At 36.0% G+C, this 72089-nt stretch overlaps 1 protein-coding gene and 1 long non-coding RNA gene across 2 annotated transcripts; one reads left to right on the forward strand and one right to left on the reverse strand.

The window, feature by feature from the left end:
- Positions 1–6170: 6170 nt before the first annotated feature.
- Positions 6171–7645, forward strand: LOC150058913 (uncharacterized). Its single transcript, XM_090338765.1, has 2 exons — positions 6171–6424; positions 6646–7645. Exons 1-2 carry the CDS (start codon positions 6171–6173, stop codon positions 7643–7645), a joined length of 1254 nt encoding a protein of 417 aa, XP_090194891.1.
- A 5489-nt stretch (positions 7646–13134) lies between these two features.
- LOC150058914 (uncharacterized) lies at positions 13135–31183 on the reverse strand. The gene is made up of 2 exons (XR_016536563.1): positions 30701–31183; positions 13135–13317 (listed from the first exon to the last, which is right to left on the reverse strand). It is a non-coding gene; the product is annotated as an uncharacterized LOC150058914 (long non-coding RNA).
- Positions 31184–72089: the final 40906 nt, after the last annotated feature.

The raw sequence follows: 72089 nt of genomic DNA on the forward strand, positions 1-72089 counted from the left end.
TTAAAACTATGATCGTTCTGTTCTATCTGAGCCTTTTTATAATGTTCTAATGACAAACTGATAAATAGATTTAATTTAACATTATAAGAGAAGTAATCTCAGCTTAAAATAGCTATTTTGCTTATTAAATACACACAAATAGAAGAAAAATAATTCATTGCAGGCTAGTTACACATTCCCTATGAATAATTTAGTATTTTGTATAAATAGTTTTTATATTTTAAAAATGTAAACCAGATGCCTTTGACTTTTTAGTAACCAATGATGACTACAGGGATTTTTTTCTTTCTGTAAACTTTCTGTTGAAAGATAAGTTATATAGAAAGACAAGTGAGGATACATATGATTATTAGTTTTTACAAAATAAAAACCATAATCAGCCATATTAAAAATAGAACATTATCAAATCCTCTTTCATTTGCAGTACCCATTAGTCCTCACTTATGAAAAGGAAAAAAAAGCATTGTATTTTCTAACAGCCTAAAATGTTTTTGTTAGTTTTTATGCTTTATTAACATGGAATCACACAGCACAAATTTTTATTTTTGCATATTTTCATTCAGCATTATGGTAGAGAACTTGATCTATATTGTTGTAAGAAACCAGAGATAGGGCCGGGAGTTTGGCCTAGTGGTAGAGTGCTTGCCTAGCATGCACGAAGACCCAGGTTCGATTTCTTGGTACAACATACATAGAAAAAAAGCCGGAAGTGGTGCTGAGGCTCAAGTGGTAGAGCTCTAGCCTTGAGAAAATCCAAGGACAGTGCTGAGGCCCTGAGCTTAAGCCCAGGACTGGCAAAAAAAAAAAGAAACCAGAGATATTCACTCTCATTGCTGTGTTAACTTATAGAAATATCCAAGATTTGTTTTGTCAATATTAATATTAATGAGGATTTAGGTCATTTGAAAATTTTATTTATTTTAATGATATCATGTGACGATTCAAGTATGCATCCTTTAATGGATATGCATACATTCCTAAAATCTATATACCCAAGAGTGACAGATTTTTAGAAAAACTTCCTATAGCTAGTGTGGTAAACCAGTTTGTAGCCTTACCAGCAGAGCATAACTTTTGATTTTTACAGATTGTCAACACTTAGAATTTTTTATGTGATTCATCTTTATTGTTTAGTTGTTTAATTCAGCTCATGAGCAAATATTGGTGTCACAAAATGCTTTGTATTTGTACTTTTTTGAATCCTAAAAGAGGAAAATGTTATTTTTCATGATTCATCTTGGCCATTGAATTTGAATTTCTTCTTTTGTGAAGTGATTAATAAAAGTTCTGCCTGCTTATTGTCCTGAGTCATCCTTCCTTTTCTTTTTGATGTACATATTTGTATTCTTTATGATCTTTAGTAATGCAGTCTTTGTTAAACTGATGTCCAAGCCTATTTTTCATATTTCCTTTTTAACTCTCTAAATAACTTCTGTTGTACATATATTTTGCTTTCCATGTAGCCCAATTTACTAGCATTTTTCTCAGTGCTCTCAGGCCACATGTTTTTCTACTTCAAGAATGCAAAGATGTTCTATTTATTTTATATCTGCAATATATCTGAAATTGATTTTTTTCTGTCTTATGTCATTTTTCCCTCTGTAGCCCAGGGCACTAATTTCTATGTGAAAATCTATTGTATATTTGATAGTTCTTAAATCTTTATCTGATGAATAACTGAGAAATGACAAGTGCCATTTCTATTTCAGGAAAGAAGGATAGACCATATTGCTATAAATGAAGTCTATTGGTCCCCATAATACTATGTGCTAATTTAGATAAGGAATATGTGTAAGCATATACAGACTTTATCCTATTTGGTGTCAGAGAAATCTGGGATAGAGGGAAGTTTCAACAGGGTAACTACTCTTTCATTGTTCTGCGATGTTATCCATGCTTACTTTTTGGAAAATACTCTCGGAAACCAAGGTTACAGCAAACATTCCTGAGTCTACATTCTTTTCTCTATTGACAAAAACATATTTTTTTAGCTTTGCTGAAATTGTATATTCTACAGGAAGGCAAATACCAACAGAATCAGGGGCTGTAATAGCATTGGTAAATCAACTCACAATTCCTGGAAATTAGATTTTGCTACCAGACTATCTCAAAGAGGTAACAAGCACAACATTGTTGGAAACTTAAATCTCTAGTAAGAAATGAATTTTATCACAAAGACTTCTGCCATTATCTTAAGGTGCTTGAATGGTTCAATTTCATCCTATGCCTTTTGTGGAGTAGTCTTTTTTTTAAATTTTGGCTGGTAGTGGAGCTTGAAGTCTGGGCCTGGGTACTGTCCCTGAGCTCTTTAGCTCAAAGCTAGCAATCTAACACTTGAGCCACAGAGCCACTTCTGGATTTCTTGTGATTAATGGGAGATAAGGGTTTTATGGACTTTCTTGCCAATGATCCTCATATCTCAGCCTCCTGAGTAGCTAGGAATACAGGAGTGAGCTACCACCACCTGATGAGTAGTCCTTTTTTTATTAGCCATGCTTATCAATATTGAGATAGCCCTGTCTCTTTGCCTGCTGATAAAAATACCCCAATTGCTAAATTGTTTGTCATGACAAGATGGTTTTTATTAAAAATTATCCCCATTAATTCAAGATTTAGATTTCAGCCTATCTATTAATGGATAGGACAATTATGCTACTTAGACCAATTTTGTCCAAGTATGACATATCTCACTGTGCCAAAATACTGTTTTCATATTACACTTTGTTAGATAACAATCTTCCTATATCCTGGGTGCCAAAATACTGACCCTTCTTATCACAGAAAACTAACAAGTTCAGATGTTTGTTCTTCATCACTTTCTAGAATTTTTTCATACATTTTATTGTAATTAATAGAAGGGTTACATTATATTCACCAGATAGAAGGTGCATTACTTCACAAACATTGATACCCTTTCTCATGTCTTGGTCCCCATTTCCCTCCCCCCCCCCCACCTCCACCCCTCATTTTGTTTCTAGAATTTTTTCATAAGTAAAGTTGTAGATGTACTCTCACATATTTTACAAATCATCCATCATATAATAATATAGTAAATAGCAACTAAAAGCTGCACGTTAAAGTCAGAACAGAGCTTCATTCTAACCTAACCATTTGACATATGGTCTTGCTTCTCTAATCTCAGTTTTAGGAATAAAATGAACTCTAAGATATGGAAACAAGAGATTTGTCTCTGTGAGGTACTATGTGAAGTTATTTCCTTTCTCTTTTTTTCCCATTTATGGTTAATCTCATGTGGTTACTGTATCTGACTTTGTTACCTGGTATACTTTATATACACTTATTTGTTTAATTGAAATAGGGAAGGAAAGAGGGAAAACAAGATGATTGGGAGGGGATGGGGGAGAAAAGAGGAACAAAAACATGAGAAGGGGTAGCGAACTTTGAGAAGTAACATACCAATTACTGATGAATGTAACTGCAACCCCTCTATACATTATCCTGACAATAAAATGCAATCAAGTCAGCGGGGGGGGGGGGCAGATTAGTTGTGCTTTTGAAACTTTCAGTGTCCTAATGACACAGTGAGGAGGCAACTATTTGCAGACCAGGAAAAGACCCAGTCAGGAACCTGATTGATCAATACTTTGATCTTGGACTTACTAGCCTCAAGAAGAAAGGGAAAATAAATTCAGTTAAGTCACAAAATAAAAAATAAATAAAAATTACCATTGTTACTGAAAAATGAAATGAGCTGGGCCGGGAGTTTGGCCTAGTGGTTAAAGTGCCTAGCATACATGAAGACCCGGGTTCGATTTCTCGGTACCACATACGTAGAAAAAAGCCAGAAGTGGTGCTGAGGCTCAAGTGACAGAGCTCTAGCCTTGAGAAAGTCCAAGGACAGTGCTCAGGCCCTGAGCTCAAGCCCAGGACTGGCAAAAAAAAAATGAGCTTGTATATAAACTTCAATAAATCTTCTATTCGATATGTATTAAACTTCAATAAGTTTTGGACATGGACTTCAGTGTTTGGGAGATACCAGTGAACAACAGAATCTCAAATCCTATTTTTGCTGTGTTTATGCTCTGACAGTCATTGCCATCAATTAAAATCTTCAGTTGCAAGTAAAAGACATCTACTTTTAACTAAGATATGCAGTAATTGGAGAAATTACTATATCATTATGATTAGATAAGCAGGTTACACAGTTAATGGCCTTGGCCAGATCATCAGGAGACATGCTGAGACCCAGTCATTCAGCAGGTAGAATCCCTTCTTTTGTTGTTTTACATTTTGTCTTCAAATTTCCTTCAAATTTACCAGATGGCTTTCTCAGATCCTACAAAACTGGCATCAAGGCTCACTGAGTGCTTGGTCCTCGAGCCTTTAATGTTTATTTTCCTACAAGACTATTATAATACTTACAGGGGGCCAATTGCTTCTCTGGGAAGAAAGTTTTAATATTCAGAACCACAATGAACTCTAATGAACTTTCCAGAGATGTTAAGAGAGCCAGGGTTCACATGTCTACTTTTGTGAACCAAAATCTTACAAGGCTTCCCACTTAAACATATTTACCTCTCCTTGAAATTGTATTACTTTACTTCACTTAAAATAGCTCACACGTGTTCCATTCAATAATCAGGGAATAAGTAGCTATTACTTCCTTCTGTCTCTCAGTTTCACCTTCTGAGTCTTGGTTGTATCCTTGAAATTGAAAATATAGCTATAAGCACCATCAAACAAACATCCTTGGGGAATAAGTAAGTAGGAAATTCTTTCCCAGTATTCCTGACTACAGATTAAAAATTATGTAAAGTTCCCTAGTCAAACTTGGATTCTCTGCCACCTTACTCAGGAAGCAAACATCAGATCCATCTAGGGTTTGCTGTTCTCCCCCAATAGTTCTTTATGTACTCACTCAACTAATACTAAGAACCTCCAAAGAACAGTGTTGTTTGCTTGGAGTCGAAGGAACATATGTAAATAATTCGTGTCTGGTGGCCTCAAGCATACACAAATGGACTCAAAGATTGTCCATTTCGGAAATGAGTGCTCCTTCCTGAAAATTAACAGCACACCAGTTTGGCTCATTATGCACTATCACTGACCTTCCAAAATTCTCTTTATTATCACATTTTAATAGTGGGATAAATGAATAGAGGAATAAATTGTGTGATTCTATCAGTGGCTACCACTCACCACCTGTGTGCTGAGTAAAAGGCCTTGCTATTGAGATCAAAAGTGAACCAATAATAAATGACTTCAGTTGATGCATTTACTTCTTTTACATGACCTTTCCTCACACTGTGGTTTTATAGTTCTTGGAATTGATCAATTAACCATGCTCTCATACATTAAAACACTAGTTCTGTGGAAATATTAGAACAAATGATGAGCTTCAGATTAAACCCTCATTTTTTTTCTGGGTCCACTACACCAAAAATCTTTCCACCACAATCTTCAAGAATGATGTCAGTGAAATTCACGTAAGCTCTACATGAACAATCACTTTCTGTTTAATACATGATTTTGGAATATACTTCTTGCACAGTGTTAAAAATCATCTGAAGAAGTCTATTATTGACTGGATTATTTTATAGTATAAAATATCAATTCAGATGGGTTGCACCAGCAGAGTTAGATATCAGAGTGGGGACTACTGCCACTGCTACCACTACCCCTAAACCCTGAGCACAGATGGGCCTGGAACCAGAAGCGGGCCTTGGAGGGAGGCACAGTCTCTGACACAGGGGAAGGAGAAGCAGCTCCTGCAGGAGGTGGCTGTGGAACTGAAGGCCCTTGGCGTCCTGCCCCATGTTGGGCTGAGTGTGTTTTCCTTAGGGAGAGGAGCAGTCCTGAATGAAGCTGTGGTCCCAGCTGCCTGATGGCCATACTTCCAGGATCTTCTGTTCATTGTCAACATCAGGAAAGAATGAAAGAATCACTGGAGATGGTGACATTTGGTGACCTGGCTGTGGACTTCAGCTGTGAGGAGTGGCAGGACCTAAACATTGCTCAGAGGACCCTGTAGAGAGATGCAATGCTGGAGAACTACAGCAACCTAGTGTCACTGGGGCATTGTTTTCCCAAGCCTAAACTGATTGTAAAGCTGGAGCAAGGTGCAGAACCATGGATAGAAGTCTCAGAAAAGAATTTTACAGATGTCCAAGAAATGGTAGACATAATTAAGACCTGCCAGCAAAATTCAGATGAATGTCTTATGTGATATTGCAGTCAAGAATAGATATACAGTAGAAGAAAGAGGGAGATTGGTGAGAATTGTTGATCTGAGTTCAAAATTTAAGGCACAGCTGAATAGGAAAAATCTGGATTCCTTAGGAATGAAGACTGAAGAATTCAGCCAGTATCAGAACATGCTGCTTTATAGTGAGCCTGAAGACATACATGCTGCATGCATGCCAGCTGTGTCTCCTGTAGTTGAAGAATCCTTCAGATATTCAGAGCATATTATACAAAAAATGAGTGTCCTAATGAGCTGCAGTATTTTCAATGTGGTGAAGAAGGGAAGGTATTAAATTCAGGGAGCATATTTTTAAAGCAGAATTGGGTTTTTGTGGGACAGTTTGACAATAACCATACTGAGCACAGAGAAGACTATGATCAGTCTACTCACCATAGCTAAGCAGTATTTCAGAGAGGGAAGAAAACACCTGAATGTACCAGATGTGGAAAAACATACACCCAGAAATCAGCTCTCAGAAGCCATTGGAGGATTCCTACAAAAGAGAAGCCATATGAATGTAACAAATGTGGAAAGTCTTTCACCCAGAAGGCAGGCCTTAATAATCATCAGAGAACACACAAAGGAGAGAAACTTTATGGATGTAAAGAATGTGGAAAGCCCTTCACCAGGAAGGCATACCTTTCTAGGCATCAGAGAATACACTCAGTAGAGAAACCTTATACATGTAACACATGTGGAAAGTCGTTTACCCAAAAGGAACACCTTTCTACCCATCACAGAGTACATGCAGGGGAGAAACCTTATACATGTAACATGTGTGGAAAGTCTTTCAGTCAGAATTCAAGCCTTACTGTACATCAGAAAAGACACACAGGAGAGAAACTTTATGTATGTAACATGTGTGGAAAGTCTTTCACGTGGAAGGATGGCCTTACTACCCATCAGAGCATACACACAGGAGAGAAACCTTATACGTGTAACACATGTGGGAAGTCTTTTTCCCAGAAGAAACACCTTACTACACATCACAGAGTACATACAGGGAAGAAACCTTATACATGTAACATGTGTGGAAAGTCTTTTACCGGGAAGGAATACCTTTCTACCCATCACAGAGTACATACAGGGGAAAAGCCTTATACATGTAACATGTGTAAAAAGTCTTTCAGTCAGAAGTCAAACCTTAATGTTCATCAGAAAAGACACACAGGAGAGAAACCTTACACATGTGACATGTATGGAGAGTCTGTCACCAGGAGATTGGGAGCATTCCTTTGGTTCTTTAATGAAGTGTGCAGATGTGCAAGCAGACATTACTATTCCTCTGAATCATACTGTGGTCTTCTGTTATACTTGAGATCAGCTGTCTTAATTATCTGGTTTGATGTAGGAAAGAAGAAATATGAAGGAGGAAAGTCTGTAATGTTCATTGCTCATAATTCATTAAAATTTTTTTGTACAAGGAATCCTGTGGTTTAGAATCCTTTCATATTTGCCATTACTGTTTTATTGTTTGGCTTCTAAATGTTCAGCTGTTTACTTCATCTTATTCTTATTCTTGTAAATTTCAATACAGATTTGATAATGCACCTAAAGCGGGCTTTGCTTAGTTGAATGTTTGAAATCATGGCTCAATGATTAGGCATCTTTTGCCCTTTAGATAAAACTTGACTAGGGAGTTTTAAAATTAACAAAGACCTTACTAAATTTACCATTTAACTCCCTAAAGTACTGTTTATATAGGCTATAGCAATGCTTTTTAATTGTTTTAAGAAATGAGCAGTTTTAAGGGATGGACAGAAGCTTAAAGAGTTGTAAAAATTAGCATTGAAACCAAGACCACAATTGGGTCTGTGAGATTCGGGGCCGCTTTGAAGCCTTGTATAGTAGGAAAGAGTAGTCCATACCCAACCCAGATGCTGTCCTCAGAAAACAGTCTGCATATTCTCTATCTGAATATAATCGCTCCTTTCACATTGTTCATATTTAATATTTTATCTGTACTAACTCATGTTATATGACTTGTACCTTGTACAAAATATTCATATTTATTACTTATTTATTAGTGTCTTAGCTCCCCTACATTAGAATGGATCTTTGATGGACTCATCTTTGTGTGTTCACATCTCTAAGCTCAGTAGGAAGGTGCTCACATACTTGCTGGGGAACAGACAAAAGCTCCTCTAAACTTACACTGTGGCAGCAAAGATGGGTGAGAAAGACATTCTCTGCCCTAAGCCAAGGAACAAGGAAATTAAGGGATGCAAAGTCGAGGCTAGTGAAGAAATAATTATTGCAGATGCATTTTAGCCATTACTCTTTATTTACCAATATTGGCAAACTGATTTTTAGTTCTTGGTGTAGATTTCATATTTGTTTAGAATTGGAGTTAGAATTCTGTATTTGAATTTTTGGGGATTCTGTTGTTTTGCTTTAGTTTCCTAATAAAAAGTTAAAATAAAAAAAAAAAGGAAAAGAGACTTTACTCTCCATCATTGAACACACAGGAGGGAAACCATATGAATGTAAGAGATGTGGAAAGACTTTGAGAAAGAAGTCATACCTCACTTTGCATGAGAGAATACATTCAAGAAAGAAACTTTATTTTTTTTTTTATCTGTTGGCTTGAACTTCGAATTTTCTGGTGGTTAATTGACTATATAAGAGTCTTATGGAGTTTTTGTGCCAGGGATGGCTTTGAATTGCAATCCTCAGATCGAAGCCTACTGACTGGCTAGGATTCCAGGCGTAAGCCACCAGCACCCATCAAGTTATTTCAAGAAGTCATACTTCAGTTTGCGTCTGAAAACACACAGGAGAGAAATTGTATGGAACAACTGTGGAATGTCCTTTAATAAGAATTCATAGCTCTGTACTTTTAAAACACACAGGAGAGAGACATCTCATTACTCTAAGAATCATGGAAAACCTTTCCGCCTCGGTGCTTATCAGAGAAGTGACTTGCATACAAGAAAAGCAGAAAACAGAACAAATGTTCAATGACTTTTAATCATCCAAGCACACGGAAAGCATCGATTTTTCCACTACTCCCCTACAGTCTCCCACTGTATGTGTGGTCCACACACTATAATAATGACATACTACATCCAATTCAATTTTTGAATGGAAGATGCAAATTTATGTTTATTATAAAATTTGCACTGAAGTCAAATCTCTCAACACTTTTTTTTTTTTTGGTGGGTCATGGAGGTTGAACTCTGGGCTTGGGCACTGTCCCTGAGCTCTTCAGCTTAAGGCTACTGCCCTACCCCATTCAACCACAGCCCCACCTCCCCTTTTCTAGTGATTAATTGGAGATAAGAGTCTCTTGTTCTTTAGTGGTCTTTATTGCCCAGGCTGGATATGAAAGTCAATCCTCAGATCTCAGCCTCCTGAGTAGCTAGCCATGCCTGGCTTGTGTTAACAACTTTTATTCCCTTGTTAGTTCCCGAAACATCTTTAGAACATGGAAGGACACACAGTTGGGTATATATATTCTTTGTGTGTTGGTACAAGTGTTCTCAGCTTGAACTCGGAGCTTAGGCACTGTTTTAAGCATTTTTGCTCAAGATTAATGCTCTACCACTTGAGCCACTGCACCAATTCTGGTTCTTTGGTGGGTAAATAAAGAGAAAAGTCTTTAGACTTTAGAATTTTGATGAGTAACCCCCAAATGACTAGTTTTTACTTTATATTGAATTAATCACTACTGATGTGTTTCTTGAGATTGTTTACTCTTCCCATTTCTTTTCTGAGTTATAATAAAACACCAATGTGGATGAAAAAATATCAATTCAAAATATCCCTATTACAATGTATATTATCTCTTTCATTTTAACTAATTCAAGATTATTTTCAGTTCCTTCAGATTTTACCTTCAAATTCATGACATCTCCCTGGCATTCCCTCATCATGCCTGTGACCTGGATTCTGGGCTTCTAAAAAAGATAAATAAATAAATAAATAAATAAATCAAGAGAAGCAACAGGAAGGTTTCAGTCCTCTTTTTATCAGGAGAAAAAAAGTAGCCAAATGAATTAACTTGAAGATTATTTGCTGTGAGCTGGTGGCTTTTAAACCTAGCTACTCAGGAGACTGAGATCTGAGAACCACTGCTCTAAGCCAGCCAGGGTAGAAAATTCCCCGTGAGACTCTTATCTCCAAGTAACCACTTAAAAACTAGTAGTGGTGCCATGGCTCTAGTGGTAGAGCATTAAGAGGTTCAGGGACAGTTGCCCTGAGTTCAAGCCCAACAGCTGTCGGGGGAAAAAAAAAAGATGGTAAAATGTATTTTTAAGTGTTTTCCCCTCTCCCAATAGGACATAGCACTAGGATGAAGATGAAATAGCAAAGAGAAGGTCAGACAAGGCAAAACCCATTCAGCCTCAAATTCAATAAAGAGAGCCTTTTCAGAATATGTGATTCTAAATGGTGCAAATATATTGTGGATAGTTTTTTCCCCAATTTTCTGATAACTTCAAGGACGTAGGCTGTCTAAAACCCTATCTGAAACAAGGATGGATATAAATAAATGATTTTGATGTGACACTAAAATTAAATAGGAATTTTTTGGCAGGATTAGCAAAAACATTTATGTACCCTTTTCTTTTCCTCCCCTCTTCTATTTTTAAAATAGAGCAGAATTGCACACATTAGTATGACACCCCATGTGCTCATATATTGGCATTGAGTCTTTCAATACTTTCTGAAAACAACAATCCCAGAACTCTGCAGTTTCCATGGCAACTGCATTTAAAGAAGGTGAAGTTTCCAGTTTGATAGAGCTGAAAGGCTCTGTGAACATCAGGTTTCAATGATACTGAAATCATGGTGTCAGGTCGCCATTTCCCACTAGAGATTCAGGTTAATCCCACCTAGAATTTGTATTTCTGCTGGAGTGAGATTTCTTTAACAACTAATAAATAATGTATTAAAATAGTAAACAATATTCCTAATGTTATATCATGTAATATTCACACTAGATTAGCCTAAAGTCCTAATCTAATGCCAAATAGACAGAAATATTAGAATCAAACCCAAAAAATTTTCACATAATAATTTCCAGTTCACGAGACAGCATCATGTAGTCCTTGAAACCAGAGCAACATATCACGATACCCACATTTGTTCTTTCTGAGGGTAGTGAAAAAATAGTCGAGTCTATGCTTCTGGTGATTTGTTTACAACTTGGGGAGGGGCATCATGGCTTATAATAATGTGACCTAAATCTTTGCTTTCTGTTATCACAGTAGTAGGTGTAGACATGGGAAGAGAGTTGTTTAATCTCCTTTAGGATCATGTTCTCTTAACTAGTTATATCTACAATGACTCTGAGTTGCAATGGGTTACAATCTGAGGTCTTTCAGGCTAGGGTTTAGATTGTAAATTTAGCACAAAAATATATTTCATGCCTGAATTAAGAATATCACATTTTTCATCTTATTTTAGCTTTATAATTAATACTCAAAGTACAAGTTTAAGTGAAATGAACTAGCTATCAATATTTTTTCTGTCTTGTAAAACTGCATTGCTGATTCATGAAATTCAGGTATGAGATGTCTAGCATCTTCAGCTTTATAACTGACAGTAGAATGTTTTGTTTCTGTCAGTCCTGGGGCTTAAACTCAGGAACTGAGCACTGTCCTTGGGCTTTTGCTCAAGGCTAGTACTCTACAACTTGTACCACAGCACCACTTCTGGCTTTTTCTGTGTATATGGTACTGAGGAACTGAACCCAGGACTTCATGAACACTCAGCAAATCCTCTACCAATAGGCCATGTTCCCAGCCTGTAGATCATTTTGAACAGCAGGAACTGAAACAGTGTGAATCAAGGACTTACTTATGAAGCTTGGGCCATTTCTAGGATAACAATGCATCTCTCTGGAAGTAAAGAAAAAAATCCAGAAGTAATAAAAGAGGAATAAAAGATCTGAAAGCAAGTTAGAAAGGCTGTGGAAGTTTTTTGAGAGTTCTCTGTCTAAACCCATTCTAAAAAAATCCAATCCAATCATCATTCCAAAAAGAAAATGAAAAACATTGGCATCTTGTTCTAAACTGACTTATACTCCACTTCTACATAGAAATATTTTTTGAACTTTGTGCACAAAGTAGCAGATTTCTGGTAGTCAAAAATGTGTCTAGTATATGAGCAAATTCCATGAAGATGTTGTGATGCTATATGCCTCAAGGCTTTGTCTTTTATATAATGTATAACAGGGGATCAGCAAACGCCTTGTAGGGCTATACACAGAAACATTTTAGATTTTTGTGGCCAAAAGCTGCAATGAAGACTGATATGTGGGTACTAGGATAACAATTTAGACATTCAAAACCTAATACAGCTTTAAAGATTACTTCAGCTTGTTATAATGGGCTTCACTTTATCAATTGGTCCAAAATTAAACTGGTGCTGGAACCCAGACCGCTAAGCAGGAATCAAGGAAAAGCCTGCAGGGATGGCACAGGAAGTAGAGCAGAGAACAGGACAAACTACAAATGGGAAATCTAATGACATCAAACCACAAGAGCAGCTCTCCAAGGAAAATGCTTATAAATCTTTCACCCAATGACTTGTAGTAAATTCTACACAAATGTAGATCCAGAATAAGAAAAACTAATAAGGCTAAGAGCCACAGTACGTACCTTCCTTAATGAATCAACGGCCTAACAAATCTGAGTATTTTCACATTCTATCTGTTTCTCTAAGATATTTCCCTGTCCATCATCTACTAGCTATTACCATGTGTGATAATCCAGCTGTTATCATAACTCAACCATGTTTTAGTGAAGAAATATTGTTATTTTTAGCACATATTTTAGATGGAAAACACTGTCCTGTTAACAATTAACCACCAACTAAACCAAGAATAATTGAATGTCATATTTCAAAAACCTTAAGTCCCATTATAAAGCAAAACTGTACATATGTCCTACTTATGAAAGAAAACACAAAAAACTGCACAGTAGGGATTTTAGAGTTACTTTTCTTTAGATTTCATTCTATACCCAGAAGTACACAGTAATGAGCCCCACAAATGCAGATGCGTTCATGTTTCCAGGAGAAGACCTTCAATGATACCGGTGACACAGTGCCTTGCTCGCAACTCTAATGCAGCTAGAAACTTTCTGGGGACCATATGGAGGACTTCTCTGTGAAAACAATGAAAAAAGACAACATTGGTTCCAACACTCTGCACAAGATAATCAGTCTATCATTTGTGGTAACATTGAACATTGATGACATCTGTAGCACAAGGATGACCAGATTTCCATAAGCGAAACTATAGAACATACTCTTCATTTTCCTGTCACTTATTACTTAATCTTATCTGGCTACAGATTTTTTCATAGCTATTAAAATCACATGCAAATCACATGTAAGGACATGTTGAGTGATAAAAACAAAAACACTGATAAAAAGAACCAGACAACTCACCAGTTTCCAAGATTATTATGTGATTGTAAGGAAGCAGGGCCCTCTGAAGCTAACTGGCTCTAGGATTTTACCAGCACATTTGAAAATCTAAGATTAAATATTTCACATCTTCCCAATGAGTAATAATGAAATGCTGTTCATTTTCAACACTACTGTTAGACATCGTACTGGGAGCTTCAGCTAGTGCAATAAGATAAGAAAAGAAGCACCATTCAAATGGAGGAGAACATAAATGTTTTCTTAAAGTTGGCATGTTTATTTATGTAGAAAATCCCAAGGAATCAACAATAACAATTAAAAATCTTTTAGAATGTGTAAATACATGGAGTCATAGTACACATGCATATGATGTTACACATTCATAAAATACCATCTGTAAAATAAATCCAAATATAACTGGAATGTAAGAATTTCTCTGCCCAGTGACTCAATCAGATCTCACTCTTTGTACAACTCCGCTTGGAATTTCCCCATAGTAGTGCCAGCCACTTTGTTTTAGGAAGCCTGGTAAATTTTGATTTAATTTGAAGAGGTGAAATGGTGGGAGCTCTATGCACTGCATTTTATTCTAGATTAACATGGTTCAAACTTATCATTCTATCCTTACATCAATATCTCAAATCAAGTACTGATTTAAGTTTTAGCAATATGTATGTGACTATCAATGCAAAGTATTATGAACAGAACAAACATCTGGGAAAATGGAGGTGACGCTCAAGGGGTCAGAAGAGAACAAAAAAATATTACACTTTCTCAGAATAGTGTTATACATAAAAGAATTATAGGCAACATTAAATGCATATTTTTGAATTATCTGATCTTGTTTTCTATGTTCTCAAATACAGGCAATTTGTGGACTGAAAAGAGAATATAGCCTTATGATATACACATAAACTACCTGTGCACGATGATAATTGCCTTTCTTTTATTCTCAGAAACATTTTTAATTTCAATGCTGGAAATACTTTTATTATATAATTAATATCTTCCTGAACTTACTTAGAGGCTTTCTCTGACTGAAAAATTTACTAATTCATTTCCAAAGCTGTCACTAAATATCTTGTTTATTTTCAATGTATTATGAGCTATAAAAATACTAATGCTGTTTCCCTAGTTTCCCCCAATAGCATTCTGTGAATTTGGCACTCTGGTGTAGCTCAAGTGTCCCAAAAGCAAGAGTCTTGTAAAGTTTACTTGAATTCTTAACAATTCTTTCTAGGGAGGAAGAGCGCTGGCTCATTTCTCTGCCCAGAGATGGATTTAAAGATGGGTCAATGAGGCAAGAGGCTTGATTAGCAACATTCTATCTACCTCTATGTATTTTCCTTAACTGGTTGAAATGAAACATACAATCAAAATTTCCTTTTACCCCATCATTCCTCATAGCTTTATAAATGCTAAATACTTGAGCATAGCCAACCTAGAGAGATATAAAAGTCTATTTAGGGTTTTAGATGTGATATCATTTTAAAATGTGCCTTCCAAATGAACTTCTTAAGATATATTCATATTTCTCAATTCCTTTGTGTTTGGTCTTCATTTTAGGTAGAGAAAGATTTCACACACATAACAGTTACATAGTTAGTTTACTTGTCAGAATCTTCTAGAAGAAAGCTATGTAACTGACTAGGGATAATAACGTGAATATATCCACAATACCTCTTCTTTGTGTGTGAAGTATGGCAGTGCATCATTTTAGAGATTCTCAGTCAGATGTTTTAGGGTGTTGGGGGACATGCTCTCATAGCCGTGGTTATGACCGCAGTGGCTTTCCCTGCAGCCCACAAAGGCTGCCTGACTCACAATGCTTCCCAAGTGACTGGCACAGAAAAGCACAGGACACCAGCCCTCCCTGCTCCATTGTGATTGGCTGTGCCCAGCAAAAAGGTGCTGCACAATGAGCTGCATCTGGGCGTGGATTAACACATTTCACTGGCCAAGAATGCAGACAACTTCTGGAGTCGGAGAAGGAACATGCAAATACAGATATTCAAGTAAGGAAAGAATCGAAAGACAGATATGGGACAAGGTCTACAAGCACTCAACGTCCATCACTCAGTTATCTGCTAAAAGTTAGTGGTAAATGTACCCTTGTAGAGGAGTCTGTGCAATTTGGGCTTTCATCTTGTTTTGAAGTATATTTCCAATTCTATGTTCCCTGGAAATTAAATTATATATACAATATAAATTAAATTATAAAAGTAAGTGCCATTTATTACATAGAAAGTAAAAGTATGTATGTATTAGATATAACATTTTTTGAAAATAAATAACATTTACTTTCTTCAGTACTAAAGTTTGAATTTAGTGCCTCTTATTTGATGGGCAGGTATCCTACCATTTAACCATGCTCCAACACAATATTTAATTTTTGCACAGCTAGTAATCAATAGTACTCTAAGACAAAGGTTTATCTATCAAAAGGTAGAGTTTAATTTGGAAGAGAAACTCTGCTAAGAAATTTAAATGTAAGGTTTCATCCCCTAGAAAATAATATGATTGAGCATGAGATAAACCTGACTCAGCTTCTAAATACTTCTTTTCAGAATGATTTATGATTGAACCTGAAAATCGGTACAGTATCTTTCCTTTGACTTATTAGAAAACAACAGCAACTAATCTCTTCAGTTTAGAAGGGTGGATAATTTTGTTTTGTTTCAAAGTCAAGCAGTCAGATACACAAATGTAAATCCTATCTTATAAACTACCTGAGGTCCATAGGGTGACTAAGTAGACTAAATTAGAGGCAAATTTAATATACAGAACTGTTATAGGATACTTAAGGGCATGAAAATCAAATGTTCTTAAAAGCTAATTTAAACTGCATGATTTTCTCTGGCCTGTAACCCTAGTTATTAAAGAGGCTGAGATCTGAGGATTGCTGTTGGCTAGGAAGGAAAGTTCATGAGGCTCTTATTTCCAATTAACTACAAGAAAAATAAAAATAACAGAAATGGAGCCATTGCTCAAACAGTACAGTACCAACCTTGAGTGAAAAATGTTGAGAGAAAAGCACTCAGGACGAGGGCCAGCAAACGCAGAGCCAGCAAATATGCACATGTGCACACGCACACACGCACGCACACACGCACACACACACACACACAATTTAGGAAAAAAATCTATAAAAACTATACTTCCATTTTCACTTAAGTGTACAGACAAATAAACGATTTGGGAATAAATATTCCATCAGTCAAAAATTAAACACCAAATGCTATAACTTACTCTAACATTGCAGAAAAACTTTTAGATGCAGTAAAGAGCAAAAAGGTGACAAAATAATTTAAACAATAATATTTTGAAGATTATTTTGCATGAAGAGGGAAAAAGTTATTTCAGGAAGGCTGTGCATTTCTCAAGATTGCATTCATGTTCCTATTCATTTAGTCCTTCTTGATTATTAAATATGCTGAGAATTATCAGGTACAATGGGTTCCCTAGGAGTAAGGAAAGAAGCGATCACCTTGCTCAGTTTCCTTTAGCTGCTGAATTCATCACATCCATCACATATTTGCCTATCAATTGAAACATTAGTTTACAGAAAATTTCAAATTACTTTTTTACAGATCCTCATTATTTTTACTTCATTATTGAATATTTAAAGAAAAATTTATGCCTTGGGTAGGAAAAGTTATAGAAACAATTGAAACAGCATTAACTGTCTAGTGACTCATATTGCAGAAATAGGAAGAAACCATGCCCAAAGACACCCATCAAGGTTATTATTTCAGCTGTTCTGGAAAATTACTCTTCCACAGTTAACCACAATAATCTAACTTAATTCCTCATGTTTTAGGTGGTCCGGAGACTGACTATGCTAAGGAAAATGATTATAAATCAAGAGTTCTTACAGGCTGCCCTGATGCGTAGACATGCACTGAAAAAGTTGTTTCATACAGATAAATATTTGCTAATACAGTAAGTAGTGGACTAATGTTAGTACCTATGACTTTCCCCTTACGTTTTTAATATAATTTGTCTTTCTCAAGAACATTAAATATCTATAATCTTTCAGAAATCCATCTTGTTTCACTTAATTGCAAGCATATTTATTGTTATTACTTAGAATATAGACAATTTAACTCAGGATAGGCTCCTTTATCATTGTAGTAAAATGCTTTTTTTCTCTAAAAAATATTTCAGTGTCACCTTGCTTTTTGATTTGACAAATCTAGAATGAGTTTCCTTCAAAAGAGTAAATTTAGTAAACTATGCCAGGTTGCCAACAATAAACATTACACGTTTTCACATTTCTAAGAAAAACCCAAGCAATGCAGAAGATTTTACTTATATTACTGAGAGAACAAAATGTGGGTTTTTTCCTTATTTAATAGACTTGGATTCACATCGAAGATTTTTACTTGACTTCTTTTAAAATAAAATATTTAAATGTGGCCTTGATAGGAGGTGACATAAATATGTTATGTATCCTAATAGTATCAAGAACAACATGACATATATTCTTGTATAAAACCATTTGATGAATTTTATATCTCTACTTTTTGCATGCAAAAAATGAATTTAGGGATTTGTTCAGGTTTTGCCACTCCTTCTCCTAATTTTTGTATCCTATTTTTTCTCTTTTTACAACTCTTAGATCAGCTCTAAATTAGTATATAAGTTTGGAACAGTAAGACCAAGGTGACTCACCTTCATGGAATGATTGAAGTATGATGCAGTTATCCTGGTCATACTATTGAAATTAACACTTTTTGAAAGTAAAAGAGGATTTCAAACAATGATGGTCTCAAGACAGACAGAAACTAAGACTGAGAAAGATGTGAGCATGTGGCCATACTTCTTAAATACTAATTCTACAAAGAAAGGGAAATCCCAAGGGTCAGGCCAAGAATTGTATGCATACATATTTATGCATATGTTTTGTTACATGTATATGTGTATATATATATTTAACTCAAGGAACCTGAATATTGAACTCTTAATTCTTAAAGGTGATGGGTAAATAAAGGTAAATATTCATCATCTCTATGTGTTTACATTTCAAATTTTCAAAGGCCCACTCTAAATATCAAAATTTATATTTAACTTAATATAAAATATTATTGAAAAATTTCAATAATACATATTGAAGCTACATATTGAAATACATTGGCAATTTACATAAAGTATATTCTGTATATTCCAGATAGCATTCAAAATGTTGATCTTCAGGAAAAAAGTTAAATGGTAGCATAGCTGATTTGCACTGCCCTAATTAATACTGAATCCATGTAGATCTCAATACCAATCTAGTTAATAGTATGCTTCAGTGGTTTACTAACAATAAGTTAAAAAAATCATAGAGTTTATGTATTGAATTTTTTTCCATTTAACAAAGTTCTTCACTTGTACAATACATCCTAATCTGTGCCATCACCTCCACAGCTCCAACCCCCTGCATCTTCCCCTTCTTTTATATGTCTCAATTCTGCGGCACTTAAAAACCAATTCTTCCCTGTATTCTTCCCTCTTCCCCCTTAATTCTTCTACCTCTCTCCCCTTGGCGCCACCTTCCCCTCTTGCAAGCACCCATTTTCTGGTTCTTATTTTGTTGGGCTTTGACTTAGTCTTTTTAAAGAATCACATTATTTGTACTCTCCATAGTCTAGGTTTTTTTGCTTTGTTTTTGTTTTTGTTTTTTGCCAGTCCTGGGAATTGAACTCAGGGCCTGGGCACTGTCCTTGCTTCAAGGCTTGCACTCTACCACTTGAGCCACAGCATCATTTCTTGCTTTGTCTGTGTATGTAATACCAAGAAATCAAATTCAGATGTTCTTGGGCATTCTTATGGCTAGAGCTCTACCACTTGAGCCATAGTACCACTTCCGGCTTTTACTTTTTGTGCTTACTCGGTAAGCACTCTACCAGTAGACTGAACTCCCAGACGCGGATCTCTGCAGCTTTGAAGCCGAAAAGACTGAGCAAAAGTGCTCTGCTCATTGGGTGAATCCTCTTTCTAATTTCATTTCCACTATCAACATCATCATTTTAAATGTGTTTCTTAATGATTGGAAAGACTTATTTCTGTAAGCGCGCGCGCGCTCGCGCGCGCACACACACACACACACACACACACACACACACACACACACACACACACACACACCAGCAAAGAAAGAGACCGGTTCATTTCATGGTAATTTCCAGTGAACCTTTATAGAAATAATCTATTATAAAATCAAAATTTGTGGGCCGGAAGTTTGGCCTAGTGGTAGAGTGCTTGCTTAACATTCACAAAGACCCAGATTCAATTCCTCTGTACCACATACATAGAAAAAGCCACAAGTGGTGCTATGGCATAGTAAAGCGCTACCCTTGAGAAAACCCAAGCAGAGTACTCAGGCCCTGGATGGGTAAAAGAAGAATTAGGAGAATTAGAATTAGAAGAATTAGAATTAGAGGAAGAAGAAGAGGAAGAAGAAGAGAGAAAAGACTTGTACAGATCATCATAGCCGATCTTGTCAACTCATCTTTCTAATGTCATGCGTAGAAAATATTAACTACTAAGACATTGCCTATAAAGGTAAAGCTTTAGATTTGAAAAGTTATTATAATACTAAAAATTATCTTCACTAAAGAAGAATTTACACAAAAAATTTACATCTTCAGAAGAAAACATTCAACTAGTGCATAAGCCCATCAAAGCAAAATCATAACTTATTACAGTAGATAAAACACTTTCATGATCAATAAATAACATCCCTACCTCCAGCTTTTTGTTGCCAATTTCCTGAAAGAATTAATTTGGTTAAGGCTTGTCATGTGAAGGTTTATGTGATCCTCCCCAGGAATTATTTTAAAATATTTCAAGCATAAGATCTAGTACAGTGGTGGAATTTCAGTCATATGAACTTGTCTTAGCAATCTGTGTAAGGAAAAGCAGAACCTGATAAATTATTGTTCTAGTCTCACTGTCATGGCACTATTAATAAGAGAACACAGGATACAAAAAGTGATTAACTTCTTTGAATTTAATTTTAAAATATGAGAAAGAGTTTAAAAGATAATATAGATGTATAAAAGCTTTTGGAGAAAGTAGGAGGTTTTATAATTTTCCAACTAGTCTAGAAAAAAATACTTGGCACATTCAGATATGTGCCTTGAACTTTCCATAATTTAACATTTAACAGATGAAGAAAATCTTTGAAAACTTTCAAACAAGTAAAAAGAAGTTACTCTCTTTCAAAAAAGAAGATGCTCTAAAATCAAATGACAAGAATATTGAAGGAAGACATAAATTAGATTTATTTTTATTTTATAATTATTTTATGTTAAAAGAGTATGCAGTAATAGTCATGCAGAACACCGAGGACCAAAGCAAAATTAAAAATATTTAAAAAATCTTAATGAGTTGATCAAGGCAGCTAAAGTGAATGCTTAAAATAAATGAAGAGGTTGGAAAGTGTGCATAAAAGACAAAATGCTGTTAGGTTGCAAATGGACAAAGGAAGGAATATTGAAGAAATAATCAGCTAAGAAATCATATGTGATCTTGACAGGAAAGAAAATTCTACAAAGATATTTATTAGTTTCATTTTACATAAAGAACTGAAGTTCAGAGAAGTTAGATAATTTGCTAAAGTTTTATGGATACAAAATGAGTTGTGGAGAATCACAGCAAATCAGAGAAAGGCTGGATAAGTGGGACTGCATTAAACTGCAGAGCTTTTGTATGGCAAAGGACATAGCTAGTAAATTAATTAGGAAGCCTACAGAGTAGGAGAAGATCTTCACCCACCATACAACAGACAAAGGCCTCATATCTAAAATATATCAACAGCTTAAAAAATTGAATCACTCCAAAACTAATCACCAAAGTAACAACCATCCCATTAAAAAATGGGCCAAAGACTTAAAGAGAGTCTTCTCTGAAGAAGAAACAAAAATGGCCTATAGACACATGAAGAAATGCTCAACATCTCTAGTCATAAAAGAAATGTAAATCAAAACAACTCTAAGATTCCACCTCAATCCAGTTAGAATGGCCAGGATCAGGAAAACTAATAACAACAGATGCTGGAGGGGATGTGGCCAGGAGGGATCACTCCTACACTGTTGTTGGGAGTGCAAACTCGTTCAACCACTATGGAAAGCAGTATGGCAGTGCCTCAAAAGGCTAAACATAGAGCTCCCCTATGACCCAGCAATTCCACTACTTGGCATTTACCCAACCATCCAGAAACTAGGGCATACTAAATCCACTAGCACAACAATGTTCATTGTAGCATTATTCACCATAGCAAAGATATGGAACCAACCTAGATGTCTCTCAGTTGATGAGTGGATCAACAAGTTGTGGTATTTGTACACAATGGAATTCTATGCTGCTGTCAGAAAAAACGACATCGCCCCATTTGTTAGGAAATGGAAAGTCTTGGAAAAAATCATATTAAGTGAAGTAAGCCAGACTCAAAGGAACTTAGGCTCAATGGTTTCCCTCATTCGTCATAATCAGTAGAAACCTTGGGCTCTACTAGCAGAGATCTTGCTATAGAGCAAACCTTGATACATAAGGCCATATAATATGAAGCTAATTGAAAAGACCTCCAGGATATTGAAACAAAAGCCATATAATGAATGATTGTTGTCCTTAATGTACTATGTTATCTCTCATCTCTTTTGGTGTCCCTTGGTTATCTTATATTGTTACAGTATCTCACTTTGTTATCTGATATATTGCATTTATTTGTATTTGGTTATTTGAAATTGGATAGGGAAGAGGGGAAGACCAAGATGGGCGGGGGTGGAGGGGAGGGTAATGGGGACCAAGACATGTGAAAGGGTATCAATATATGTGAATTAATGCACCTTCTATTGCCAGATAAAAGGGTTACATGATATTTGCTTAGGAATTAACTTAACTAAGGAAGTAAAGGACCTTTGTGATAAAAACTTTAAAAACCTGAAAAGGAAATTAGAGCAGAACTAAGGAAATTGAAGAACTCCCATGCTTCTGGACTGGAAGAATTAACATTGTGAAAATGGCAATCCTGCTGAGGGCTTTCTACAAATTCAATGCAATACCTATTAATATCTCAACATCATTCTTCCATGAAATAGATGAAGCGATCCAAAAATTCATATGGAATAATGAAAGACCCTGAATAGAAAAAACAATCTGTGCTGAAGGAATATCAATGCCAACCTTCAGATTCTATTACAGAGCTATAATAATAAAAACAGCTTGGTACAGGCACAAGAACAGGCTTGAGAACCAATGGAATAGAACTGAAGACCCAGAAATAAACCCATAGACCTAAGGCAACCTAATCTTTGATAAGGGAGCAAAAAACAAAAACAAAAAGGAAGGAGTAGGAGTTACACTAGGGCTCATTCACACAAATGGACACTTTCTTAATAATGCCCCAGAAACACAACAAATCAAAGAAAGTTTGAAAAAATGGGACTGCATTAAACTGCAGAGCTTCTGTATGGCAAAGGACAAAGCAAGCTAGGTAGAAAGCCCCCGGTGTGGGAGATCTTCACTAGCCATACAACTGACAAGGGCTTAATATCTAAAATATACCTACAGCTCAAAAAATTGAACCCTCAAAACTCCTCAAGGAAACAACCATCCCATTAAAAGGTAGGCTAAAGACTTAAAGAGAGACTTCTCTGAAGAGGAAATAAGAATGGCCAAGAGACAGATAAAGAAATGCTCAACATCTCACCATAAAAGAAATGCAAATCAAAGGAACACTGAGATTCCATCTCTCCCCAGTTAGAATGGCCATTATCAAGAAATCCAACAACAACAGATGCTGGTGGGGATGTGGCCAGAAGGGATTATAAGCACACTGTTGGTGGGAGTGTAAACTCATTCAACCACTATGGAAAGCAGTGCGGCAATTCCTCAAAAGACTAAACATAGAGCTCCCCTATGACCCAGCAATCCCACTCCTGGGCATTTGCCCAAATGTCCACAAACAAGGACATTCTAAATCTACCAGCACAACCATGTTCACTGCAGCATTATTTACCATAGCTAAGATATGGAACCACCCCAGATGCCCCTAAGTAGATGAATTGATGAAGAAGATGTGATATTTATACATAGTTGAATTCTATTGTGCCATCAGAAAGAATGACATCCCCCCCCCATTTACAAGGAAAGGAAAGACTTGGAAAAAGTCATATTAAGTGAAGTAAATCAGACCCAAAGTAATATAGACTTCATGGTTTCCCACATTTGTAATAGTTAGTACATATCTAGGATTCTCCTAGCAAAGGATCACAGTAGCTCAAAAGCTATGTACATATGGCCATATAGGATGAGGCTAAGTGAAATGTGTTGCTCTCCAGCAACACCGGTATGAGAGGGACACCCAGGGCCAGTCTGCAGTCCCAAGGAGCGGAGCGAGATGGCAAGTATCGATAACCCAGCCCTTCCCAAGAACCAGTGAAAAAATAACACTGAGCCAGGAGCTGTGTCAGCCGTGAAAGCACAGCGGATCTCAAGTTTATTGCGTTGGGCACTTAGTTATATACTGTGGGGAAAGAAGAAGTAGGAAAGGGAAAAGGAACCAATAGAAAAAAGGCCAAGGTGCTATCACCAATGGTCGGGGCAAACTTTCAGGTTTTGAAATACTGGGTGGGACCGGTGGAGGAAAGCATGTGCGGCTGAGGATGTGCGCTGGGGGAGTTCAGTTGAGTCATGTACGCGGAAATATCTCGAGAGGTATTCGAGGAATGCAAGGTATGCCTACCCAAAGCCCTTTAATAGCTGCTGATCTGGAAAGACAAGCAGGCCCGAGACAGCGACCAGGCCCCAACAAAATGAACCCCAGGATATGGAAACAAAAGGTTTATCTTTGTGATTATTGTGCTTGATGTACAATGTTATTTCTTTTGTCTTTTTATCCCCTTATGGTTAATCTCATGTGGTCATTGTATCTGGCTTTATTACTTGATATATTGTATATGGGTTTATTTGTTTATTTGAAATATGGAAGGAAGGGGAAAAACAAGATGATTGAAAGGGGGTTGGGGAGGGAAAGTGGGAGAAAAACATGTGAAGGGGTATCAATGTCAAGAAGTACAGTACCAACTACCTGATGGGTGTAACTGTAACCCCTCTACACATTACCCCAACAATAGAATGCAATTAAATTCTAATTCCTAAAAAAAGTGATAATTATATATTTACCCCAATGCCGAAATTATAAAGCATATTAACAATTCATCCTAATGAGAAAAGTTGACTTTTTGGATTGAATACTATCTTGTGTTCTTGTGATACTTTTCCATTTGACTGCTTTCTCCTGTGCACACTAGAGAACAGTTTCCTAGGGAACACTGCAGGCAAGGGGAACGTCCCTCATCCAAAAGTGTTCATCATATTGGAGTTTAGCAAGGGTCAAGTAATTATCCAAGTATTCGGTGTTCTATAGATAAATATTCAGTGATGGAAGCAGCTGAATTTAGAATATAAAGTACTGTGGAATCATGGCATACTTGAGTAGAATCTGAGCAACACACACACGCACACACATGCACACACACACACACACACACACATATATATAAATATATATATATATACACATATACATATATATATAGAGAGAGAGTTAATCCAAAGGATTTTTTACAAATCTTATCCTGAATATATATAGTCACTTTAACATGGATAGAATCCCCAGTAAAGATAAAATTTTGACATGCAAAATTCTCATAAGTACATACTATTCTTCAAAAGCAAATACAGGTTTGGAGTCTTTTATATTTTCATTTCCCTTTATCTTTTTTTCACATAAATCTATGTTATATTAAAAACCACTTTGTACAAGTATTTGAAGAAAATATTATAAAAAGAAGAAACAGTATAACTTATGAAATAATTGAATAAATATAATGAGAGAAAAATTAAGATAATAGTATCAGGGATGTGGACTAAGCAATTAGAAATGTGTAGTTGCTATTAGCCAAGAGGAGACGAAAAGGAGCAAAAGCTTTGTGCTGTTGATTTAGTTGTTTTGAGGGGGTGGTTTAGAAGAGGAAGTGAAGGTTAATGCATGAATTTTGACACGCTCAACTTCATATATTGATCAGACTCATAAATGAGTGGGCAGTCAGAAAATATAAATCTGGATTTCAGTAAAGGTAGCTGTATAAGAAGCATAAATTAGGAAGTAAATTAGTCTCCCCTCCTGAAAAAAGAAGAAAGAAGGCTAAAGGACTAATGAGATCTCCAAAGCAGTTTGAAGATACCATAAGTAAGGGTTGAGCAATGGGCATCCAAAAGTTATGAAATTGAGTGGAAAAGAAGGAAGCAACACAGAAAACTACCCAGGAGTGAGGTGGGGGTAGGAGGAATACATGACAATGAGAGGATAATGATAATGATCAACTATGAGAAGTTCTCTTAATGATGAAAGACAAACACTGTGAACTATCCACCCACCTAAGTCCTATTGATGCAATCACTTGCAATCACTAAAAAGGAGAAACATGAGATATTGTCTTCAGCCAAAGCTACACTATAGGCAAGTTTTAAATTTGTAATCCCATGAGCATTGACATGATAGACTTTTGGTTATTACCTACTTTTGGTGTGTTAAGCTACATATACCTGACTGTAACTGTTTGTAACCTATATAGACATTCAGAAGACATTTATCTTCTCTGAATAAGAAATAAAAAGATGACAAGAAAGTAGTTATCATTTCATGTTCATTTGGCTTTTACTTTCTAGGAGTGGTGTTATCACTTCTGGAATGTGGTTCTCTCATAGAAGGAATTTTAGTGGAGAGCAATCAACTTATAAAAATAATGTTTATTCCAAACTTTTAGTGATTCACACAAAATAGTTACTGCAATATAATGCATATTTTGCAAAGGATGAAATTGAAGCATAGAGGTAATAAATTATTTGCCCCTATTTACATTATCTAGAAAATGCTGGCCAAGACTGGACCCCCAGTCAGCAGACTTCAAGCTTCATAATCCAAATAATAAAACTCTAACTTCCCAGAAGGTCAAATTTGAATAGGTGAATGGAAAATAATTTTTTCCCAGGCTTGAGCTCAGGGACTGAGCACTGTCCTTGGGCTTCCTCGAGGCTAGAGTTCTACCACTTGAGCCACCACACACTTCCAGCTTTTTTGATACCAAGGACTCAAACTCAGGTCTTTGTGAATGCGAGGAAAGCACTCTACCACTAGGCCAAACTCCTGGTCCTGGAACATAAATTGAAGAGATATGAAATCCCAAAATGAGATTTCTGGCAAAATACAAATATAAATAATAGATTACGGGTATTCATTTCTCGACATAAATGTAATAGGAAGACCGTAAATTGATCAAAAGACAGGGGTTTTCTGGGGTGTATTTCTTTGGACGTAGTCTACTGTTGCATTTTGAACTTTAATGGTATGCTTTAGGAAGTGTTTACCACGTATACTCAAACTATGTAAGTGGAACTTTATTAGAGACACTTGAAAGGTTGATATGTATGCCCTATTTCTAGGTCTTATAGTACCACAGAGAAATAAAAGCAAAGTTCAGGGCAAGATTGAGAGTTCACTGTGGAAGATTGCTGGCACCTCTGCCAGCCAGCCAACCAGAAGGGAGGAATAGTAGTGAGACTGTTAAACTAGGGTTGAAAAAAATCACTCTTCCTAAGAGTGCCCAGCAGAACAAGGGAGATGATTGATAAGGTGCTCTGGAGCTCACTCCAAGGGAAGACACAAAGGTTCTGAGGCCACATATCTCTTAAGTGTGAAGGAATTCACACCCAAGGAGCAAATTGCACTTCATACAAAGAGAGAAGAGAGGAAGAAGCCAGCAAATACATTTCCAGCACACTGTTCTAAGTACCAAGAGGCTCTGGAACATCTGTCAGCTAAGTCTCCAGCATGCAGAATCCATCATTTGGACTAGATTGCTAAATTCACACTACCTGTTGGCTTACTTCTCTCTCTTCCCCAAGCATTTCCTTTCATTTCTTACTATATATGTCTGGGGTTGAATCTACCATTAAAGTCTTAGAAACTTCATTTTAGGCTGTTCACTATGAAAAAGCAAGCCATGCTAGCACTGAGACTTTCAAACATTTTCAGGGGTGATCAGGGGTTTCATAGGGGTAGAATATTTAGAAATTTATAGAAGTTATTCAGAAGTTATTGCTTCTGGGTTAATTCATCAGTAATGAAGCCATCAATGTGATTGCAACTTGTTTGTAGTCAATGTTTCTTTCAATCAGTCTCAAACACAGTAGGAAAGAAAACATGCAGATTAATTGGCACCCTCAAATTATTATCTTCCTTTTTCCTTTATTTTTGTTTTTTATTTTTATTTTTTTTGCCAATATCAAGGCTTGCTTAGCTGGCATTCTAACAGTTGAGTCAGGCCTCCAAAATGGCTTCTTTGCTCATTATTTTGAAGATGGAGTCTCAGACATTTCTGCCTGGTCTGGCTTTAAATCAAGATTCTCTGAATTAACCCTCTGAGTATCAAGGATGAAGGGTTTGTGTTACTGGCATTGGCTTGAAAAAAGTCCTTAATGTTAGCCTTTATATGACTGAAATGATATGAAAGAATTGAGACAAGAAAAGAAAGGTGAGGAGATAGCTGGCAAACATCCTATTCAAACAAAACTCTCCAGAGCTGAAACATTTAAATGAAAATTATAAGCAAATATTAGAAACTAAATCCTCCAAGGCATGGCATTTAATTAAAAGGTAATGCTTGTTAAAATAAGTACAATTCAACATGGTTCCAATCACCAAATTTAATCTTCTGGAGCCCAGATAGTTTTCATTAGATGATAGAGGAGGGTATAGTTGAAGAGTATGGAAAATTATAGAACACACAGCCAGCCTGTGATTATATAATTGCCTTTGGCATTATATGTTAGAAACAGAAGTTTTGAGAAGTGCTCCATTTCTTCTTCTTCTTCTTCTTCTTCTTCTTCTTCTTCTTCTTCTTCTTCTTCTTCTTCTTCTTCTTCTTCTTCTTCTTCTCCTCCTCCTCCTCCTCCTCCTCCTCCTCCTCCTCCACCTTTTTCTTTTCCTTCTTTTTTTTTTTGGTCTTGGGACTTGAACTCTGAGCCTGAGCATTGTCCCGGAGGTCTTGGCCACAGCCCCGCTTCAGGTTTTCTAGTGGTTAATTGGAGATAAGAGTCTCTTGTCCCGCCTGGCTTTGAACTGAGGTGCTCTGATCTCAGCCTCCTGAGTAGCTAGGATTACAGGCATTAGCCACCATGCCTGGCTGAAACAGTATTTTTCTAATTATTTTTCCTATTCAGAGTGAGTAGATATAAGACAGTGGAATAGAAGATGCCAAAATCCAAGTAGTTCATTTACTATTATCAACATGCTTAAAATAACTAAATGATTATTTTAACTACAAACTAGTCTTACTTTCGGAGCCATAACTATATATTAAGCACTTCACTTAGCATATGTACATATCCAACTATGTGTGCACACATATGTACACACACACGCACACACACACACACACACACACACACACCACTTTCTCCTGAAACTCTCAAAAGAAAAGCTCTATCTCCATTTTACAGGTGAGAAAAATGAGATAGAAATCAGTTAAAAGTCACTAGCACAACAATGTTCACTGCAGCACTATTTACCATAGCAAAGATATGGAACCAACCCAGATACCCCTCAGTTGATGAGTGGATCAACAAGATGTGGTATTTATACACAATGGAATTCTATGCTGCTTTCAGAAAGAAAGACATCTCCCCATTTGTAAGGAAATGGAAAGACTTAGAAAAAAATCATATTAAGTGAAGTAAGCCAGACTCAAAGAAACATAGGCTCAGTTGTTTCCCTCATTTGTCATAATCAGTAGAAACCTTGGGCTCTGCTTTCAGAGATTTACAATAGAACAAAATCTAGAGACATAAGGCCAAATAGTATGACACTAAATGTAAGGACCTCCATAATAAGGAAACAAAAGACATATAATGAGTGATTGTTGTCCTTAATGTACTATGTTATCTCTCATCTTTTTTGCCATCTCTTGGTTATCTCATATTGTTGCAATATTTCACCTTGTTATCTGATATATTTTATATGTGCTTAATTGGTTATTTGAAATTTGATAGGGAAGGGGGGAAATCAAGATGAGAGGGGGGGAGGGTGGGAGGGAAATGGGGACCATGTCATGAGAAAGGGTATCAATGTTTGTGAAGTTATGCGCCTTCTATCTGGTGAATATAATGTAACCCTTCTATTAATCACAATAAAAAATATACAGAAAAAATCAGTTAAAAGTCTTGTCCAAGTTCATGCAGGAAGCCAGGATTCATGTTGGATACTCTGGCTTCAATGTTTGAACTAGACATCATGAGCTTAAAATCATTCAACACAAAACAAGGCAAAAGTACCATTAGACTCACCATGAAATTTGAATAATATATGTTTATAGATATTTAGAAACAAAAGAATTTCTTATGGATGCTTCAGCTTCTAGTTAGTGACATGATTGGTTTCTAGAACCACTACCAAGTAGAAATTTACCTCTTGTAATATATATATATATATATATTTAATTTATCTATGACTTTCCATGATTCTACCTAAAATATAGTAATTTTTAAAGTCTCAATATCTAACAGTAAGATATTTGCTAAATAATTGTAGCTAACAATCATAACAGAATACTAAAAAGCCATCACAAATATCTTGTAAAAATATTCAAATCTTGACATTTAAGCAATGTATTGCAAAGCCAATGAAATGCTAAATGTTTGTGTGGTCTCCCATATACATGGAAGTTGTAATCACCCATGTGAATTGTTTTGTTCTGTGCCTATCCTGGGCTTAAACACAGGACCAGAACATTCTCCCTGAAGTTTTTTTTGCTCAGCGTTAGCTAGTGCTCTACCATACGAGCCAAAGCTCTACTTTCTGGCATTTTGGTGGCTAATTAGAGGTAAGAGTCTTATGGACTTTTCCTGCCTGAACTGGATTTGAAGTGAGATTTTCAGATCTCAGTCTCCTAAGTAGCTAGGATTATAGATGTGGGCCACCACTGTCTACTGTGATGGTTGTAAGAGTTGGGACGTTAGGAGGCGATTGAGTTAAGTGCAAGGAGCCCTCAGAAATGGCATTGTTTTACTTACAGAAGAGACTGCAGAGCTCTCTCTTTCACTATTATTTCCTCTCTTTGATTACACGAGAAGACCAGGGCTTTCCAACACCACACTGTGTTGGCACTCAGAACTGTGAGCTTGCTGGGAGGCTCGGACACTGACAGCGAAGGAGTGGCGGGCCACTGAAGAAGCTTTCGAAATGATGCCCACACCAGTCTTCCTGCAGAAAGGGGACCGAGGGCATCCCTCAGCTTGTGAGTAACACCAGGGCCTGCCAAGTGATTGCTCAGGCTGTAAGAACCACTTTGGGTCCCTGTGGCATGGACAAGCTTATTGTGGATGGGCCATTATGGTTGTCAGAAGAGCCATGAAGAACGATTCGGTGGTGGCTGGTGGTGGGGCCATCGAGGCAGAGCTTTCCAAGAACCTGCGAGATCACTCGAAGACCATTCCAGAAGAACAGCAGCTGTTGATTGGGGCCTAAGCCAAGGCTTTGGAGATTATCCCACGCCAGTTGTGTGACAATCCTGGGTTTGATGCCACAAACATTCTCAACAAGCTGGGGCCCGGCATGCCCAGGGGACCCTGTGGTATGGGGTGGGCGTCAACAATGAGGACATTGCAGACAGCTTCCAGGCCTTTGTGTGGGAACCATCAATGCCCCAACAGCAGCCTCTGAAGCTGTGTGCCTTATTGCGTCTGTCCAAGAGACCATCAAGAATCCCAGCTCCACTGTGGACACTTCCCCAGCTGCGGGCCGGGGCCGGGGCCAGGGCCAGGGCCGGATACATTAAGAGTCATCACACCCTAGCCCGCAGGCTGCAGTGGGTCCACTCACCCTCCCTGGCTTTTAGTCTGGCTTGAAAGGAAGTGATAGTAATTGGTCCACTCTTCTCACTGGCGGTTATTTAAATAAAATTGAATACTTAGGAAAAAATAAAAGAACTGTGGAAAACAAATATTTGTTGTAGCTATTCAGTGTGGTACTTTATCTAGATACCTAAACTGGTGGAAAACATAACATTTTCTTTCTGTTCTAAGTGAAAGTGCAGTGACATTTTTTTTTGGGGGGGGAGGGTTGTGAGTGTCTACATGTATGATGTGTGTGGATATATTCCACACTTACACACAGAAAAATATATCCTAGAAAATGTTTCAAATTTCTTATCGGCCATTGTATCAATATGTTGTTCTTTTATTCGGGCCTAAGAAACATTATGTTTTCTTAAATTTTATTTTATTTTTTTTTTATTTTATGCACTCTTTTTTTTTGCCAGTCCTGGAGCTTGAACTCAGGGCTCAAGGCTAGTGATCTGTCTCTTGAATCACAGCATCCCTTTTGTCTTTTTCTGAGTATATGGTACTTAGAAATCGAACCCAGGGCTTTGTGCATGCTAGGCAAGCACTCTACCACTAGGCTACACTCCTGGCCCTATACATTATCTTTAAAAACAAAGACAATTAAACATTAAAGATGAAACAATTCACAATTCTTTATGCTAATATAAATTTCCTTCATGTCAAAATATTAATTCACAATGGTATAAGCAAGTGTTTATGTCCCAGAGGATTTCATCACAGAAAATGACTCTAAAACCATATATTGGAAAATCTATTAGTATTCTTGCTCTGCTATTTGCTCATGTCTCTTCATTTGGCCACAGCTCAGGGAATACTCGCTACATGCAGCACATATCCAAATTGTTTACCTGTGCTACAACAAATTTTCGTAAAGCTGCACTTGACAATAAATAAGCCCACCGACAGGAGCTTGTTTTGGTGATGTTGCTATGGTATCTGTAGCGATTCACTGATTTAATCATATGCCTTCCCTGACAGTGCATTTCCATTTCTGCTTTTAATTTTTCCCTCCAAACAAACTTACGTTCCTCCTATTCAACCCTCACACACTATATTTCAACTGTGTGTCTGAATAGATGCTTGCCATTTAAAATACGAACTATATTTTTGTATGGCTGTCTTTCAATTTATATAAATGATATTATATAAATTACGTTCTAGGGTTTAATCTGTAGAGTTTCCGAGACATGTGTGTAGTCTGTGAGGGCTAGATCATAGCCAGTGATTTCTATGTCTGCCATGCCTTCCCAGGATCCTTTTGGTTCATGCCCATATCACTGTCTGTTTTCCTCCTCTGAAAAACACCCAGAAAGTGTGATAACCTAGAGTCCTAAACAAGAATCTCCCAGGGATGTAAACTCAGGAGTGGAATTACTGAGGTGCAGGAAATAATTCCTTTATTCAAATATATCAAATATCCTTCTAAAATGACTATGTAGTTTATACCCTATATACATTTTCTAATGTAGAAAAATTGCTTGCCAGATGCTGATGGCTCATGCTTGTCATCCCAACTACAGATGAAGTCTGAAGATCAAGGTTCGAAGATGGCTCAAGCGAAAAAGTCCATGAGACTCTTGTCTCCAATTAACTACCCAAATGACTGGAAATAGAACTTGGTTTAAGTGGTAGACTGCTAACCTTGAGTAAAAGAAAAGCTCAAGGGCAGTACCCTGGCCAGGACTTAATCAGCAACAACAAAGCAACAAAAACAAAAACTGTTGTGTCCACATTCACATGAAACAGCGGAGTTTGATTCCACAAAGACATTTATTTAAGAAACCATTTTAAAGTTGCTGTTTAGTCTTATTCAAAACAAATATAAGTAGTATAGAAAGTAAATTTGGAGAGAAAGAATGCAATTCTTTTTCATATATATATATATATGAAGGAAATATATATATATAATGAACAAAGACAATGCTATCTCATAAAATTATTACTTGCTGTTAAATTCTGTATGCATAAGTGTATGCATGTGTGTGTGGGGGGGTGTTATTCAAGAGAAAAGAAAAGAAAGAGGACTGAAGGCACAGTGAAGTAACATGTGTTTTTCTTCTGTAACACAAATCTCATGTTCTTCACACTTGAAAAGCCAATCCCACTAGAGAATTATTCTGAACGTCTCACTCAATTAGTGTCAGTCTACACAGAACACATTGGCTGTGGAGATAAGCTGGTCATCCAAGTGTAACTATTCTGCCCAGGGATTATTCTCTCAGAGAAAGGAGGCAGATCCCAGTAGGCTTCAAGAATTATGTGTGTCCTTCCTCAAAACCCATTGAATTAAGAAGATTGCAAGTAACAATAATCTTCACTCTGGTTGGCTTACAATAGCATGAGTATTAAAATATATATCAGGATAGCCTGGAGGCATGCTATACAAAGCCAAATTCAAAACTGAACATTTCTATCTTCATCTTCCAAGAGAAATGTCAGAGCAAATGGAAGTGGTAGCAATCTCTCAGATTCTAGATCCATAAGAAAAAATGATGCTCTCATTCTCAAAAAAATTCAGCAAATATTTTATTTTATCTCATTGAATCTAGTTGCCACAAGTTCATTCTTGAGTCAACTATGTAACTATGTTCTTGTGATATTTTTATCTGCAGAGTCCATGCCAGTTTCAAAGGCAAGACAACAAATTGATCTGAAATGGTTTTGCTGAAATGAAAAATAATTATGACCTGAAACCAAAATCTAGTCCATGAACTATGTACACAGACATGAAGTGACAAACACAATGAGGTCAAATGTGTGTTAGTAAATGTGTGCCAGTTATCCCTTCTTCACATATAAAGAAACCAAACTGATGAGCCTGAGAATATTGTATGATATGAGTAAATAAAAGGTATGCATTATAATGATGTGCCTTGAACATACCTGTGGAAATATGGCTTTTGGACAACTTGTCAATGGGAGATTTTCTGCTAGCAAATATCTATACCTCAATAACTTGGTCTTTCTTCATCTTCGTTTTAGATAGTATCATGTAGCTTAAAGATCCTTATTGTATAAACATTGATTACATAAAATATGATTCACCAAATTAAATTTTAATTCTCTTCTATTTTCCTAAATAAAGGATTTTATTGTATGTTATGGAAAGGATATTAAATGTTGAAATTGTCCTAATATTTCACAGTTAAGGTAGCAATCACAAAAAGGGAAATCATTAATTTTTCACACAAATATACAGCCAGTAACTATCGAGTAGCCATCAAAGGCATTCTACAGATTATCAAGTTATACTTGTTGTATAGAGTTATTTGCCTTCGGCCACAAGAGAAATGCACAGTCTCCTTTGAAACAATTCTTGAAAAAATTGGCACCTAAAAAAATATATTGTCTTTATATTCTTTGTTACTATTAAAATATAAACTGGAGATATCAAATGTGCTGTGTTTTTACCTTCCAACCAGAAATCATTTTTTATATAATACAAATCTATAATATTAAAATGAAGGCTCATGGTTAATAAGCAGTTGTCAAGATTATTTTTCTAAGCTGCTTAAGGTTTGTTTTAATTAAATTGGAATTTGTAGAATATTCTTGTAAAAGCTTTTACCACTGCATAATAATATTTTTTTAACTTTCATATCTTCTGAGGGCAAGTGTAAGTAGTCTTTGTTTATAAATGTGTCTTTCTGACGTGATTCCACACTCAGCAATGTAGTTAAGATGTGGAGTCATGCCTAATATTGACTCTGGGAACAAATTTCAAAGGAGAAAAGAGAATGAATTATTGACTGAATGTTTAAATAATGCCAGACATGATGGAAAGTTCCTTATATGTAGCATCTCTGAGTAAGTATAACTAATCCCTATTTTTTCAAATGAGGAAACTGAAATTCAATAACACCAAAGAGGTGATTTGCATTGCTTATGCAAAGATTAAATGTGTGGATTAATCGACCAATAATATCAGTTTTCCAAATATGTAAAAGGTGGTAAGGAAGAATAAGAAAATTAAAATATAGTTAGTGTCTAACAGTGCAGTAAACAGAGTCCAACATGACTGACATAAAACCTCTCTAAATACAAGACAAAACTACTAACATACAATTCACCTTCAGTGTTTGTCACTTTGTCAATCTTATTTCTGTCCTATAAATGAGGAAACAAGCCCACATATTCTATAAACTGGGGATAGAAAGAACATGTTTGATTGCAAACTCCACATTATTTTGACTGTACTAAGTGAAATAGAAATGCTGAGTTTCAAACGTCTTGTGCATGAGCCTGAAAACACTGTATTCTAGTTCATATTTTACAGCTACCACAGTGAGAATCAATGCCAGAAACTACCATAGATATCACAAATGCCACCCCCATTGAACCTTACCAATATTATGTTTGGAAATGAGGAAAGAAGTCAATCAGAAGGAGCCAGTTTGAAATCACAAGATGAGGAGGCCCAACTGGAAATGTAGTACCTCAGCAGGTTCCATGTCTTTAATTCTATACAATACCCTGCTGACAAATATCACCTTCCAACTCAGGATTTATATGCAAACCATAACAATTATAGTGTCTCTCTTCTCCCATTGTGCTTTGGTATTTAATAGTCCATGAAATACAATATTAGCTCAATATATGACTCATCTGGCTAAAATAATCAGAGTGCAGACAGCATCTTAGTCATGAACACCTTAGTCATAAACCAAGTTGCAATTTATCAGCAAGCACATATGACATTGAACAAAACCATGCCAATTAAAGCAGCATTCGTGTCTTGCTGTATGGGATGACTTAGCTGAATAGACATTTAACATGCATGTATTTACTATTTTTAAGTTTTTTAAAAAAAAGGTTTATAAGAGCTATCCTCTCTTTATTATCTGTAAATAGTTAGTTATATGGAGGAGTGGCCATTTAACAAGTTTATTCATTTCATAAACAATTGAGATCGCCATAGCCTTTATGGAGAGCATTTTATCCATTTGCAAAGATAAAAGAAGTTGTGACTATCCACTGACAAGAAACTATAGGCCATGATTGTATATGTTTTACTCGTTGTTCATGTAGCCTTGTAGAACATGGACACATTAGTTTCTATTTTGTGACTATGGGAGTTATACCATTGTATAAAACATTCTCAAGTACAAAGTATAGGTCTAAAACAGCATTTTGTTCTTATTGACTAATCTCTTTACTTTTCCAAGAATCAACTTCATTTGAAAATTAAGAGACTCTATTTAGTATCTCTACCCCTCACAGATTAAGTTTAAAAATCAGTGGTCTCAGTTTTTTTAAGAATACAGGGCTAAAGAATTATCTTCAGGCTCAAAGAAAAAAAAAACATAAAGTGAAAATTCAGTGGCTACCGCAGCACAGAGAAGATCTGAGAAAATAGCCTAGCCTTGATCATGAAACTCTGTTTATCTACAGGAATAAATGTGGGAGTGGAGAGAAACAAAAATCTCCTTTTTGAGAAAATAACTCACAAATAATAAGACCTTTTTAAAAAATTCTTTTTATGCAGGGAGTAGAATCAGACAGTGATTAGATACTAGATCATTTCTTTTATCCTTTTACGAATAAAGGGTAAAAAGTGTGCTTGTCATCAGTATTAATGGACAAAAGTTTAAAAAGAAACAAAACTTGAAAAACTTCAGAGTAAACCTTCAAAATGTTTGTTATCACCATGGGGATTTTACATACGGCACAAATTCCTTGATACTCGCTTTCTAGGAGCTCAGTCACAATTGCTCTGTTCTTCAGCATATACTAGACTTAGTGACTCACTTCTATTTTATTTTTGTAGGAGAGAAGAGAACTTCATTCTTCCTGCCCACCCATCACTGGCTTGAAGACACAGTGAGGTAAATGGCTGACATAGTTTTATTCTTTGCTGAACTAACCCCAAGCATGAGTTAGCCCATGAACACAGTGTCTTCGAGATATTATTCAGATCCCAGAGTGTATTAATTATTAGGGCAAGTAAGAAAGGTCAGAAGGAGACAGCTGCCTCTTTGTTTTGCCTTTGTCTCATTTTTCTGAACATTGCACTTTAATATGTGAGTGTAAGGCTTAAAGCACACACTTTCTGGGTGTCTTGAATAAAACGACTCTTTAGCTCAATGTTTACCTCTGAATTCCTGGCTTCTGTTTCTCAGGTTATATTTTCCCTAACCTGCTTCAACATGATGAGGTTTGGTTTCCTGTAATGACAATTTTCATGATATGATAGGAGAGAGCTGTGTTGCTTATGTAGTCTTCCTATCACAGACAAAAATCATGTCAGCAAAAGATGATAGGCCTTCTTCAGAATATTTGGCCAAGTCCTAAGACATGAGAAGGAAAGACTAAAGAACTACACATGGTAGGCGAGGTAGAGAAAAGAAATGGCAAAATCTACATGAAATTTGTAGTTTACTTAATCACATTATGACAATATTCATTTCTTACTTTAGTCATTGTCCATGTTTACATAAACACATCACATGATGGGAATCTGATAAGATAATATAAGGTAGTTCTCATTAAAATATTTGCAACTCTATATAAGTCACAAGGCACTAAAAGTACAAAATGAAGGCATTTAAATATACAAAATAAAGGCTTTTAAAAATAAAAAATAAAGGATTGGCAAAATTAATGTAGAATTACATGCTATTAGTGGATGATTATAGTACAGAATGCCATTTAAAATGTAAGCATCCAAACTTTGAGCAGACTAAATTAGCCATCAGTTGGTGGCTTTCTGTAGCCATCTTGCTTCCAACACAAAGAAGAAAATAAGATTATCTTTGCTATCAATGAAATTACTAGGGAAGTAAATATAAGTTATAAAATGTACTATAATATATAAGATATAATGTATATAATTTAAGATATAAAATGTACTATATAAGATATAAAATGTACTAAAGTAAGTAGCTTATGAAAGAATTTGGATGTTGGTAGACTAATGAGCACAGAGTTACTCTTCCTGGAGTATTTTCTTTTCATGGATTTGTCTTAACTATGGATGTCCACCTTTTAATAGCCAAAAGGTCAATGGAAAAACCCGTACATCTAGACAAAAGATTAGAAAATGATGATACAGAAAGAACTGGGTATCTCTAGATGGGAGCCAAAGAAGGAGTCCTCCCCTCCTCTACATGAACTTGCATGTAAATCAGCCTAACTTTGTGATACATATTGAAATAGAAGCAAAATCAAAAGCATTCGTACTGTCTGATGCCAATTATGTAAAATTACTAAGAAGAAACATGGTCTGCAGGAACAGGAAGTAGATTAATGATTACCTAAGAATGAAGAGAGAAGGAGACAGCTTACCATAATTGACATGGAAAGTTTTAGGGAGGTGATCAAAATGATGATGTTGGTATAAACAAAGCTAAGCATTCAGCAAACCTGATCAAATCCTGTCTTCTATGAATAAGATACTATGCTTCAGCTATATCTTGGTAAAATTATAAAGAGTGAAGGAAGGAAATAAAATTGAATTTTCTTTTCAATATGAGGCCATGCAGCATTATTCTATTGCCCCACAGAAATCAGACAAGTTCAGCTGGTGAAACTATTTGCAATTCTACACAATTGTAAGTACTAGACAGCATTTGTTTCTGGTCAGTAATGATAGTGAATGAATACCAAATTCCTCTATTCCTCACTTATAAATCCATACTTATAAATCCACTATTTTCACCCTTGCTACCTACAAATGTAAACCTACACTGCTTTGTATGAGTAAAAAATGATTAGTACTTATATAGTAAAATCTGCCACCAAAATTATTTGGACTTACAGTTATTTGTGCTTTGCAATGACTGACTCCTTGACATCTTATTCTTGAAATTACCAAGAACAAATACATTTTAACATATAACTGGTTCAGAAGTATCATATCCATCAAAACAGATTTTCTTTTTCCCACTTGCAGTTCTTATTTCACTGTGACAATCTTGTTTTGTATAATGCTTCTCTTCTTTCTCTTGCTGCTAAAGTTATCCTAACTGCACAGCTAAAAGTAAACCAAGCAGTTATTACATGAGGTAGCTAATGTCAATTCAGCCCCTCTGTTTGAAGATTCACTTAAAAAATGGAGATTTGGGATGGTGGGAATATTTTATCTTGAACTATTTAATCTAAACTTATGGAAGTAAAATGCATCTTCTGCTTGTAAGTTTACTTGGTGCGAAGTATAAAAGTCACTTCTGCTTTTTTAATTGCTTTTTACTCTGTAATAAACAGAAAGTTTCTGCACTTATTGTTTGTTCAGTCCCTGGCAGCTTTCCTAAGGACCAAAAAATGGTTGCAATTTAAGTGCCAAAGCTTTACTGGCAGTTGAAGCCAAAACTCTTCCAGTAAAGATGTTATATAACTTGGTACTTAGAATAATTAAACATCACTAGAAATGACTCATAATTTCTGAACTGAGATGGCTTAAACATTACCTTGCTTTTAGGTGAGTTAACTGTAGCCCAAGTAGCTTGTCCAAATAAGCACATTTAATTTATTCTTCATTCAATACATTATTTTTAGATTAATGTCCTAAAATATGCTAGCATCAGGTGCAAAAATTACTGAAGGCTCCTGATACTATCAAAATTGAAGTGAAATATTTTGGTGTATTATTAGGGATCCTCTTAAAAACCATTAAGTGCATTCAGTTTAGTGACCCCACTCATATCTACATTATAAACTGACAGACAAAATAGTAAAAGCAGAGTTAATACAGTCAGTAAAGTTGCTGAAATTAATTTTAAGGAGGGGATATCGAGTAAATTAATTTTATGCTGTTCTCTAATATAACCTAATAGAAGTGATTACTTAATTGCGAGAAATGTTGATGTATCCAGAGCACTCAGCACAGGGATGTGCTTTTTAACCATGTACATATTTGAGTGTTTTGTGTTTTGGAGGTGGGGGATTGGCTTAATGAATTGATTGCTAAGAACTGAATATCAAATGATTTTACATTTTTCTCCCGAAATTTGAAACTCTGGCAGTACAAAAGATTAGATTCATAGCCCTGTAAGCCAGTTGCCTGAAGCTGATTCAATGCTATGTCTATATATTCCACAATTTACAGCATCCCCAAACACACACTGTCTTCTCTTGATTATTTAGATCAAATGTTGATTTTAAGGTGTCCAAATCAGGACTGATCCACTGATCTGTTCTTTCTTGACTACCATTCTTATTTCCCTTTAGCCCATCCCCCATACATCAACATCAATTTGAATAATCTTCCAAAGTGTAAATCAGATGACAATAGCTCTCCTGATTAAATACCTTAAAATTATCATCCATTGTCCTTACAAACGTCCTAAAATGATCACACATTGCCCTATATAAATTTAAGACTGCTTGAATTTTAGAGTTAGAAATATTCTATCAATAAACATAATTCATGGGAATGTCATATTCATTTTAGCAGTATCTTAGTCATACAACATAAGCATGGTGAAATTTGTCACTTGATATAAAAATATTAACAGCTGTCCTAAATTGCACTGTAATGTTACTTTTTTTGTTTAACTGTTCCTGGGACTTGAATTCAGAGCCTCATCTCTGTCCCTGAGCTTTTCTGCTTAAGACTAGTGTTCTAGCACTTGCACCACAGCTCTACTTTAAGATGTTTTTGTTTGTTTGCTTGTTTAGTTGGTTGTTTCGTTGTGTTTTGGTAACTAATTGGAAATAAGAGCCTTATAGAATTTGGGGAACTGAGTTTGAATCACATTTCTCAGATCTCAGCATCCTGATTAGCTAGCAAGAGTCATAGTCTTTTTCTTTTTTTATTCAGCGTGTTATATAGAGAGGTTACAGTTACCTTCTTCAGATGGTGAGTAGATTACTCCTTGAACATTGTTACCCCTTTCCCTGTTTATCTCCCAGTTCCCCTCCCCTGAACCCCTCTCAAGTTGTAAAGTTCATTTCCAACATTGTCTTGTGAATGTCAAAGTTCACGATTTTGTTTTATTGATACTGAAAATACTTTGAATACTATAGCCTAGATTATATCAACATACTTATTTGAATTTTAAAATTATTCAAAAAGTTATTTATTTTAATAAAAAAGCAGTTTTTTCTATTAGAGAAAGTGAATTTTTAGAAAGAAAATTTACTACTCAAAGTCAATTATTATCAATTTGTTATCATTTTTTTTGAAGAGAGCCTCAAAATACTTCATGGCATTTCAAGTGTTGGCTGAAATTTCAACCATGTGACTTTTGCAAAAGATAATTGAAATAATACTTTCCAAAATAACTCTTTGGAAATTTTCTAGACTGACTGATTTGGGTGCCAGAAAAGGCCAAAAGTTGAAGACCTGCAAGATCTTTACTTTTCTGCATTTCTTTGTCAAAATAAGAGCCCTTACAGCAGGAGGTATTCTTTGGGTTGCCTCATGATCAGCTTTTTCTTCATGTTGTCTTTTCTTTTCCTATATGATTTTTCCATGTTCAAAGCTAAAGTAAAGAAAAAAAAAGATTATGAGGCAAAGAGCCAAAGTCATTTGATAAATTTCAGTTTTTACTTTTATTTATAAGATTCATATTGTTCTTATTGTGCTAGTTAAACACTTAGATGTTGTACATTTGTCTTATTCTGACAGTTTACCAGGTTCCACGCTGCAGCTACAATAGTCATAAATTTAAATCATTTTTATTATTAGTTATTATATATTTGTAACCACACAACCATAGCAGCTTCCATTGACTTCTTTCTGTTTTCTTTTTTTTTTCCTTTTCCTTTTCAGTCCTGAATTTGGGCCTGAGCACCGTCCCTGAGCTCCTTTTCACTCAAGGCTGGCATTCTACCACTTGAGCCACAATGCCCTTTCTGGACTTTTCTGTGATTAATTAGATACAAGACTCTCATAGGCTTTGCTGCCCTAGCTGGCTTCGAACTGTGATCCTCAGATCTCAGCCTCTTGTGCAGCTAGGATTGCAGGCATGAGCATCTAGCAACCAGCTACCAGCTGCTTTCATTCATCTTTAAAATGAGAACAGATCACTCCCACTTTAAAGAGGACGGTTGTGGTTATGAAATGAAACTGTACACAAAGTGAGAAGTAATACACCTACCATGTGGCAAACGTAACTCTAACCCCTCTATACATTATCCTGACAATAAAAAAATAATAAAAAAGAGAATGTACACAAAGGTATTTTGAATACAACACAAACAGGAAAATGTTACTGGAAGTAACAACCATGTAGCCACTTTAAATAGCCACTTGTTGAATGAATACTTTTTATTTTATTTTGTAAAAAAATAAGCTTGAATTCCTCTTTGAAATGTGCTTCTCTGAAAGGCAAAAGAAAGAGGCATTCTGAATACAATGCTCCAAAGCAATGCTATCTCTGAAGTTATGGACACATGTATCGAATGCTTACACCACAGTAAATGCCTTTGGCTTCTGTATATGTACAACCAATGTCAAAGAGTCTGAAATTCTTGCTCCACATAATATGTAGTTGATAGAAATTTCTTTCTTGTCTTCATTTTTCACGCTTTCCAATGAGGTCAAGTTAGTTTTGCAATATCATGGGTTATTCTAAATTAAAATGTTGGATCCTTAAATTTGTAAGCCAGAACATAGGTGTGCATGTTTTACATATACTGTAGTCATAAGCAAAAATTTTAGGCTTTTGTAGTGTTACTCTAGAAATTATATTATAGGTAAATGAATACATGTTACATTACATATAATTCAATGTATAATTATATTTATATAATACAATCTATAAAATACTATTTATTTGTCATGAAATATATAGCTGTTTATTATACATTGTATATATTCAGTATATACAACATACAATATATAATGCAATATAAAATATATGTAATTATATTATATGTAATGTAATATATGTGCACACATTTTATTACATATATGAGACAATATATGGCTCTTAGAGAAATGCTACAAGCCTAAATATTGCATATATACTACATATGTCATATACATTATACAGTATATAATATAACGTGTATATGTAATTTGTAAAAAAGTATATAATGTAACATGTGGTTATTATATTATATATTTCAGATTATGTATTTCTAGGTTGTAGGTGTTCAAATAGAATAAACAATGGTGTAATGCAAGTGGTGCTATATATGTGCATATATAGATGTAAATATGTAAACATATCTATCTATATATAGATACATATATATATGAGTATCTATCAATACTCAATATGTTTGCATGCATAGATATATACATATATAAAAATCATAGAAACATACACAGAACACTAAAAAACAACCAAAACTTTTGAGAAAAGTTCTGAGGCTGCTTATCTCTAAAGTATGAAGAACTTCATACCCAGGAAGGTAAACTGCACTGAAGAAGCTAGCAAATACATTTCCAGCACATAGATTTAAGTACCGAGAGGCTCTGGAACATCTGTTAGCTAAGTCTCTAGGATGCAGAATCCACCATTTGGACTAGATTGCTAAATTTGCACCACCTGTTTACTTGCTTCTCTTTCTTCCCCAATGATTTCCTTTCATTTCTTACTATATATGGTTGAATCTACCATTGAAGTCTTAGAAGCTTCATTTTAGGCTGTTCACTATGGAAAAGCAAGGCATGCCAGCATTGAGACTTTCAAACATTTTCAGGGGTGATCAGGAATTTCATAGGGGTAGAATATTCATAAGTTTAATAGTCTGTGCATCTAAAGGTATGGCATCTGGGTTGATTCATCAGTAATAAAGCTGATAATTTGACAGTTTGTGTGCCAACACAGTGCGGTAAATAATGTATAATCACATAGAGAAAATAATGGAAGAGAGCCCTCTGCAGTCTCATCTGTAAGTGAACCAATATCATTCCTTAGGGCTCCTTGTTCCCAACTCAATCACCTACTAAATTCCCAATTCTTAAAGCCATCACAGTGGGACATTGGTGGCTCACACCTATAATCCTAGCTACTTAGGAAGCAGAGATCTGAAGATCCCATTTCAAAATCAGCTTAGAAAGTCGAGCTGTGGCTCAGGTGGTAGAGCACTTGGCAACCTTGAGCAAAAAAATCCAGGGAGAATATTCTGGCCCTGTGTTCAAATCCAAGAAAGGCACACAACAAAGCAAAACAAATCATATGGACAGATACCACTTCCATGTATGTGGGAGACCAAAGCAGCATTTAAGCCAGTAGTTTCTGAGTACATTATGTTTGACAAATCTTCAGAGGTGGGAAATTTGATGTAGAAAAAGGAAGACCTATTGAACATCTAGAAAAACCACAAACTGGACAATGACAGTGGACAGGGAGTTCAGAGAATCTGGCTATGAAGGACCATGAATTTTAGTTTTTATTATTCATAACTTATTATACATAAGCAGTGGAAAGCCACTGGAGGGGTTCCATAAAAGGCTGGTTCAATCTAAATTGTGATTTTTAAAAGATCACTGTACTGGGGTCCAGAGCGTGGCCTAGTGGTAGAGTGCTTGCCTAGCATGCACAAAGCCCTGGGTTAGATTCTGCCACACTGCACATACAGAAAAAGCCAGAAGTGGTGCTGTGGCTCCAGTGGTAGAGCGCTAGCCTTGAGAAAGCCTAAGCTTAAGTGCTGAGGCCCGGATTTTAAGCCTCAGGATTGGCAAAAAAAATTCATCAATTCTCTTAGTTTACAGAATACAGTTGATTGAATAAATATGGAAGTAAGGAAAGTATTTAGGAAGCAAGAATAATGAATAAATATTACTGTTTATTCTCCGTAACTAGGAGATGACAGGATGGTTTACAAATGTATCAGTGCATGTATCCCTATGTTTGGAGCTAATAAACTTCTTAAAGACTTAACTGGAATTAGCAAGAAATTAACAAAATTGTTAGTTGTATTTTAAAAATCCATAAAGATCATAGATTTTAACTCTTAATTAGAAAAGGAAAACTTCACCCACTTCTGACTAAGGAAGCATAAACTGAAATTATGTTTGTTTTGTTTAACCTGTCAGTGTAACTGATTGTTTTTATCATGAAACATCTCTGTTATTTAAAGAATATACAATGTTCAAACCATGATTTTATGGGTCTGGCTTTTTGGCAGCAATGACTACAAGCATTTCACTCCAAAGGAAACAAGTGACTGTTAGCAATATTCAAATTCCATAATTCAAACTAAATTAGGAAACTAAAATATTTTATGTAAACTACAATTACCTTGACAGTTTCCAAATAAATGAAGACTATTTTGACATCATGAATAAAAATAACAAATGCAATTTTTTATTCTTATCAGATACCGTAGATTCTTATTTAGAAGATCTCCATAACGGGGTGAAATTTTTCAAAAAAATATTTTTGCTAGTCGTGGGGCTTGAGCTCAGTGCCTGAGCACTGTCCGTGGGTTTTCTCAAAACTAGAGCTCTACCACTTGAGCCATGGCACCACTTCCAGCTTTTTTTCTATGTATGTGGTACTGAGGAATAGAACCCATATCTTTGTGAATGTTAATCTGAACTCCTGCCCCCCCCCATTTCTTAATATATGGTATTTCAAAACCATGCATAGATAAAGCACACTTTCAAATTTCAATAAATTATAGGTTTTGTAACAAATGACTAAGTTTACTAGCATTCCACTTGGCAGCAAACTGTTATGAAAGTACTATTTGTTGAGTTTTGATACATCAGAGAATAGCAATAGGGTCTACTTAAAACTGTAGAAATATTTCTCCCTTTTCCAAAATGATACTTTTCTAAGGCTCGATTTTCTTAAATTCTTCAGATTTATGTGTATTTATATCTCAGGATAGGGTAGTAATATGAATGATTACAAAGATAACTTGGCTAGGAATTATTTTTTCTAAATTTCAGATTAATTTATCTAAAATATTTCTTCTAACTTCCTCTTAGAAAGAATCTCCTGTTTTCACTCCAGCTTCCTTAGGAAACAAGTAGAAAAAGTAATCTCACAATTTCTCTTCTGTAGCAAAACTTCTTCTCTAAAACTTAAAACTAATATTTTTTAATCCTGTGATACTATGGCAGAAAGAATGACATAGAATTGAAGGGTAACATCATCACAGGACCTGCCCAGGGAGATCTAATGGTATAGGCCTTAGAGGACAGAGGAAATGACAGCAAAAGAATACGCTACAATCATTGTCTTTTTTCATACATTTTTATTAAAATTAATAGAAGGGTTACATTATATTCACCAGATAGAAGGTACATTACTTCACATACATTGATACCCTTTCTCATGTCTTGGTCCATATTTCCATCCCCCAACCCTGCCCCTCATCTTGTTTTCATCTGTTCCTTATCCAACTTCAAATAATTAAATATGCATATATACAATATATCAGATAACCAGGTGAAATACTGTAAATATATGATATAACCAAGAGACCGCAAAAGAGATGAGAGATAACATAGTACATTAAGGACAATAATAACTCATTATATGGCTTTTGTTTCTATATCCTGGAGGTCCTTTTATTCTATACGGCCTTATGTACCTAGGTTTTGTTCTATTGTAAATCTCTGCTAGGAGAGCCCCAGGTTTCTACTCATTATGACAAATGAGGGAGACTATTGGGCCTATGTTCCTTTGAGTCTGGCTTACTTCACTTAATATGATTGTTTCTAAGTCTTTCCATTTCCTTGCAAACGGGGCAATGTCGTTCTTTCTGACAGCAGTATAGAATTCCATTCTGTATAAATACCACATCTTGTTGATCCACTCATCAACTGAGGGACATCTGGGTTGGTTCCATGACTTTGCTATGGTAAATAGTGCTGCAATGAGCATCGTTGTGCTAATGGATTTAATATGTACTTGTTTCTGGATGATTAGGTAAATGCCAAAAAGTGGAATGGCTGGGTCTTAGTGGAGCTCAATGTTTAGTCTTTTGAGGAACTGCCATACTGCTTTCCATAGTGGTTGAATGAGTTTGCACTCTCACCAACAGTGTAGTAGTGATCCCTCCTGTCCACATCCCCTCCAGCATCTGTTGTTATTAGTTTTCTTGATCCTGGCCATTCTAATTAGAGGGAGGTGAAATCTTAGAGTTGTTTTGATTTGCATTTCTTTATGACCAGAGTTGTGGAGCAATTCTTCATGTGTCTATGTGTATAGGCCATTCTGATATCTTTTTCATAGAAGACTCTCTTTAAGTCTTTGGCCCATTTTTTAATGGGATGGTTGTTTCTTTGGAGATTAGTTTGTGAGTGATTCAATTTTTGGAGCTGTTGATATATTTTAGATAACAGGCCTTTGTCTGTTGTATGGTTAGTTAAGATCTTCTCCCACTCTGTAGGCTTTCTAATTAATTTGCTACCTATGTCCTTTGCCATACAGAAGCTCTGCAGTTCAATGCAGTCCCACTTATCCAGACTTTCTCTGAATTGTTGTGTTTCTTGGGCCTTATTAAGAAAGTTTCAACGTGTGCCAAGGAGGCCTAGTGTATCTCCTATTCCTTCTTGTGAAGTTTCCAGTATATCGGCTTCTACCCCCAGGTCTTGGATCCATTTGGAATTAATCCTGGTGCAGGGTGACAAAGATGGATCCAACTTTAGTTTTCTGCAGGTGCTTAACCAGTTCTGCCTGCACCACTTGTAGAAGAAGCTGTCTTTCTTCCATTCTATTTTTTTTGGCTCCCCTATCAAAGATTAGGTGGCCATAGGTCTGTGGTTTAATATCTGGGTCCTCAGTTCTATTCCATTGGTATTCAGGTCTGTTCTTGTGCCAGTACCAAGCTGTTTTGGTCACTATAGCTCTGTAATAGAATCTAAAGTTTGGTAGTAAAATTCTTCCTACCCTGTTCTTTCTGCCGAGAATTGTTTTAGCTATACGGGGTCTTTTACCATTCCATATGAAATTTTGGATTTCCTCTCCTATTTCCTTGAAGAATGACATTGGGATATTGATGGGTATTGCGTTGAATTTGTAGATAGCCCTTGGCAAAATTATCATTTTCACGATGTTAATTTTTCAAATCCAGGAGCATGGGAGGTTTTTCCATTTCTTCAGTTCTGCTTTAATTACCTTTTTCAGCGTTTTAAGTTTTCATCAAAAAGGTCCTTTACAAAACAAGACAAGGATGCCAACTCTCTCAACTCCTCTTTAACATAGTACTAGAATTCCTAGCTAGTGCAAAAAGGCAAGAAGCAAGCATAAAGGGGATCCAAGTAGGGAAAGAGGAAGTAAAACTATCCCTCTTTGCAGTTGATATGATTCTGTATTTAAAGAATCATATAGACTCTACTCCCAAGCTCCTTGAGCTGATTCAAAACTTTGGAAGGGTAGCAGGCTATAAAATTAACTTTCAAAAATCAACTGCCTTCCTCTATGTCAACAGTGAGAGGAACGAGGCAATAATCAGGAAAGCAACTCCTTTCACAATAGCCTCAAAGAAAATAAAGTACCTAGGAATTAGATTAACTAAGAATGTAAAGGACCTTTTTGATGAAAACTTTAAAACCCTGAAAAAGGAAATTAAAACAGAACTGAGGAAATGGAAAAACTTCCCATGCTCCTGCATTGGAATATTCAACATCGTGAAAATTACAATATTGTCAAGGGCTATCTACAAATTCAACGCAATACCCATCAATATCCCAATGTCATTCTTTAAAGAAATAGAACAGGCAATCCAAAATTTCATATGGAATAATGAAAGACCCCGTATAGCAAAAAAAGTTCTTAGCAGAAAGAACAACGCAGGAGGTATTTCACTACTGAACTTTAAACTCTATTACCGGGCTATAATTATCAAAACAGCTTGGTACTGGCTCAAGAACAGGCCTGAAGACCAATGGAATAGAACTGAGGACCCAGATATTAAACCACAGACCTATGGCCACCTAATCTTTGACAAGGGAGCCAAAAAAATAGAATGAAAGAAAGATAGCCTCTTCAACAAGTGGTGCAGGCAGAACTGGTTAAGCACCTGCAGAAAACTAAAGTTGGATCCTTCTTTGTCACCTTGCACTAGAATTAACTCCAAATGGATCAAAGACCTGGAGGTAAAAGCCAACACACTGAAAACTTTACAAGAAGGAATAGGAGATACACTAGGCCTCCTTGGCACAGGTTGAAACTTTCTTAATAAAGACCAAGAATCTCAACAAATCAGAGAAAGGCTGGATAAGTGGGACTGCATTAAACTGCAGATCTTTTGTATGGCAAAGGACATAGCTAGTAAATTAATTAGAAAGCCTACAGAGTGGGAGAAGATCTTCACCCACCATACAACAGACAAAGGCCTCATATCTAAAATATATCACAGCTCAAAAAATTGAATCACTCCAAAACTAATCTCCAAAGACACAACTATCCCATTAAAAAATGGGCCAAAAACTTAAAGAGAGTCTTCTCTGAAGAAGAAACAAAAATGGCCTATAGACACATGAAGAAATGCTCAACATCTCTGGTCATAAAAGAAATGCAAATCAAAACAACTCTAAGATTCCACCTCACTCCAGTTAGAATGGCCAGGATGAGGAAAATGAATAACAACAGATGCTGGAGGGGATGTGGCCGGAAGGGATCACAACTACACTGTTGTTGGGAGTGCAAACTCCTTCAACCACTATGGAAAGCAGTATGGCAGTGCCTCAAAAGCTAAGCCTAGAGCTTCCCTATGACCCAGCAATTCCACTACTTGGCATTTACACAACCATCCAGAAACTAGAGCTTACTAAATCCGCTAGCACAACAATGTTCATTGCAGCATTATTCACCATAGTAAAGATATGGAACCAACCTAGATGCCCCTCAGTTTATGAGTGGATCAACAAGTTGTGGTATTTGTACACAATGGAATTCTATGCTGCTGTCAGAAAAAATGACATCGACCCATTTATAAGGAAATGGAAAGTCTTAGAAAAAATCATATTAAGTGAAGTAAGCCAGACTCAAAGGAACTTAGGCTCAATGGTTTCCCTCATTTGTCCTAATCAGTAGAAACCTTGGGCTCTCCTAGCAGAGATTTGCAATAGAGCAAAACCTTGATACATAAGGCCATATAGTATGAAGCTAATTGAAAGGACCTCCAGGATATTGAAACAAAAGCCATATGATGAGTGATTTTCGTTCTTAATGTACTATGTTATCTCTCATCTCTTTTGCTGTCCCTCGGTTATCTCATATTGTTATAGTATCTCACTTTGTTATCTGATATATTGGATATATGCTTATTTGGTTATTTGAAATTGGATAGGCAAGGGGGGAAAACAAGATGAGGGATGTGGGGGGGAGGGAAATGGGGACCAAGGCATGAGAAAGGGTATCAATGTATGTGAATTAATGTACCTTCTATCCTGCAAATATCATGTAACCCTTTTATTAATTACAATAAAATAAAGGTCCTTTAGATTCTAGGTACTTTTTTTTCTTTGAGGCTATTGCAAAAGGAGTTGCTTTCCTGATTGTTGCCTCGTTCTTCTCATTGTTGGCATAAAGTTGATTTTTGAGATTTAATTTTATGCCCTGCTACCTTGCCAAAGTTTTGAATCAGCTTAAGGAGCTTGATAGTGAAGTCTATAAGGTTCTTTAAATACAGAATCATGTCATCTGCGAAGAGGGAAAGTTTCACTTTCGCTTTCCCTATTTGGATCCCCTTTATGCTTGTTTCTTGCTTTATTGCACTGGCTAGGCATTCTAATATTATGTTCAAGAGGAGTGGAGAGAGTGGGCATCCTTGTCTTGTTCCTGATTTTAGAAGAAATGGCTTTAGCTTTTGATCATTAAGTATCATGTTAGCTGTGGGTTTGTCATACACAGCCTTTATTATACTGAGGAATATTCCATGGATTCCTAGTTTCTCCAGAGCTTTTAACATAAAGGGGTGTTGGATCTTGTCAAATGTCTTTTCTGCATCTATTGAGACAATCATGTGATTTTTGTCCTTGCTCCTGTTGATGTGTTGAATTATATTAATTGATTTGTGTATGTTGAACCAGCTTTGTATCTCTATGATGAAACCTGTTTGATCATAGTGTATAATTTTTTTGATGAGTTGTTGTAGACGGTTGGCCAGTATTTTGTTGAGAAGTTTTGCATCAATATTCATCAAAGAAGTGGATCTATAGTGCTCTTTTTTTGATGAATCTCTGTCTGGTTTGGGGATGAGGGTTATAGTGGCTTCGTAGAATGAGTTTGGCAAAGAGCCTCTGTTTTCAATTTCTTTGAAGAGCTGAGGGATATTGGTATGAGCTCGGCTTTGAAGACCTTATAGAGTTCAATTGTGAATCCATCTGGCTCTCGGCTTTTCTTGGATGGAAAGTCTCTTATTGTCATTTCTATTTCAGTGCTTGAAATAGGTCTGTTTAGTTGGATTAAGTCTTCTTGGTTCAGTCTTCTTGGGTATGATAATATTGGCTAGAAATTCATCCATTTCTTCTAGATTCTCAAATTTGTTCACAGGTAGGTTTGAAAAGTAGTTGATTATGATGCTCTGGATCTTGGTAATTTCTGTCATGATATTACCATTCTCATTTGTGATTTTGTTTATTTGGGCATGCTCCCTTTTTTTCGTAAGCGTTGCTGATGGTCTGTCAATTTTGTTAATTTTTTCAAAGAACCAAATCATTGTTTTGTTGATTCTTTTTCCCATCCAAGTACTAACCAGGCCCAACCCTGCTTAGCTCCCGAGATTAGACACGATCAGGCACATTCAGGGTGGTATGGCCGTAGACTTTGTTGATTCTTTCTGTCGTATTTTTGGACTTCAATTCATTTAATTCTGCTTTGATTTTAGTAATTTGCTTTCTTCTCCTGGGATTGGGGTAGGTTTGTTGCTCTTTTTTCAAGAGCTTAAGGTGTGACATTAAAGTATTGGTTTCTGATTTTTCCAATTTGTTAATGTAGGCACTCAGGGCTATAAATTTTCCTTTGAGAACTGCCTTTGCTTTGTTCCAAAGGAGATGGTATTTTGTGTGCTCATTTTTGTTTAATTTCATAAACTATTGAATTTCTGTTTTGATCTCCTCGATGACGCATTGGTGATTCTACATTTTGTTGTTCAGTCTCCATGAGTTACAGGGTTTTCATTGGTGGAGATTGGTGTTCAGTTCCAATTTGATGCCCTTGTGGTATGAGAAAATGCAAGGAATAATTTCAGTGCTTCTGAGTCTGCACAGGTTTGTTTTATGCCCTAAAATGTGGCCTATTTTGAAAAATGTTTTATGTGCTTGTGAAAAAAAACATATATGGTGATGTTGTTGGGTGTTGTTGGGATATCTGTTAGATCTAGTTGGTCTATACAGTTGTTCAATTCTGAGGTTTCTCTGTTGAGTTTTTGCCTGATTGATCTGTCCATAGGTGAGAATGGTGTGTTAAACTCACCAACAATCACTGTGTTTCAATCTACATGTGGGTTTAGTGAAAGTAAAGTTTGCTTGATGAAGTTCAGTACTCTGGGGTTAGGTGTGTAGGTACTAAGGATGTTTTTTTCCTCCTGGAGGAGAGATCCCTTTATTAGTATGTAGTAACCTTCTTTGTCTTTTCTCACTAATTTTAATTTGAAGTCTATTTTATCTGATATGAGGATGGCAACTCCAGCCTGTTTGTGTGGACAGTTAGCTTGATAAACTTTATTCCAACCTCTCGCTTTCAAAAAATTTTTGTTTTTTGGGGCAAGATGTGTCTCTTGAAAACAGCAGAATGATGGATCTTGTTTTTTGATCCAGCTAGAGAGTCTATGCCATTTAATTGGAGAGTTAAGTCCATTGATATTGAGAGTTCAGATTGAAAAATATTTACTAGTTCCTACCATTTTTAAAAGCTTTGATAGGGCCTGTGGCTTGACAGTTCTTGTGGTACTTAGATGGTATGATTTTTAGGTGCCCTTTCTTTGTCAGTATCATGTTTGTTTTGGTTTTCAATGTGTAGAACATCTTTGAGAATTTTCTGTAATGCTGGTTTAGTTGCTATGTAATATTGCAACTTTTCCTTGGAATGGAAGGTTCTTATTGTTCCCTTGGTTATGGATGAATACTTAGCTGGGTACAGTATTCTTGGTTGGTAGTTATTTGTTTTAAGGGCATGACATATATACTTCCAATCTCTTCTTGCTTGCATGGTCTCTGCTGAGAAATCTATTGTTATTTGAACTGGTTTCCCTTTGTGGGGGATTGTTCTCTTCTCTCTGGCTGCTTTTAGGATCCTTTCGTTCGTGTCTATTGATCCTGTATGGATTATAATGTGGCAGTGGGATGTCCTTTTCTGGTCAGGTCTGTTTGGTGTTCTAAAAGCTTCTTGTATCTGGATGGGCCTGACCTTTTGATATTTGGGAAGTTCTCTGAGATGATTCCCCAAAGTATATTTCCAATTTCATTGACCTCTTTCTCCAGGCCCTCCTTAATACCAATTAGCCTGAAATTAGGCTTCCTAATTTTATCTTGGACCTCCTAAAGCATTCTCTCAAATTTCCTAGATTTGGTTTGACTCACTTTCTGTTCTTTCTCCATAACAACTAGATTATTTTCAACCCTGAAAGTCTCTCTTCTGCATTGTCTAACCTGCTATCAAAACTTTCTACTTTGTTTTTTATCTCCCATCCTTATAATTGCTCATTTTTGATGCCTCACATCTCTTGTTTTAGATCATGTATGGACTTCTTTAACTCCTTGATTTCCATTTGAGTGGTTAGCTCAGCACCTTACTCTCATTGGACATTTGTTGGAGTTCAGTCAGCTTTTTGTTTGTGGATTCTATGAATTCATCAATTTTTCTTTATAAATCCTTTATTATGGCCTTCTGTATGGCTTCCTCATGTTCACCTATCTCCTTCTTTATGGTTTCTTGTTGTTTAGATATGGCTTCCTCACGTATCTCTTTCTGTATCTTTTCAAACTTCATTAATCATTACATTTGTATGGTATTTAGAGGACTCTCCTCTAGTTTTGCCATTGACTTCTCCATTGCCTGTTTATATTGCGTGGGAGATGCTATTCCTTGATTTGCCATTTTTCTTGAGTTTCTTGTTCTGCCCATTTGAAAATGGGAGCAAGATTAATGCTGCACAAGATTACAGTTTTTAAGATATAACCAACCTAGAGCTCTTTAGCTGGCCAGACAATAGATGTTCACAATTTTAGATTGGTATTATCACTCTTTCTCTCTTTCTGTGCACTTACAGAGAAATCTAATAGCACCACCGATCACCATTTTATGATCAAAAAAATAAACCCCTCAATCCAATCTCTATTGTATTTAAGTCCCTCTGGAACTACAGTATAATTGAACACCTAGATATACAGTATTGCTCAACAACCATCAACTGTAGATCCACACATTATAAAAGCTGAAGGATGAACAGAGGTCCAGAGATAGAAAAATAGCATGAAAGACAAGAGGGGAGGTAAGAAAAGAGTAATGTAGGAGTGTAAGATTAATATAGTAATGAAGAAAGGGGATAGAGTAAGGATAACTGACCTAAGGTGATAGAAATGTAAAATAGTTGAGTACAAATTTTAGAAAAAAATAAGATAAAACTTATGAAAATAAGAAGAGTAATAAGAAGAATATATACAGAAAAGAAGAAGGTATATATAGGAGAGTTCAATGATAAAAATTAACAACAAAAATAAAAAAGAATAGGAAAAACAAGAAAAAAGGTGGGGTGAGATCCCACACAATTGTGAGTTCTTAGACAAGAAATACTAGGGTTAAGAACCAAGAGATTAAAAAGCAGGTGACTGTATCAGTATAAATATCATTTGTATCCAGTCTGTACCCAGTGCTGTCCTGTGTTTCTAGGAATGACAGAAGGAAAACTGGGGGGGGGGGGGAGGCGGGGGAAGGAAAGAATCATAACATTAAAAAAAAGAAAAAGGTGGAAGTAAATGGCCAAAAAAGTAAGAACACGTAAAAATGCAAATGAAAAAGGGTAGAAAAAAAGGGGAAAAAAGAAAAAAAGTATTGAGTTTGGGTTTTTTTTTTGTGGGGGGGGGGTGAACAGGATAAGAAACTTGTGTCTCCACTCAACTGAGGACCCAAACCCTTCAAAGTCTTATTCTCTTGCAATTGTCTTTGTGGTTTTTCTGATCAGTGTGCTTGATTGGGCAGGAAAAAAAAAAACGGTGGTATCACAGGCAGCTTTGTTTACCCAGAATGTGGCCCCACCCAGTGGGAGGAACCTCCACTAGCACTGGGGTGGACGTCTGGCTAAGCTGACTCTGGGAGAACCTTTGTCCTTTTGAATGATGGTGCTGCCAGCACCACTTCTCAGGCTCCAGTTGGTTTGGCTGGGTCTTTGCCAGCAATCAAGATGGCGGTGCTCTCGGCTTGTGAGGGAGGGGATTCCTTCCCAATGCTGTTCCTCGAGCAGATGTGGAAACTTCTCCACAGAGGTAGTCACAAATTGCTGGATTTTTGGTTCCATGAAGTTGGCAGGTCCGTACATGGCCAGGTGACGGCTCTGGGCTTGCGCAGGCTCTGTGTGGTCTATCTGGAGCCGGCAGGTCTGCGCTGCTGAGAAACACTGTAGGCTCAGGTGCCAGACAGAGGCTTTGTCTCTGCAGCGGCCCCAAGTGGCTGGGCCTGCTCCATGCTGTCTTCTTGTACTGGTTTTCTGCCTTTCTCCTCTCTGACTGAGATCTCTGTGGTGCTAAAGCTTACTTAGGATGGATCTTTGGGTATGAACTTTCCCCTACGATGCTAGAACTGGTTTCTTGGCGAGAGCTCAGAAAGACTCACACTGAGCCTCGGGCCTCCTTCTGCCAATCTCAGTCATTGTCTTAATAAAAGTTACTTCTTCAGAGAAGTTTCTTTTCAAGTCTTTAGGCTACCTTTTACAAGATGATATAACAAAGGACAAAAGGTAAACCAGAAAGTGGTTCTGTGGTTTAGAATGGTAGAACACTAGCCTTGAGCAAAAGAATTCTTGACAGCTCTCAGGATCCAACTGCAAGCCCCACAACTGAAAAATAAAAGAGGAAAAAAATTTTACTATTACAGAAAAAAATTAAACATATATGCAAATAGACAATGAAGGAAAGCTTAATTTGAGAAAAGTGATCAGATACAGTCAGAATGAGCTCTACACTTAATAAATTCTAGGTCTTCTCATTTCTTTTTCTATAAAAAGGCAGTTATTATTAGGGGAAAGGAAACCTCTTCAACTGATTCTAAAATTCAGGATTTTTTTCTCACGGATAATTTGGGTATTGGGTTGTAAAACTTGATAGAATGTTCCTAGTCTTTAATTGATCCAGAAGTCAAAAAATTAAATCTCAGTTCCCAAGAATGTTTCATGTAGTAGATGTTTTGTTTACAAGAGAAATGCATCATCTTTTCTTAATAATTTTCACAAAAAAAGTTTTCCTTTTTGGAGGGGCTAGTCATGGGACTTGAACATTGGGCCTAGGTGCTATCCCTGAGCTCTTCAGCTCAAGGTTACCACCCTATCCCTTCAGCACCACTTCCTGTTTTCTAGTGATTAATTGGAAACAAGAGTCTCCAGGATTTTAGTGCTAGGTCTGGCTTTGAACCTTGAGCCTCAAATATCAGCCTCCTGAGTAGCTAAGACTTACAGCTGTGAGCCACTGTGACCAGCAAATTTTTCCTTTTCTATAACAACTTTTGACAAGGCTAAAAAATGAGAGACAAATGAGGGAGGAGGTAACAATGTTCAATAAGAACTGTGCTCATTAACTTACATATGTAACTGCAACCCCTCTGTATATTCTGTATATCACCTTGAGAATAAAATTAAATAAAAAATAAAGATGACTTGGACACTTAATAATAGATGATTTAGAAATGGGGAGATGTGGGGCCGGGAGTTTGGCCTAGTGGTAGAGTGCTTACCTAGCATGCATGAAGACCCAGGTTCAATTCCTTGGTACCACATACATAGCAAAAAGCCAGAAGTGGTGCTGAGGCTCAAGTGGTAGAGCTCTAGCTTTGAGAAAGTCCAAGGACAGTGCTCAAGCCCTGAGCCCAAGCCCAGGACAAAGAAAAAAAAAATTAATGGGGAGATGTTCTAAGCAATCTAGTGAGAATATTTGACTATATTTCTCCATACAAAGCCCTTTAGAATGTGATGGAATCAACTCCCTGTTTTTTAATAAGAAATCACACTGATAGCAAACTAGCATCAAATAAAGACAAACTCTTAGATTTGTATTATGTACTGGGCATTGTACTAAGCCTTAGATGTGTAAAAGTAAATTAAGCCAATTTAACACATCTTCTCTTGGACCTTATGGTCAGTATGGAAGATAGATATAAGCAAGAGAACCACTCACAAATAAATACATATTTATTTATATCACTTTGCTAGGACACACGATGCTGAGTACCATATGTGCATGAATTAAAATCCTAACAATCCACTTTGTATCCAAAGAAAACTAGATATTTCTCAGAAGTATTTACAGCATAGAAAATGGGCTCTCCTAGCAGAGATTTACAGTAGAACAAAACTAGATATGTATGACACTAAATGAAAGAACCTCCAGGATATAGAAACAAAAGCCATATGAAGAGTGATTATTGTCCTTTAGTTACTATGTTATCTCTCATCTTTTTTGCTGTCCCTTGGCTATCTCATATTGTTACAGTATTTTACCTTGTTATCTGATATATTGTATATATGCTTATTTGGTTATTTGAAATCAGATAAGGAAGGGGGGGATAGATGAGGTCGGGGGTTGGGGAGGGAAATGGAGACCAAAACATGAGAAAGGGTATCAATGTATGTGAAGTAATGTACCTTCTATCTGGTGAATACAATGTAACCCTTCTATTAATTACAATAAAAATATATGGGAAAAAAGAAAGAAAAGCAAAATTGCAAAGAAAATTATCTAAACTGGTATCCATGACTCATTCAATAAATTGCAAAAGGGTTGTTTATCATGGCAGAGTGATGCCTTGAAAACCTCATAATAACTCTGCATGAGTAATTGTATTATTGGAAGGCAAGTTGGAATGTGTAAAATTAATTTTTAAATTAAGGAGTAAATTTCATTGAAGACTTTTCCCCTTCTGTCTTATTTATTTCTGCAGTATTTTAATCCAAGGAAAACCTAATAGAACTATGCAAACTATGTGGCCAAAAAAGCCTTTTCTGATAGCATTTATTGAACGAATGTGTGAACAGTAGAGCTCTAGCATTCTCCAATGTTGAGCTCAGGAAAAGCATCCAATCAAGAGGAAAGGATGATCAAAATGGACTCCTTTCCTGAGCTGCTTTGCTAGTCACAAAAGAAATCAAGACAATTTGTGGAATTTAATTTGTGCAATACTTCATTGCTTTTGCTTTTTACTTTTGTTGAGCTAGAGATCAAACTCAGCACATTGCATCCTTTGTGAGCAGTTAATTTCTGAGCTCCATCCTCAACCCTGAATTAATAAAAATACTTTGTTCCATTTTTTAAAACGTACCTAATTGGACAGAGGGGATTTATTATATTTCCATACATGAGTATACTTTAATGAATTTAACTCCATTGCTCTTTACCCTCTCCTCCATCTCTTCTATTTTAATACAGGCTGAGAAAATACTTTGGAGGTAATGATTCACCACCACCCTGTTCTCTTCTCCCCAAGCCCTGAACATATACAAACTGGTTCCCATTCACAAATGTTCCCCTCCCCCATTTTGTAACACCCCTGCCATTCATTTTTACTTAGGTCTAGATTTCACAGATGAGAGACAACACATAATATTCATCTCTTTCATTCTGACTTCTTTCATGTAAAATGACAATTGTTCCTCAATAAACTACAAATAAAACTACCACATAATCCTGTTATATCACACCCATGCATCCAAAAGAATTCATATCAGTGTATGATAAAGAGACCTGAACACTCAGGTGCACAGCAGTGCTATTCACAGCACTTAAACAGTGGAATCAATGCAAGTGGCCCCCAACAGATGAGTCCATAGGAATATAAAGTATATATACACTATTCAACCACAAAGAAGAATGAAGTTATATTATTTTTCCAGAGGGTGAATGGAACTAGAGACCATCACAGTAAGTAGACTATTTAATTTTATTATCAGGGTGATGTACAAAGAGGTCACAGTTACATACATAAGATAATGAATACATTTCTTGTTAGACTTTGTCACCCCTCCCATATTTTTCATTCACTTACCCCCCCAACCCCCAAGTTGTAAAGTTCATTTCCAACATATTGTTTTGTGTGCCTCAGTTACATTGGTTCAGTAAACTCCTAATAGTTATATATAACGAATGCTAACTAACAAGCTAGGCAATCATCTTATCTTATGTAAAGACAAAAATAATCTAGAGAGTAGCTACATTCAATTAATTGTACTTATCTTCAGAATATGTCCATTAGACTTCATTGTTCTTTAATCCCAGTCACTAATTACAGGCTATCAATTTTTGAAGCATTTTGAGAAACAACACAATAAATCACCATCTTAAAACTGGACACAAAGATTTCTAGATGTTTCTCTAATTTAAGTCTCCCTCCACTACCCTCGTTGAGGGTAGCAGGACTGAGCGATCAGAGTTGCTCCGACTCTCAGAAAGTCAATCCCAGTAAAGTCCTGAGCTCTGCTAAGAACTGCAAAGTTGCCTGATTTGGCACCCATGAAACAAATATATATCATCAAATTCTCAATGCTAAGTCTCACCAAGACTTGATTATTTTGTAGTGATCATAACATCATTGTAGTGATCATTAATTAAGACAGTCTAAAATCAGTTTGTGTATAAAAGGAGTGATAGCCTTGGAAACCAGCAGCATTTTTTCCAGCTTCTATGCATGCATTTGGAATCTTCATTGATAGGTATCCCAGGATAGTGGCTTCAAATCCCTTGCTCTAGTCTCTCTGAGTCCCAAAGTTGTCCGAGAAAAATCTACTTTAGCATATGTATCTAATGGACAGCTTAACTCATAATGTTAAAATAAGAATGCTTGTTCTCTCAATTTTTTCTTTTATTCTTCTACACACCAGTGAATATCACCATCTATAACCCTGTTACTTAATACAATATTCTACCAGTCATTCTGAGTCATTCCTTTTATTCACAATGTATGTTCAAAATATCAGTAGGATGTGTCAGGTTTATCTTTCAGATATTCCCCACACCATCTCATATATTTTCTTTCTTCTATATCTTAAAAGACTATAGTAGCATCCTAACTGTTCTATTCTTTTAGTCTCTGCTCTTGCCTTGAAAGAGTTTATCATCCTCACCACAAATAGAGAAATCAATAAGTAAACTGTAAATTTGATTGATTACATTATTTTTCTTCTTAAAGCGCATTACACTTAAAACAAAATTCCTTCTCCTTACTGTGGCCTATAAGATATTGTATGCTCACCTCCCTTAACTCCCTCTTATGTCTACTTTTTCATTTTATTTTTATTATGAAGGTGGTATACAGAGAGATTACAGTTACATAAGTTAGGTAATGAGTACATTTCTTTTTCAACAGTGTCACATCTTCCCTCATTTTCTCTCAGTTTTTTTTTTGCCTGGTCTTCATCTCCCACACATTGTATAGGTCATTTTTAACATAATGTCTACTGAATATCATTGCTGCATTAGTTTACCCTTTATCCAACCATTTCTGTTTTCCTCCTTGCCCTCCCCTAAACAGATAAACTTACATGCAAGACAAAACCTACAGAAATCAAAACCATAGACAAAGGAGGGAGGGGGAATCAAAAGCTCTAGGTCTATAGTTTCATTTCTGGGTCTTCTATTCTGTTGGTCTTTGGGCCCATTCTTGTGCTAGTATGAAGTTGCTTTTATTACTATTGCTTTATAATAGAGTTTGAAGCTTAGTGCTGCTATTCTCCCAGCACTGTTCTTCCTGTTAAGGATTGTTTTGCTATTTGGGGTCTTTTATTATTGCATATGAATTTTTGTATTGCTTTCACTATATCATTGAAGAATGCAGTTGGTATTTTGATGGGTATTGCATATATTTGTAAATAGATTTGGCAAAAATGGCAAAGTGGCAGTATTCACATTTTCATGATGTTAATTTTTTTTAATCCAGAAGCATGGAATGTTTTTCTGTTTCCTTAAATCTCCTTTAATACCTTTCTTCATGTTTTTGAAGTTTCATCATAGAGGTCCTTCATATCTTTGATTAATTCCTACGTCGTTTTCCTTTTGTATTTCCGCTTCTTACCAATATTTCTCTATCAAATGCCTGAAGGCCTCTCCTTGTCTATTGGATGCTTGGATGTAGGAATTTTTCCGATATATCAAATAATGTCCACCAAATTCGTTCTCACCTCAGAACATTTGCATTTGAATTTTCAGATAAAGGATTTCACTAGATATTTGCAGAAGGCACTCCAGTTATTTCAATCATGTTTGTGATCAAATATATTATGTCCACCAATTATATTGATTTCAAATCTCAATTCCTACTATATCCATTCACATCCCAAGGCTTGCTATGGTCATTGATAAATAAATATGTTCTGATCTCTGTGGATTTTTGGCTTTGTCTCCAGATTCCACTCAAATGTAAGTCAGGGATTTAATTTTCTTCACCTCTCTAACTCCTAGTCCTAGAATGTTTCATTCTTGTTCAGTTACTCAGTACATATTAGCTTCAGGAATAAAGGAATGCCTGCAGAAGAATTTTAGGGATTGTCCCAGTAGTTACTACTTTTCTCTCTGTAACAGATGCTCATGTTCACTGAGGACTTGAATTTGGCTAATGTAGCTCCTTTAATTACAACAGCTAGAGCTGACCAAATAAATTAAAGTAATGAAAATAAACAATTACCAGTAATGGCATCTAAGTTAACTGTTACCTTTATGTGAAGGCCACTGAAAATTAGAGTATGTTGCTGAAGGACATGAACCCACATACAAATTCAAAGCTGTGGTTCTGCCATGTTTGAAGGTCTCCATGGAAACAACACGATCCTGTTTTCTGTTTATAAGCTTAAAATATGTGGTGGCAAGAAAGCACTGCTCTAGCAAACCGCGTGAGGATGATTCAAAAGATGAAAGCCTATAAAAATTAATGATCAGAGAAGAATGTGCACTAGTAAATCAACAACCACATTATTAAAAACAGAAGAAATATAATTGGCCACATATGGCCACTCTGTAATGAGGCAGGAGTCATTGTGCTCTTTAAGCCAGTTACATACTTACACTCACAACATGACGACTCACAGAGGGAACAACTGATATGCCAACAGCCTTTTGGAAATGAAATCTTTTCTTTATTAATACTTTCCATGACATCTAATTATCAATTAAGTAAATGACTTAACAGTGAGAACAGGTACCTAAAATAAAACCAGCCTAATGGATTATTGCCATTACATTTGCTTTTAAGTAGAGCAAGCTTTAGAAATAATAGACTCCAATAGACTAAGGCTCTATAGGCTTTATAGGTCAGGTAATAATTCACACTGAATGATATCAACCATGCATTTGTACTTCATGTAATTGTCTCAGCTTCTCAGGATTTGAAAGAAGAAAAACAACACTTATTCTATTTGTAGGATTCTAAAGGATTTAGAAAAGGGGACAATAACTCATACCTACAAAACTCTTTATAAAAGCTTATGCTCTCAATAAGTTCCCAAGTTTGGCATACTTCTGGTAGGGCTCAAAGAAGAGTCAGAGAACCACAAATATGCTGCTATAAACTTTTTGTTTTCCAACATACAACTGGCCTAAAACAACTTCAATTGCTTTGCTTTCTGGACACTTCAATATTTTAGAAATGAAGACCAGCTACTTGCAAAAGATGAAACATTTTCACATTTTTCTTTAGAGTGGATAGTTGGCTCAAATTAAATGTAGCTGCTATTTGTCATAAGTTTCCGGTAGCCATTCCAGTCCCTTTTTCTATGTATCATGCAACATGATGGGCAGTGCAAGCCCTAACTCCTGAGTTTTACAGTTGTCATTTAGTTCCTCAGGGAGACGAAGCTGATTTTGTTTTAGATGAAATTCCAAATTCTCAAGGAAGGAGCTCAACAGCAAGTCTTGTTTTGATACCTAATTCTGAAATTGCTGCTTTGTCTATAGAATGGATAAATAAAATCTAAGGAATAAAGTGAACATTCTTCCCTGCTCTCCCCATCCCCCACCATTCCCTCCACACTGCTACTCTACTAGGATTTTTGCACTTTCTTATGACTCAGTTTTTGATACTTTCAAAAGTGACAATATCTTATTATTCTCAGGGAACATTATATAATTTTTATTAAACTGTTTCTAAAATGCACCCTTGATATATGATTTCATTCATTGTAAAAGTCAAACTCCAGCTAGGGAGATGGCTTAGTGGTATAGTGCTTGCCTAGCATGCATGAGGCCCTGGGTTAATTCCTCTGTAATACATAAACAAAAAAACACGCAAGAAGTCAAACTTCTACATTTGCTATTCAGAAAACTAAAGAGTTTGGCCACCATCTGTCACTGTCCACAGTCTATTCCTGTAGCTCTCTGCCGTCATTATTTCCTTCTCTTTTGTGCACATGTTCCCATTCAGTGGTGCTTGTCTCTGTTGTTTCTCAAACCTTCCAAACAGACTTGTGCTTCAGCTTGTTTGGACATTCTCTGGAGACATTCCTGAAGAAGCATTGTTACCAACTCTCATAGTTACTCTAAGGATTTGATCTAATAATATGCCCCAGAGAGGTTAGCACTGTGTTTAAAAGAAAAGAAATCAGTGCATGTGTGTCAGGACGATTTTTCAGATGGTTCCCAGGATCCCTCACCTCACCATTTTCACTATTTTGTATAAGCTTTTTCCCTTAACTTCGGAACAAAACTGTGAACTTCTCACCAACAGACTATAGCAAAATGACAATAGACTAGTAGTCTATCCCTCTCCACTTTATACCACATGACATAGGACTTGCTAGCAGACTAAGTTCTGACAACTATTTTATTGGCTTTAAAGAAGCCAAATGTCATGCATGATACAACCACCAATAAAATGGATTCTACCAGTAAGCTGAGGAAATTAGAAAAATATTCTTTCCCATTTGGGCCACTCTATGAGAACACACTCATGCACAGTCACCTGGACATGCACAGTTTTGAGTGACTCTGAAGTGTGGAACTCAGTTCATCTCTGTCTAACTCCTGACTTCGAGATAAAAGGGGTGTGCTGTTTTATGCCTCAGATTTGCAGTTTGTACAGCACAGAAAACAAATATTGTCTAACACATTAACAACTCCATGTTCTCATAGTTATTACATTATAAATATATAATTGGCAACTTTCATATGTAATCAATCATTTAACTCACTTAATATACTTTCCTTTCATAACCACACACTATACTAGAATGCAAGTTCCATGAAAACAAGAAGTTTATCTGCACAATTATAAGGGTGTTTGGTATAAGAAAGCTATTTTTGACTGATAATATCAACTCTTTATATTTTAAATGAGTATTGGAATTGATTCCATAACCAATTCACACACAAACACATAGACACATATATACATGTGCACACACAGACTTCACACATTATACCTAGTTTAACAAATGAATTTTATTTTTGTTTCATACAAAATACATGTGACTTTTTCCCTTTTAAGAAAAAAATTTGTTATTGCATGCATGTACTTTCCAATCTCTGCTTAAAATAAAATCCATACAAAAGGAAGCAAGAATGCAAGGAAGATTCTAGCAATGTTACCCAGTGACTACTTTACTGCACAAATAGAATTGTTATATTTGATTGCTTTATTGCAAAAAAAAACCGAAAAAACATGGAAATTCTTTCTATAGAAAATATTCAAATTAGAACTCATCTCTTGAGGATAATATAATTATAGCTCTGCTACAATCCAGACTATTAAGAGGTTGCAAAGTTCATTTTATTTGTATAAATTTGTAATTGGAATTTAAATAAAAAAAAACATACTAATGTCCTTTATTGAAATGACTCAAAATAGAACATTTCTATTATCGTACATAACGGACTAATAACTTGCTGCTCTTTTATGATTTAAGGAATATTCCTGATTTAGTAATAAATTATCAGGCATTGTGTTTTTACTATTAATCCCTGAGAGAAAACATAAATACTATAGAAAAAAATCCATAAATATTTAAGCCCCCACATTAAGAATATCCCTAGCTCTGCCCCCAAGAGTCTACTTAGCCAATCTCATTATTATAAAACATGTTGCATTATGAGATAAAATTTTGATATCATTATTGTTGTTTTAGCCAAATAAAAGAACCACTGCAAGGGGAAGTAATCGAGTTTAATAGCAATAACAAAGTACTGAGAAATGAAGGTGGTTTTTGTTTATCCCTGATGATAATTTATCTTTCCCATTGATTTAGTAAAAAACAAAATGCTACCATAATCAATGGAGCAACCAATGTGCTAGTGGGTGACCAAAGATAAACATGCACAATTTCTGTTCTGGAAATACTTATGGTAAATACGCAGGCAGATTTCTGGCCAGACAATGTCAGAATATTCTGGAGGTAATTATTCTCCCTCCCTGCAAAGCCTGATTCTGATCCAAAGGATTTAAACAAGGCAAGTCATTGCTTCAACTTTACAAAGGTACTCAATGAAAGGCTCTGTATTTTATAATAGTTACAGAATGATGAATGCTACTTTTGAGAGGCAGGAGCAGTGTTGAGAGTCAACGTGAAGCTCATCACTGAGCTTCCTGAACTTCAGTGTGTGTGTGTGTGTGTGTGTGTGTGTGTGCGCGCGCGTGTATATTCAAGTTGATCCTGGGGCTTGAATTCAGAGCCTGGGTGCTGTCCTTTTAGCATTTCTTTCTCTCTAAAATCAGTAAGTCAGAGGCTACCTTGAGAAATAGCCAAATATTTATTCAGCTCTATTCATCTATCTAAGAGATTGCATTCCAGACTGAAGGAGAAAATATTGTTCAGTGAAGGCATCTTCCTCATCTCTACCTCAATTACAGCATCATCAATTGTAGAACAACTAGACAGCAAATGTTCACTGCCCTAACATAGTAATGTACTACAGCAACTTTATGATACATACCTTTACAATAGTGTTAGGAGACACTCTAGTCAATCTACTACCCATGAATAGGAAAGACCTTTTTTCATATATCATTTATTGTAATTATTAGAAGGGTTACATTATATTCACCTGATAGAAGGTGCATTACTTCACAAATATTGACACCCTTTCTTATGTCTTGGTCCCCATTTCCCTCCCCCCACCCCCACCTCTCATCTTGTTTTCCCCCTTCCTTATCCAACTTCAAATAATCAAATACGCATATATATAATATATCAGATAACCTGGTGAAATACTATAACAATATGAGATAACCAAGGGACAGCAAAGGAGATGAGAGACAACATAGTACATTAAGGACAACAATCATTTGTTATATGGCTTTTGTTTCAATATCCTGGAGGTCCTTTCAATTAGCTTCATACTATATGGCCTTATGTATCAAGATTTTGCTCTATTGCAGATCTCTGCTAGGAGAGCCCAAGGTTTCTACTGATTATGACGAATGAGGGAAACTATTGAGCCTATGTTCCTTTGAGTCTGGCTTACTTCACTTAATATGATTTTTTCTGTCTTCCCATTTAGGAAAAGACCTTCCATGGGATTCTATCCTCCTATTGGATATAATCTAGTCAATAAATCAATGTCTGTACTGAAAAATAAAACTTCAAGTGTCATAGCAAACAGATTACATCTGGTTTACTTTAGAAAAATATTTTGTGGGAAAAAATATTTGTGCATTTGTGAAACATCTGGAGGAACTTGAATATGGTTTTGTAGATATGAGAACATGTGGATGTGGAAAGTTAAATAAATTGTCATATCAGGTTACTGTGACAATGTTCTCTAAATTCTAATATTTGTTTTTTTAAATGTATACATGTTCCTTAGTACTCTGATCACATTTTAGTGCAGGCTTTGGTTCAGCTAGAAATTAAGCAAAAGAAATTAAATTTTCTCCCATATTCCCTAACAATTACATAAGTGTAAGTTCTGCCTGATCAACAAGGGAACTGATGGTACATCTGTCTCATGATGAGGAAACTAGGATACACAATTATTATGCAAAGTTTATAGTACACACTATAACTAACAGTGTTGTATCTTTTCTGTCAACCCCCCCCCCCCCCGTACTCAACAGTAGAGGACCATAGAGAGCAGTGACACTGCCTACAATGACCTCTGTGCTTTACCTTGCCATCTGTCACTCCCTTCAACTCCTAGAAATCATTCATTCATTTATACTAACACCAAAATTTTGACTTTCTAGACTTCAATGTAGCTAGACTCAAACATTATAATCTTACACAGTGTTTGCCTTTCTCTAATATGAATTTAAGATATCACCATGTTTTATCAACTCTTGGTGGCTCATTTTTTTCTGGATTGAAAAAATATCCCAATATGCCAGTGTCTGGACATACCACAGTTTGTCTAATCATTCATAGAAAGGCACCTTGGTTGCTTACAAGTTTGAAACATGTGCACAGCTTTTTGCATGAATATAACTCTCAACTCCTAAGGAATATTGAGGACTGAAATTGTGATGAGTATGCCTCATTTTCTGAGAAAATTCCCACCAACAATGAATAAGTGTTCAGGTTCCTCTGCATAGAGGACAGCCTTTTGTATTTTCAGTATTTGGAGTTTCAACATTCTAATTCATGTGTCCTGGCATCCCCAATTTTAATTTGTATTACCTTGACATTATATGAGTCATCTTATAAAACACTTACTTGCTACCTGAATCTCTTATTTTGTGTGGTGTTTCAGTAACTACTCTTGACCTGGCTTAACTTTTGCCAGATTACTTTTGGTAAAGGAGGGCCTAAATCTATGGCAAAACAGAGATGCAAAAATATTAAACTTAATAATTAAGTGAAGAAGGTTCAAAGCGTTCATTATAAAGTAAAACTTCAAGGGCAATGATAAAACAACCACAAGATGAAAACAGTCAAAGCCAAACACACAAAAATGATAGAGAAACACTGACTACAGATTGGTTTTTCTTCTTACTAAAATATCATTGAACAGACCAAGGCATGTCCAATACAGTGTTCTATGATACCTTTTTTTCCCCCTTGGCTTGATCTTAAACTCTGAATTTTTTAAACAAAAGCTTGCTTTCTTTCCCAAGAAAACTCTTGGGGGTGATTTGAGGCAACCTGGACTCATCAGTCCTTTCATAAAAGCATTCCCATCTGAATTCTGACACTTACAATCATTTACACAATGGCATACACCTTTAACTGCCAACATAGAATGCAGCTTATTTTTCTTCTTTTGACTTTTTTGGGGATAATAATGCATTCGTTTTTAAAGGGTTATGTTCATTTAACAGAATCCACCTCTCAATTTTGTGACTTCTATTCGATCCAGTATGGATGAAACAACACAAGCAGCAGGAGCTAGGTGGAACATCTGGGAAACCCTTCAAAACGTCTGGCCTTTCTCTCTCCTTTGATCTATCTTTGGGCTTTGATAGCAGGTGTGAGCAACATCTCGCTAGACAGGAAGATGAAAGCCAGGTGCTATGAAGAGTCAAAAGGAAAGACAGTGAGAGCTGAGGACTTGAAGGGTGAATCCTGACTGCTGCTACGTGATGGACTGCCTGCATTTAGATGCTGGTTACATTTTCCTTGACATAGTAACAAAAGCAGTTTTGTCTGGTACACAGAGAAATTGCATCTTGCAAGACATTTTCAGAACTGACTATCACTGCTCGGTAAGTAAGGTCTATACCTAAACCCATATTAGTCGATAGCTCATCGACTAATTTAAAGATTGTCTGATTTATATTTATAGGAATGTTTTCATTTGCTTAATTTTATTTACAATTATCTTGCATTTTAATTGCAATATCTCTATTATCAATGTCTGACTTTCCATCTATCATGAATCTTACTCTTTGTACCAAATCTTCTATAAATGTAGTCCAATTGCTCTATATTTCCTCTTTCTACATTTGCTGTTATAACAATTAAATTTGAACAATAATGAATACCTTCATTTCCTACCCAGGTCTTCATAAAGTTTAACCTATTTCTAACAAAGGTACTCAATGCAATGCAAATATAGAGGTTACAAAGATCTAAAATAATCTCTCTCTCCATATATGTAATATACATACATATAATATACATATATGCATATACCATATTTACTAAGAAAATTCAGTTCATGTAAGTAAACAACAAAACACAATGTCCTATAACTATTTTCTGTCATTGTATATACATTTCAAGTTTATTCTTGGTTCCAGGATGTGCTTAACAATTTTGCCTTAAAATGTCAAGTTCAACCATATAATAGTCCTTCAAACTTTAGTGAGGCTATCCTGCAAATATGGCACAGTTGTGTGGGATGATGGCTTTTCTAGAACTTTAATTAATGAAAAATAATTCTGTGAAAATAATAGCTGAGAATATGAAAATGAGAAAATAAAACAATGTATGACAACAATGGCTGAGATTCTACTGGGGAGATGGGAGGCTGATTTTGAACAAGTAAGGTAGCAGTGATGTAAAGAATAAGCTGTTAGGTCCTTAGTCTGAAGAAAACAAGTGTAGCTGGGAAGAAAATAAAACAAAACCTGTGTCAATTCTACTCTTACCTTCTCCCTGTGACTGCTTTGGAATTACCATTGTCTGCTTCTCACTGAGGAAATCTACAATGACATCCCCCCTCCACACGCCCACTCACCCAAGAAAGTCCACAGTCCTTGGATAATAAGTTTTGTGCGTGTGTGTGTGTGTGTGTGTGTGTGTGTGTGAATCCTGGGACTAGAATTCAGGGACCACAACACCACTATGGTTTCTTCTGTGACTAGAACCCAGAGCTTCATGCATACTAAGCAATTACTTTACAACTATGCCATACTCCTGGCCCAGGAACTAATGAGATTCAGGAATCGATACTCCAATTCTTTATCATCAACTTTCTCTAATTTGTTCATGCCATCCTGGAGTGTAGTTGCCAAATGGAAATAACTTCTGCCAATGTTCTTTTAAAACAAATGGATAAAGAAATACATTTCAAAGCTTTATGACAACAAATTCAAGAATCTGGAAGAAATAAATGTATTTTTAGCAAATATTGATATACCCAAACTAATCCAAGAAGATATAAACCAACTAAACAGACCTATTTCAAGTAATGAAACAGAAATGACAACAAGATAACATCCATATAAGAAAAGCCCATCACTTGATGTATTCATAGCTGAATTTTATAAGGCCTTCAAAGCAGAACTCACACCAAATACTCCTCAAAGTCTTCCATGAAATTGAAAGTAAAACTTCTCTACCAAACTCATTCTATAAAGCCAGCATAACCCTCATCCAAAAACCAGACAGAGATTCATGAAAGAAAACTATAGACTTATTTCTTTGATGCACACTGATGCAAAACTTCTCAACAAAATACTGGCTAAACCTGCAGAAAACTAAAGTTGGATCCTTCTTTGTCACCCTGCACTAGAATTAACTATAAATGGATCAAAGACCTCGAGGTAAAATCCAACACACTGAAAACTTTACAAGAAGGAATAGGAGATACACTAGACCTTCTTGGCACAGGATGAAACTTTCTTAATAGGAACCAAGAATCACAACAAATCAGACAAAGGCTGGATAAGTGGGACTGCATTAAACTGCAGAGCTTTTGTATGGAAAAGGACATAGCTAGTAAATTAAATAGGAAGCCTACAGAATGGGAGAAGATCTTCACCAACCACACAACGGATAAAGGCCTCGTATCTAAAATATATCAACAGCTCAAAAAAAATGAATCACACCAAAACTAATCTCCAAAGAAACAACCATCCCATTAAAAGATGGGCCAAAGACTTAAAAGAGAGTCTTCTCTGAAGAAGAAACAAAAATGGCCTATAGACACATGAAGAAATGCTCAATATCTCTGGTCATAAAAGAAATGCAAATCAAAACAACTCTAAGATTCCACCTCCCTCCAGTTAGAATGGCCAGGATCAGGAAAACTAGTAACAACAGATGTTGGAGAGGATGTGGCCAAGAGGGATCACTACTACACTGCTGGTGGGAGTGCAAACTTGTTCAACCACTGAGGAAAGCAGTATGGCAGTTCCTCAAAAGACTAAAAATGGAGCTCCCCTATGACCCAGCAATTCCACTACTTGGCATTAACCTAATCGTCCAGAAACAAGAACATACTAAATCCATTAGCACAACGATGTTCATTGCAGCACTATTTACCATAGCAAAGTTATGGAACCAACTTTAATGTCCCTCAGTTGATGAGTGGATCAACAAGATGTGGTATTTGTACACAATGGAATTCTATGCTGCTGTTAGAAAGAACAACATCCCCCTATTTGTTAGGAAATGGAAAGACTTAGAAAAAATCATATTAAGTAAAGTAAGCCAGACTCAAAGGAACTTAGGCTCAATGGCTCATTTGGCTCATGGCTCAATGGCTCAAAGGAACTTAGGCTCATTTGTCATAATCAGTAGAAACCTTGGGCTCTCCTAGCAAAGATTTGCAATAGAGCAAAACCTAGATACATAAGGCCATATAATATGACGCTAAATGAAAGGACCTCTAGGATATAGAAACAAAAGCCATATAATGAGTGATTGTTGTCCTTAATGTACTATGTTATCTCTCCACTCTTTTGCTATCCCTTGATTAGCT

The sequence above is a fragment of the Megascapheus bottae genome, chromosome 9 (genome assembly GCF_031878675.1).
Source record: "Megascapheus bottae isolate mThoBot1 chromosome 9, mThoBot2.hap1, whole genome shotgun sequence".
NCBI classification, from domain to species: Eukaryota; Metazoa; Chordata; class Mammalia; order Rodentia; family Geomyidae; genus Megascapheus; species Megascapheus bottae.

Bases quoted from the DNA above. Each gene is read 5' to 3' on its own strand.
- LOC150058913 (XM_090338765.1), top strand. From the start codon at position 6,171: ATGAATGTCTTATGTGATATTGCAGTCAAGAATAGATATACAGTAGAA. The intron at 6,425-6,645 runs GCATATTATACA...TGAATGTACCAG, and splicing joins GAATCCTTCAGATATTCAGA to ATGTGGAAAAACATACACCC.